Source organism: Zingiber officinale, chromosome 5A (assembly GCF_018446385.1).
Source record: "Zingiber officinale cultivar Zhangliang chromosome 5A, Zo_v1.1, whole genome shotgun sequence".
Lineage (NCBI taxonomy): Eukaryota > Viridiplantae > Streptophyta > Magnoliopsida > Zingiberales > Zingiberaceae > Zingiber > Zingiber officinale.
The window spans coordinates 81,340,296-81,411,826 of NC_055994.1; the positions used below are offsets into that span (position 1 = coordinate 81,340,296).

At 39.9% G+C, this 71,531-nt stretch overlaps 4 protein-coding genes across 11 annotated transcripts; 3 read left to right on the forward strand and 1 right to left on the reverse strand.

The window, feature by feature from the left end:
* Positions 1-24,824: 24,824 nt before the first annotated feature.
* LOC121980730 (monothiol glutaredoxin-S12, chloroplastic-like) lies at positions 24,825-30,066 on the forward strand. Its single transcript, XM_042532912.1, has 2 exons — positions 24,825-25,313; positions 29,305-30,066. Exons 1-2 carry the CDS (start codon positions 24,882-24,884, stop codon positions 29,809-29,811), a joined length of 939 nt encoding a protein of 312 aa, XP_042388846.1. The 5' UTR covers positions 24,825-24,881; the 3' UTR covers positions 29,812-30,066.
* Positions 30,067-33,811: 3,745 nt separating this feature from the next.
* Positions 33,812-47,896, forward strand: LOC121980731 (probable serine/threonine-protein kinase clkA). Of its 4 annotated transcripts, none has more exons than XM_042532914.1 (8): positions 33,813-34,146; positions 34,401-35,033; positions 43,575-43,890; positions 43,983-44,262; positions 45,453-45,560; positions 45,964-46,242; positions 46,822-46,965; positions 47,343-47,896. In XM_042532914.1, the coding sequence occupies exons 1-8, from the start codon at positions 33,891-33,893 to the stop codon at positions 47,517-47,519; spliced, it is 2,193 nt and encodes a 730-aa protein (XP_042388848.1). In that variant the 5' UTR covers positions 33,813-33,890; the 3' UTR covers positions 47,520-47,896. The 4 variants fall into 4 exon arrangements, with proteins under 4 accessions (XP_042388849.1, XP_042388848.1, XP_042388847.1 ...); XM_042532913.1 differs by having other exon boundaries at positions 43,575-43,801; positions 43,891-44,262; XM_042532915.1 differs by lacking the exon at positions 45,964-46,242 and having other exon boundaries at positions 33,812-34,146; positions 43,575-43,801; positions 43,891-44,262.
* An 860-nt stretch (positions 47,897-48,756) lies between these two features.
* Positions 48,757-55,374, forward strand: LOC121980732. 3 transcript variants are annotated; one of them, XM_042532918.1, is made up of 4 exons: positions 48,757-48,881; positions 49,009-53,344; positions 53,457-54,785; positions 55,109-55,374. In XM_042532918.1, exons 2-3 carry the CDS (start codon positions 49,060-49,062, stop codon positions 54,734-54,736), a joined length of 5,565 nt encoding a protein of 1,854 aa, XP_042388852.1. In that variant the 5' UTR covers positions 48,757-48,881; positions 49,009-49,059; the 3' UTR covers positions 54,737-54,785; positions 55,109-55,374. The 3 variants fall into 3 exon arrangements, with proteins under 3 accessions (XP_042388852.1, XP_042388851.1, XP_042388853.1); XM_042532917.1 differs by having other exon boundaries at positions 48,781-48,881; positions 48,974-53,344; XM_042532919.1 differs by having other exon boundaries at positions 48,781-48,881; positions 48,974-53,344; positions 53,499-54,785.
* Positions 55,375-56,934: 1,560 nt separating this feature from the next.
* LOC121980733 lies at positions 56,935-61,454 on the reverse strand. Of its 3 annotated transcripts, none has more exons than XM_042532920.1 (3): positions 59,397-61,454; positions 58,680-58,770; positions 56,935-57,533 (listed from the first exon to the last, which is right to left on the reverse strand). In XM_042532920.1, exons 1-3 carry the CDS (start codon positions 61,383-61,385, stop codon positions 57,340-57,342), a joined length of 2,274 nt encoding a protein of 757 aa, XP_042388854.1. In that variant the 5' UTR covers positions 61,386-61,454; the 3' UTR covers positions 56,935-57,339. The 3 variants fall into 3 exon arrangements, with proteins under 3 accessions (XP_042388854.1, XP_042388855.1, XP_042388856.1); XM_042532921.1 differs by having other exon boundaries at positions 56,935-57,523; positions 59,397-61,450; XM_042532922.1 differs by lacking the exon at positions 56,935-57,533 and adding an exon at positions 57,548-58,594 and having other exon boundaries at positions 59,397-61,450.
* Positions 61,455-71,531: the final 10,077 nt, after the last annotated feature.

Below are 71,531 nucleotides of genomic sequence, written 5' to 3' on the forward strand. Positions count from 1 at the left end.
CTTATATTCACCTACACCACTCATCACATTAGACGACAATATATCTATTAAGATTGATATTATTTGAGTTTGCCTCCGATCGTGAGGTTTGCTCTTCCATCCAATGTCGTGGTCGGAGTCTTTTTCCCTTCTTGTCTCTTAGGACTTTGAACGGGTCCTTGATCACCATCATGGTGTCCCAATCCGTGTCGAAGAAGACTTCCATCTTCATCATCCAAAATGTGATGTCCCCAAGGCTTCCTCCTTCAAACTTTGGAGGTTCAATCAAGCCGGTCATCTTCTTGTATTTGCTCTTCTTGGCGATTAATCCGGTGAAGTGCGACCTCGACTCTGATACCACTTATAAGAGATCGGTGGTCGGCTTGAAGGGGGGTTGGATAGACGGCACCCCCAAATACTCGCTTCTTTCTACAATGTTAATGTGCAAGCGGAAATACAAACAAACAAGTAGAAAGAAAACTAAGAAAGGAAATGCAAACCGCTAACACGTTCGTTTACGTGATTCAGAGATAACTTGCTCCTACTCCACGGCATGTCCGTAAGGTGGACGATCCCTCAATCCGTCGGTGGATTAGTCCCCGGCAAACTCCAGCTAGCTCAACCTCCTTGTGGGTGGAGAAACCTCACCACAACTCCAACTAAGACCTCTTGACATACAAAGATCTCTTGAGCACAAAAGACTACTAATTAGACTTTAACCAAGTCCAATTTCGTCAACTATAACCAAGCTCTCAAGCTTTGGTTATATAGGTCGCGGGTTGAAAACCTCGCCTACCAGTCGACTGCCAAAACATGCAGTCGACTGCCCTCTGTGGAAATTTGACCGTTATATCCCAATGACTCGATACCAGTCGACTGCTAAAACTAGCAATCGACTGCTCCACACTGACTGAACGAACAGAAGCATTCTATTCGCTCCTAGTCGATTGCCCGGTCGACTGCACCAGCCGACTACTAAAACATGCAGTCAACTGCTAAAAGTAGCGCTATAGTACTGCTACAATAATGCTATAGTATTGCTACAGTAACGTTACAGTAAAACTCTAAAACTAGAATTTTACTCCGAGTACAATATCTCGTGCACTTATACCCTCACCCTTATGACTCACTTGACGCTTCCTTTACAGCCTCGACCTCTTGCCTTCAAGCCTACTTCCTTTGGCTCTCATCCTTCGGATACATACAAGCCCGCGGCTCGTCCCTAATGTCATCATTCACGTATGCCTTAAAGTCGCTTCCCTCTGCCCTTGTCCTTGCTGCCTTGTCCATGGTCTCTCGGATGCATATAAGCCCGCGACTCATCCCCAATGCCATCTTTTACCGGACCCGAAGCCATCAACCTGAGTCACATGTGTATCCTGCAGTCCTGCACAACTCAAGTACACATATCAAATACAAGGGTGAACTTAACTTAAACCCTTTGCCCAAACACCAAAACACATGGTCGCACGGACCATTGGAATTGCGCCAACAGGGCAGTAGTCCTTGATATACCCTTCTTCTTGGCAATTATAGCATCATACCTTCCTTTTGTTTCAAAGATGTTTCTTTGCCTATGACTTATGAAATTTGTTAGATTTAAGAAATTTACTAAAGTTTCTTACCATGAGGTTGTGTCGTCTTCGTCGATAGAAGCTTCGGAGTCTGGTTCATCCATTTTTACCTTTAGGGTAATGTTTTGATTCGGCTGCTTCCTTAGTTCTGCACATTTAGATTTGTGAATTTCTAAAGTAGAAAATAAAATTTCTAACAAACTTACCTATAGATATTTGGAGATATAATATGAGTCGATTATGAACATCCACTCAGGCATTCTTGAGCGGCTAGATGCTTGGTCTGACCATCATTTTGGTGCAATCGGCGGTTAGTCATTCTGAAGTTGTCGGGCTCTGATACCAATTGTTGGCGCAGCAAAGCTAACAAGAGGGGGTGAATTACCTGAAATTAGAGTTAGAAAAATCTTCTTTTTTTCTTAGTAAGGATGCATAATTAAATTAATTAAATATAAACAATTAACATTAAAGAAATATAACTTAAAAAGAGTAGATAAAAAAAGGTCAGAGTTTTATTTGGTTACAACCTAGATAATTTTTAATCTAAGACATTGAAAAACTCACTAAAAACTCCTTCATTGAAGGTAAAGAAGTCTTTTACACACGTTAACAGCTTAGAAAAGCCTAGGAAAGGTAATACATAAGTTATTTTCCAAGTTGTGTTTAATTCTTAGCTCCAGGGGTTTTTTTATAGCCTCTTGGGATGATGTTATCATTGGTTTTCGTCACTAGAAGGCGCCTCCAAGGAGGTCCAAGGCGTCTCCAGGAAGATATGTTTTATCTACTAAAGATAAAATTTTATCTTTTTCCAACAACAGCCTAACGGCTATTCAAGGCACCTCCAACAAACTTAAGGGCACCTTCCATGAAGGCTTGAGGGCATCTCCAGAAAGGTTGGAGGCGCCTTCTATACAAAAGGAGTGAGGGAGCCTCTAACTGTTGGTTGCTACTCTGAAAACCTACTGGTTCCTCTGTACAAAAATTTTATACAAGGTCTGAACCTTTTCCTAGCTACCATGTGTTCTTTAAAAATTAAACTTGGAATCGTAAACAGAACTTAACATTATTGATTCCAAATTTAACTTATCTGTTCTTAGAGGTTTAGACTTAGATCGCAAGCAGAACTTAACACTATTAATCCAAGTCAGACCCATGTTACAAAGTTGATTAAATATTTATTTCTAAAATCGGCTCCCAGGTTAAACATGGTGAGGCACTTGGCCTTATTGGGTATGGGATCATCCACCACTTCCTCGACAAAGCCTTTTAAAGAAATTCAATATTTAATCTACTTATGCTAACCCTAGGTTTAACCACTAAGAACAATTGAATCACAAGATCGAAAAAGAAAAGAAACACAAATCAAAACACAAATTCGAAACCTAGTGATCCTGTCCGAACCAGTGGTCAACGAACGCTGGGGACGTGGCGCTCCCTACTAGATCCTTAGATGCTCCGGCGAACCTGCAACAAAACCGAGCCGGGAGGGGTGTCCCGGCGACGGCCCTCCGACGCTCAAGTCAGGCGAGGAAATAGCAGAGAAGTGGCTTTGAAGTAGAAGACTCTCGTACCTCCGATGAAGAAATGGAGGCCTTATATAGAACTATCGAAAGAGCCCAGGCACGTCAATCGAAGCAGTCATCTGCTTTAGACCATACCCAAGTATGGGCATGTCAGAAGAGCATATATGAGGTCATACTGCTACTGTATCCACCTCTCCCTGATGTGACGGCGAGATCTTCCATCGTGCAATCTTGTGTACGGCCTAATCATCAGACATGCCTTCTCTGACATCCTATATCTCGAGACAAGCGCATAGGCCGCTCGGCTACCTTTGTATCATCGCCCTTATCTTGGCCGAACAGAACACCCGCTCGGCCCTTCGGTCCCGGCTGAGCGGACTCCCGCTCGGCCCTTCAGTCCCAGCCGAGCGGACTCCCGCTCGGCCCTTAGATCCTCCTGCCTTGGCGTCAGAAACCCAAGCCCATGGATGGGTTATCTATAGCTCCGCTCGGACCATTATCCGCTGGGCTAGCCCTCCATCCATCCTTAGGCTGGGACCCTTCAGAGGGTGGGCCCCCCATTCTTACCGCCGGATCACCTAGAATCACTAGTCTCTTGTGTTTGGAATTTATACAAAGAAAACTAGTATGATGCGGAATAATATTACTAGTTATACCTTTCTATGTAAGCAACAACCTTGATCCGGTGATGACTCAGTGGTAACTCAGGCGGGCTCACCTCCGAGGAAGTTCAGGGCTCTGGTAGGCGTCAAGGTCAGGGGGTCAACTAAGTGACCAGCCGATCGGAAAACTCTTCATCCCCGATCAGCCGGAAGAGTATGGCGAGAAATGGCCGAGCTTACAGTATACAAAAGCAAAGGATACTCTAGCCAATCAGCCGCGGCACAGGCATATAAGATTAAAGAAGCGACCGACCAAACTAATCGAGGGGAGCCCAGTCAGACTAGTAGCCGACAAGAAAGACAGGGGGGACACGTGCCTACATCCTTTTGGGAGTTAGTGCCGCCGACGATCGGCGCAGATGAACAGAAAATAGGACGGCAAGATAGAGAATCGTACGGGAGAAGCTTCCGCCGCCTCTGCAGTGATATGCCCACCCTGTTATGGTAAGATGTCAGGGACATCTTCTCAATGCTATCCTTTGGGGGAAGCTTGGGGGAAGCGTGTCTACTCGGGAAGCGTGCAATCTACCTATCGAAGCTCTATATAAGAAGGGAGATCACCCTTCACAGAGGTACACAGAATACATTTCTTGAAGACACTATTCATCACTTTCTTTTTGCTCCTATCTTTACTTGCCGGTGTGTGACTTAGGCGTCGGAGGGCCGTCGCCGGGAACCCCCTCCCGGCCTGACACTAACGACTTGTGGTTGCAGGAGTTTAGGATCATCAGTGAAGACGAAGAGCCATCTCAGCGTTACTTCCCGGCTGCCATCTCCTCAACTTTGAGGCATGATCAAATTGGCACCGTCTGTGGGAACTTCAGCCTGAACCCAGAAGTAAAAGATGGAAGAAGTCGGACACCTATGATCGTAATGCTGACGACAGAAGAATTGGAAAAGCTGATCCAGGCCGGAGTGACAAGGGCGATGGAGCAGTAGCATTATGTTTTGGCTGAATGCCTGGCACAAGAGCCAACCGTCTCAGGATCCGGCCAACCCGACGCGGCCGACCAGAAATCCGTAAAAAATCGGACACGTTCGAACCAGTACCCAATGCGTTGATCCCCTTTCACCGAGCGTTGTTCCGGACGCCCACGGAGGAAGGAGGCCAAGCCCACCGAGATCGGGGCTCCTCGTCAGATGAGGTGCCCGAAAGGGATGCTAGGAAGGGAAAAGCGCCACGAGACGATGATTCGCCTGAGCGAATCAACAATCAATTCTCGAGAGGAATTATGGAAGATCCCTTACCTCGCCATTACACCCCATTGGTGATCGAGGAATACAATGGGAGTGCTGACCCGGACGATCACTTGGCTAAGTTTGACAACACGACCATGCTGCATCAATACACTGATGGGGTGAAGTGCAAGTTCTTGACAACCCTATCGGGGCCTGCTCAACGATGGTTCACCAGGCTACTGATCGGGTCCATCCGTAGCTTCAAGGATTTCTGGGCTACCTTCCTACACCATTTTACGAGCAGTCGCCAGCATCAAAAGACGAGTGTCAACTTGTTCTCGCAGAAGCAAGGTCCTCAAGAAACGCTCAGGACCTATATCCAGCGCTTTAACCAAGTGACGATGGATATACCAGCAGTTTCCACGGATGTACTAGTGAACGCTTTCACCCAGGGACTCGTAGAAGGCGAATTCTTTCTGACACTCATCCGCAGGCCACCACGAGATTTCGCCCATCTGCAGAAGAAAGCTACGGAGTATATCAACGTGAAGGAAGCACAGGCGACCCGCAGAAAAGAAGCGCCCGCCGAGCCCCACGCGCCATCCGAACGAAGAGTGCCCAGCAACCACCAACCCTTGCGCGGACCCCACGCCACAGGAGCGTAGCAGTATCCCGAGACAAGGACGCACGCAGTGCATATGGAGGTCAATCAACAGAAGAAGGGCAAAAAATAGACCCCCAATGTTTTGTAAATTCCACCAGTTAGGAACGCACAACACCTGGGAATGTCGTGGCGACCCTAATGTACACCGACCAAAGCCGAGGGAATACTGACACCGGTCGCCCACCCCAGAGCAGCATCCCGAACGCAGAACCGAGCAAAGGACCGATGGTCGGAAGGCGCGTGACCAACAAGGGCATCATCGGCGAGATCAGAGCCCTACTGTGTTTCCGCCGATTGGCATAGGCAACCTACACGAGAGGAAGAAAATAGAAGAAACGCCTCCCGCGGAGAAATCGGAATGATCTCAGGTGGCCCGATTGGAGGAGACTCCAACCGAGCTCGAAAGAGCCACGCTCGACAGTTATCAATTTACGCGGTGGGTTGCAGCAAGGAGAAGGCGGAAGGGCCAGAGATCAGTTTCGACCCCAAGCAAGGACTTGGAAGGAGTGGAGGTCCCTCATGATGATGCACTGATCATTAAGGTGGTAATTGCCAACTACACCATCCGCCGAACTTTCGTCGACACGGGAAGTTCGATAAATATTATTTTTAAGCAAGCATTTGATTTATTACAAATTGATCGGGTTGAACTTCTGCCCATGGCGACTCCGCTATATGATTTCACCAGCAACGAAGTCTTGCCTATCGGGTAAGCGAGGCTAGCCATCTCGCTCGGAGAAGAGCCACTGGTTAAGATGCGCACCACGAATTTTATTGTGGTGAATGCGCCCTCAATGTACAACGTGATATTAAGCCGATCGGCTCTCAACGAATTTCGGGTAGTGGTGTCAACCTATTACCAAAAGATTAAATTCCCTGTTGGTAAGCTGGTAGGCGAGGCCCGAGGGGACCAGGTGGAGGGTCGGCGTTGCTACGTTGAAATGGTCAAGGTGGAAGCTAAAGTCGCCAGGAAATGCCCACGGTTGGAAGTGAGCGTCATTAGAGAAAAACCTCCCACGCTGGTGTACGACGACAAAGAAGAGGTACAAATATACCCGAGCCGATTAGAAGCTACTACTTTCATAGCCTTCGATCTGCTAGACTAGCAAAAGGAGGAGTTGGTCGCCTGCCTTCAAAGGAACCACGACATATTCGCCTGGTCGACGCACAAACTGCCCAGAGTCGACCCGAGCGTGGCACAACATGAACTGCACGTTCGGCCAGATGCTCGACCAGTCAAGCAAAGGAAGCGCGACTTCAGTGCCGAGTAGGATTTGATCATCCGAGCCGAGGTTGACAAGCTGCTAGAGGTCAGGCATATCAGGGAGATCCAATTTCTGACCTGGCTTGCCAACGTAGTGTTGGTCTCCAAGCCAGGTAATAAATGGCGAATATGCATCAACTTCAGAGACTTAAACAAGGCATGCCCCAAGGATTCCTACCCCTTACCACGGATTGACCAGATGGTGGACTCGACGGGCGGATGCGAGTTGATTTGCATGTTTGATTCCTATCAAGGCTACCACTAGGTGTCACTCACATGCGAAGATCAAGAGAAGGTCAGTTTCGTCACCACTAATGGGGCGTTCTGCTACAAGGTCATGTCGTTTGGGCTAAAGAACGCTGGCGCCACCTATCAGAGGATGATGAACAAAGTGTTCCGAAAGTAGATCGGATGAAATTTGGAGGTATATCTCGATGACATCCTCATTAAAACTCTCCGATCAACCTATGTGCAGACGTAGAAGAAACTTGCCGAACGATGAGGACTTACGGGATCAGGCTCAACCCGACCAAGTGTCTGTTCGGCGCTAAAAGCGGGTGTTTTCTGGGCTACATCATCACCGAGAGAGGAATTGAGGTGAACCCCGGTAAAGTAAAAGCAATCCAGGACATGCCACCACCCCGCAATCTGAAAGAAGTACAGAGGCTGACCGGAAGAATCACGACCCTATCAAGGTGTATCTCCAGGTCATCAAACCGGAGTCTATCGTTCTTTAAGATATTACGGCGAGCGACCAAGTTCCAATGGGACAACGAGTGTGATCGGGCCTTCAAGGAGCTCAAACAATATCTCAACTCCCTGCCCATCTTGGCCAAACCAACTGTCGGGGAGCCGCTTTGGATTTATCTATCATCTACTGAGCACACGATTGGATCGGTGTTAGTCAAGAAAGAGGGGGGAGAACAGCAACCAGTGTATTTTTTGAGCCACATATTGAAAGATGCTAAGTCTCGCTACACTGGTCTCAAAAAGCTCGCTTATGCGTTGATCCTTGTCGCTCGAAGGCTCCGGCCTTATTTCCTAGCCCACTCCATAATTGTGATGACCAACAGCGCCTTGGGTCGAGTTCTGCTCAACCCCGAAGCATCTGGTCGGCTAATCAAATAGATCACTGAACTCAGTGAATTTGACATCCAGTATCAACCTCGATCTGCCATAAAAGCACAGGCCTTGGTGGACTTCGTTGAGGAAGTGCAAAATCCAGAACCTGAGTCCTCATGGAAGGTGTACGTGGATGGTTCGTCGGCTCACCAAGGAAGTGGGATTGTTATATTACTCATCTCCCCTAGAGAGGACAGGATGCAGTTATCCATTCGGCTGGATCACCGAGCCACCAACAATGAAGCCGAGTACGAAGCGCTCATAGCCGACCTGCAAGCTGCTCGACACGTCGGGGCCACCAAGGTACTCATACATTCAGATTCGCAGTTGGCCGCGCAGCAGCTGAACGGAACATTCAAGATCAATAGCGCTTGACTCAGGCTATATGCGGAGGTCTTTGAGAGGCTCAAGACGAGCTTCCAAGAGGTCATCGTACGCATGATTCCCCGATCGGAGAACCAGATAGCAGATGAACTGGCAAAGTTACCTAGTACAATAACGCCGATCGTCACCAATTGTCCAATTGAGTAGGTCTCCCTAGTGGCGCACGTGGACCGAGTGGGAGGAATACCATTTCCGGAGGATTGGAGGACACCCATCGTGAAGTTCCTCCAATCGGGAGTTCTGACTGGAAATCACGATGTTGATCAGAGTTTAAGGAGGTGAGCTGCTCAATTCACACTGGTAGGCGAGCAACTATACAAAAAGACATTCTCCCGTACTCTACTCAAATGTGTGGGCTCGGAGGATGCCGAATACATCCTCCAAGAGGTACATCAAGGCTCCTGCGGGGGACATCCGGGCGGGTAGTCATTGGCAAGGAAAGTCATCCTGGGAGGATATTTCTAGCCCACGCTCTAGGAAGATGCAAGACGAACAGTGGCCACCTGCTTGTCCTGCCAAAGGTGCCACAGTTCGACCCATCAACCGACCACGGAGATGAAGGCATCCACTGTGGCTTGCCCGTTTGACCAATGGGGTATGGACATAGTCGGCCCTTTTCTTATAGCGACCGATCAAAGAAAGTTCTTGCTTGTAGTTGTGGATTACTTCTCCAAATGAGTGGAAGCCGAGCCGCTAGCAAGGATAACAGAAAGTATGGTCAAGAAGTTCATATAGCAGAACATTATATACCGGTTCGACATTCCACACCGGTTCGTCTCGGACAATGGGAGACAGTTCAGTGGCCAAGAGCTGAAGGAATGGTGCGAGGGCTATGGAATACAGCAAGCTTTCACTTTCGTGGCCTACCATCAAAGCAATGGACAAGCGGAGGTCACCAACCAAGAGATTCTCAAAATACTGTGCGTCCGGCTCGATCACATGGGAGGTAGTTGGGTCGATGAGCTGCCCAGTGTATTATGGGAACTGCGTACGACACCCAAAGAGGGAACCGGTGTCACTCCGTTCCATCTGGTATACGGCGGGGAAGCGGTCGTCCCAATAGAAATCGGAGTCGAGTCCGATCGGGTGTTGCATTACGATGAAGGAAATGATGAGCGGAGGTTAATGGAACTCGACATGGTCGATGAAGTTCGTGATAAGACAGCCGCCCGGCTGACAACATATAGGAAAAGGATGTGGCAAAACTACAATCAGCGGGTAATCCCTATATCTTTTCAGGCGGGCGATCTCATATAGAAGAAGGTCAAGCCGGTCGGCAATGTCAAGAAGTTGGAAGCTCCATGGGCAGGTCCGTTCAAAGTGTTGGAAAAGCTACGCTCAGGCGCTTACTATTTGGAAGACACGGAGGGAAGAAAGCTGGATCGACTGTGGAGCGCGAACCACCTCCAACCCTATAGAGCTAGGTGAAGAGGTGCACGAATGAATTCATGTATCCCTTCGTTTGTATATCCTTGTTGAATGCAGGAAGAAAACAACTTAGAGTTTCCTCAAGTCCCCATCTAACCAGTGCGCCCTCAGCGGTCGAGCGGCGACCTTAAACCCTCGCGTCATCGGCGGTCGAGCGGCAACCTTAAACCCTTGCGTCATCGGTGGGCGATCGAGCGACGACCTTAAATCCTTGCGTCATCGGTGGTCGAGCGATGACCTTAAACTCTCGTGTCATCTGTGGTCGAACGGTGACCTTAAAACCTCGTGTCATCGGCGGTCGAACGACGACCTTAAAACCTCGCGTCATCGGCAGTCGAGCGGCAACCTTAAACCCTCGCGTCATCGACGGTCGAGCGAGGACCTTAAAGATTCGCGTCATCGGGGGTCGAGCGGCGACCTTAAAACCTCGTGTCATCGGCAGTCGAGTAGCGACCTTAAACCCTCGCGTCATCGGCGGTCGAGCGGCGGCGACCTTAAACCCTCGCATCATCGGCGGTCGAACGGTGACCTTAAACCCTCGCATCGTCGGCGGTCGAGCGGCGACCTTAAACCCTCGTGTCCTCAGCGGTCGAACGACGACCTTAAACCCCCGCATCATCAAAATTGCACCCAAATTGTCGTTCGGATGAGTATGGGTGGAGACGATCGCCTTGTCATATTCGAAAGCCACCAGAAAAACGGAGAAAGGCGTCGAATATGAAGCAAACCCGAGTTGTGCCTTAAGTTTCTGTCGACTGGGTACTTACAGGGGCAGACAAAAGTGCAGTTCGAAGATTACCTAGCAAGGTGAACAAAGGAAAGGTTTTTAAGGGTTCATTCCAAATAAGCCAGAGCGTAGTCAGGGATAGAGTCGTTGAGATGATCGTGATCAATGATAGTGCCGGGTAGATGGGCAAGCAGGTGCCCCTTTTTCTTGTGTTGATCAAAGATATTGTCCACGGCGCAGCCGAAGAGTCGAAGAACCCGGGCAACAAACTTGTCAACAAAGGTGTCAAACCAGATGTAGGCCACCTTCATCTCCTCAAAGCGGCTATTCTCGCTTTCTTTATGTGCCTCTAGGGCTGATCGGGCACTCTCCAGGTCCGCCTTCACCACCGCAAGATCAGCATCCTTGTCGGACAGCTAGCTCCTTAAAGAGGCTTCTTCAGACTCGCGGGTTTGCGTTCGGACACCAGGAGGTCTTCCGCCTTCTTCAGCTCATCCTCTGTCTGTTTCAGCTTCTGCTCGAGAGCCCGGGCCTCCACATTCTTCTTCTCCAGATTGTCAATGGCCCTTTGATTGCGGGTGGTGGTGAGCATGATTTTTCTCTCAAAGGTAGTGATATCTTTTTTGAGTCGGTCAATGAACCCAGCCTGCTCGGTGCTCCTACCCCGCTCAGCGATTAGCAGCTCTTCACTCTTGGCCAAGTCAGCCTGCAGTTAAGCCACCTGAGTGTTGTTCAGGCCGTGAGTGGTCCTCGACTGGTCGGGAGCCTCCTTTAGCCGTCTCAGCTCATCCTCCACAAAAGCAAGCCTCTGGCACATCGCCAGACCGTCCACCCAAAACTGCAGAAACAAGAACCTGAAGTAGATTAGAGACGAGGCCAAACTAGTTGGTGCAAGAGCTGAAAGAAAAACTCATGCCGGTGAGTTGCCTAGTGTGGCTATTCGCCAACACACTCGGAGGTGCAACCACCGCTCGGGCATGTGCATCCTCCCACACCTCGGTCAGATGGTCTTGAATGATGATCTGGTGCTTAGTCTGACCCGCCAAGCCCCCCGATTTCGAAAGCTCTTCGATAGAAAGATGGAGGGTGGCAGTGATGTGTCTCCAGCTGACCGGGGCTGAGTGAGAGGAAGTCGACCGACCGGTTCGGGAAGAAGAGGGTGCGGGGTGAATGCTTGACCTTAAGAGACGACCCTGACTCGATGGTGGCGGCAAGATGGTGATTGGAGAGGCGATAAGAGGGTCGGACGGTGTCTAGTCGGAGGAGACATTGGCGGCCTCCGGCACATCCGGTCCGGAAGTGCCAGTCCGATCGACGATCCTTGCTACTGAGGAAACTGAACGAGCATCTTTCTCTGATCGACGCCTCTTGCGCGTATTCTCGAGCGATGTCTCTGATAGTGAGCCCTCTTCTGGAGTGGACTGAGTGGCCGGAAGTTCTGCGATCGGCGCGCCAATTGCCGCTCCTTCGATCGACACTTGACCTGACTCCCCACCGGCCTCTTGAATGAAAACAAGCCCGCGCTCGGTGGGTGTCTGCTCTGGAAGATCGTCCGGTCAGAATCCGCGCTCGGCCAAAACTTCGACCACTACTTTGTCGACATCGACATTCGTAAGCTTCGATTGCCCAACCAAGCGTGCCCTCATCATGATGTCGGCTGTAAAATAAAGAAAGAAATCAGTTAAACAAAAGGAAAAGAAGCAAATGAATAGTTTACCTAAGTTGACCGGCTCGGATGGGTTGATCGGGCTAGGGCTGAAGAGTGTCAGGACCCCTTCCTCCAGCAACTTGTGAATGTTGAACTTCTAACCGCCCAGCATGGAGGCAGCATGTAAGTAGGCCGGAGTGCTCTTATAATGGGGCAATGAAGGTTGGAGCCCCAACGAAAGTTGCCAAGTGGTTTGGAAGGGTGGCCGATCAGGAAAGTGAACAAAAAAGAAATACTCTCTTCAATGCTTATTGGAGGAAGACATCTTGTCAAAAAAGACCAAGCCAGGGCGAGCCTACAAGAGGAAGGTGTCTGGCTGATCGGAAAGTTTTGGGTAATAAAAGTATTGGAAAACCGAAGGGGTCAAAGGGATGCGATGCAAGCGGAGCAAGATAATTACCCCGCACAAAAAGCGAAACGAATTTGGGACTAACTGGGAAGGGGATAAGCCAAAATATTTACAAACATCTACAATAAAGGGATAGAGGGGGATCCGCAGGCCGGCAGCGAACTGGTCCCGGAAGAAGCAAACACACCCTCTCGACGGAGTGGATGGTCGATCGGTGGCCAACAGAACATGGATCTCATAGCCGAGAGGAAGTTCAAAGGTATTCGCGAGAGTTCGAGCATCGCCCTCGTCGAACCTGGACTCCATGATGTCATACCAGGGACCCGAGGCAGGAATCGAGAGCTGCGAGGTACTGGCCATGGTCGAAGAAATAACCGAGGAGCCAGGGAGAAGCGAAGGAAAAGGGGCAAAGGGTAGGTAAAAGAGTTCGCCGGAGGGGTGTCGGAGATGGCAGAATAGAAAAGGGCTACGGAAGAAAGTAACGGACTCACCGGTGGCGGGAATAATGAGAGAAGCAGAAGGATTCACCGAGGAACGCTGAGGAAATCACCGGAAATAAGAGCGCTGAGTAAAGGTGGGGGGAAGACGGCGGCAACGAGCTTATAAACATCAAAAGGAAAGGCTAAGCCGTCTGATCGGTAGCACGAATACCTAGAGGCAAATCTGGCTGTCGAATTCAAATCGCCAAGGGTCACGTCCCATTGTGTCTCCTCAGGCGTGCGGCGATAGGCGGTGACACATGGCGTGCGCTCATAGGGCTGTTGTCAGAATAATTAAGGAGGCATGCTCCGCATTAACACCTCGGATTGGTGCGGGTTCCAAGAGATTTTGCTGATAGGAAAGGGGAAGAGCCAAGGCAACGACTTAACGGGCTGAGCGAACAAGAATAGTAGATTCATGGTCAGATGCTCCCTCATATTGACCGATCAACCCGCTGAAGGCATCACCTCGAGAAGAAAACCGAGGCCAATCGACGGAGCTCCAGCAAAGAGGCATAGCCGACCGAAACGCTGATCAGAGAGTAATATTTTCACACCATTTTGTCCAGTCAGTTGGATTTGCAGTCTCCTTCGACTAGACTTAAAGGGAAGAATTGTGATCCGGTGATGACTTAGTGGTGACTCAGACGGGCCCACCTCTAAGGAAGTTCAGGGCTTCGGTAGGCATCAAAGTTAGGGGGGTCAACTAAGTGACCAGCCGATCGGAAAGCTTTCCATCCCTGATCGGCCGGAAGAGTTCGGCAAGAAATGGCCGAGCTTGTAGTACACAAAGGCAAAGGATACTCTAGCCGATCAGCCGTGCCACAGGCATATAAGATTAAAGAAGCGATCGATCGAACCAATCGAGGGGAGCCCAGTCAGACTAGTAGCCGACAAGCAAGATAGGGGGGACACGTGCCTACATCCTTTTGGGAGTTAGTGCCGCCGACGATCGACGCAGATGTACAGAAAATCGGACGGCAAGACAGAGAATCATACGGGAGAAGCTTCCGCCGCCTCTGCAAAGATATGCCCGCCCCGTTATGGTAAGATGTCAAGGACATTTTCTCAATGCTATTCTTTGGGGGAAGTTTGGGGAACCGTGTCCACTCGGGAAGCGTGCAATCTACCCATCGAAGCTCTATATAAGAAGGGAGATCACCCTCCGCGGAGGTACACAGAATACATTTCTTGAAGCCACTATTCATCACTTTCTTTTTGCTTCTATCTTTACTTGTCGGTGTGTGACTTGGGCGTCGGAGGGCCGTCGCCGGGAACCCTCTCCCGTCTTAGCACTAATGACTTGTGGTTGCAGGAGTCTAGGATCAACAGTGAAGACGAAGAGTCATCTCAGTGTTACTTCCCGACTGCCATCTCCTTAACTTCGGGGCAGGATCAAACCTCTTGATCTTCTATCGTATTCCTCTTCTTATCTCGGACGTCGTGTGGGCGATGATCTACCGAGATGAGAACCACCCAAGCCCTTCTTCTTCCTTCTTCCAAGTTTCGGCCAAGCAACTTTCTCCAAGAAAAACAAGTCTTGGCCACCAACCAAGCTCCAAGGAAAAACTAGAAAACAAAGCCTTCTTTTTCTCCTTCTTCTCCAATCAAATCCGGCGACCAAAACAAGCTCCAAGAGGATGATAGGTTTGGCCACTAGAAGAAGAGAGGAAGAGATGCTAGGGCCGGCCACTACCAAGGAGAAAAAGAGAAAGGAAAATTAGAAGAGAGTTGTGTCTCATGAAGGCACCTCCTCCCTCTCTTTTATAATCCTTGGTCTTGGCAAATAAAAAATTTAATTATAATTATAATTTTCTTATTCTCCTTGCCATTTGTTAATAAGGAAAATTTAATTAAACTTTCCTTTTAACCCTTATCATGGCCGGCCACATCACAAGCTCCAAATAAGGCAAGTTTTAAACACAAAATTAAAACTTCCTTATTTGTTTCTAGAAATTTTAAAATAAAATTTCTCTAATAATTTTTCCCTTCATGGTTGGTTATAAAAGAAAATTTTATAAATTAAAATCTCTCTATTAAAAAATGTGGATGATTTCCAAAAAGGAAAGTTTTCTATAAAATTAAAATATTCTTTTTAACTACAAATAAGGAAAGATATCTAATTTTTCTCTTAATCTTTTGTAGAAAACTATAAAAGGGAATATTTAATTTTTAAACTCTCTTTTAAATTATGGCTTCCACATTAGGAAATATTTTAAAAATAAAAATCCTTTTAATTTTTATATGGTCGGCCACCAAGCTTGGGCTCCAAGCTAGGGTCGGCCACTTCTAACTTGGCTCAACCTTTTGCATGGTCGGCCCAAGCTTGGACTCCAACCTTGCTTGGCCGACCCCCTAAGGTTGGGTAAGAATGTGGGTATAGGTGGGTATAATTCTCTATATACAAGAGGCTACAATAGAGACCGAGAGGAAGAATTGGTTTTGATCTCCCGATGAAATTAAGCTTCTCGTGTTCGCTCCGAACACCCAACTTAATTTCATCAATAATAATTCATACCACTAAAGAATTATTATTGAACTACTGCATCAATCCCAAATTACATTTTGGGCTCCTTCTTATTATGAGTGTGTTAGTCTCCCTATGTTTAAGATGTCAAATGTCCACTAATTAAATGAGTTACTGACAACTCACTTAATTAATATCTCAATCCAAGAGTAGTGTCACTCAACCTTATTATCATGTCAGACTAAGTCCACCTGCAGGATTTAACATGGAAATCCTTATGAGCTTCTCTTGGAGACATTATCAACCTAGATTACTAGGACACAATTTCCTTCTATAATCAACAACGCACACTATAAGTAATATCATTTCCCAACTTATCGGGCCTATTGATTTATTAAGTTAAATCTCACCCTTTGATAAGTCAAAGAAATAAATACTAAATATATGTGTTTGTTATTATATTAGGATTAAGAGCACACACTTCCATAATAACTAAGGTCTTGTTCTTTTATTCAGTCAGTGTAAAAAGAACTTACCTTAAGTGGTCCTGCTCAATACACTTAGAGTGTACTAGTGTAATTTATCAGTCAAGATAAATTAATACCTAATTACACTACGACTATACCAATGGTTTGTTCCTTTCCATCTCAGTCGTAAACTACTGTTTATAATTTATAAAGAATCGATAACATGATCTTCTGTGTGTGACACCACACACCATGTTATCTACAATATAAATTAATTGAATAACTACACTTAGCATATAAATGTAGACATTTATGACCAATGTGATTCTTTATTTCAAAATAAATATTTACAAAAGCTAGGCTTTTAGTGTACACTCTAACACTAACAAGATTAGAGGCGCCTTCCACAAGGCAGATCAGCCTCCAAGATGATTTTCTTCGCATAGGTGATGCTCCGATTATCCAGAGTTGAGTTCACCCGAACCCAACTCCGATCTTCTTCTCGATTAAACTTCCTCCCCAGCTTCTCATCCCTCAAATACGTCGTACGCATCCTTCTCGTCCGTCGGTGTACTCTTTGACAATTTCTCATCCTTCTGACGCATCGAGATCGTCGAGTCACTTCTTGTGCCATTCTTATCGTCTGCTGTGTTTTCCACTCAACTTCCTATGTTTCTAAGTTCCTGCATACTTAGACACAATGATTAAACCCAACAGGTCCTTACTTAACCCAGTTGACCATATCAAAACCAACCTGGAGTACTTACACGTTCCTTCTTCCATTCCTTAGTGAAGAGAAACAACAAGAGAACGAAGATAGTGATTATAGAAAATAGTAATGGGGAGACTACCACTAAGCTTGCAGAAGTGGTGCAGGAATTCATGACACATTTTCAGACACAACTTTGGGTTCAGGTGGACAAATCCCCATTCCAGGTAAACTGTATGCAATTTAAGCAAGCTCTCTCGATTGATTGGTAGACTTAATTAATCAGAACTCTATCTAAAGAGGAAATCAAGAGAGCTCTATTTGACATAGTTGATCTTAAGAGACTTGACCAGATGAATACAATTCCAAATTCTGTAAGCAGACATGCAATACAGTCAAACATGATTTCTTCACAGCTATTTTAGAGTTCTTCTTAAGTGGTCAACTACTCAAATCTTGAAATCATATGTTGATTGCTCTAGTACCTAAAATGACACATCCAAGCAAAGTACAAGGTTATAGACTCATTTTATGCTGCACAATTTTTATAAGGTCATTTCTAAGCTCCTTATAAGTAGATTAACAAATGTGATAGACTAATTGCTACATCCCGCCCAGACATCTTTTGTCAAAGGTCGTCTCATCACAAATAATATATATTTAGCTCAAGAACTATTGTGCAACTACATTAGGAAGATAATTTCATCAAGATGTATATTGAAAGTGGATCTTCATAAAGCCTTTGACTCAGATCACTCAGGGTTCTTTCAGGACATCCTCTCAGTATTATAGTTTCCAGCCATTTTCATTGCATGGATTAGAGATTGCATTACCACCATGACCTTTTCTATAGTAATAAATAACATCATGCATGATTTTTTCAAAGGTGGTGGAGGGCTTAGGCAGGGAGATCCACTTTCCTCGTTCCTATTTGGGCTATGTACAAAGTATCTCTCCCTTTCCCTAACATGATGCCTATTTGGTCCAATTTTTATTTCCATCCAAAATGTGAGCATCTGCGAATAACACATTTGGTATATGCAAATGATCTAATGCTTTTGTCTCGTGGAGATGTGTCTTCAATTACGTAGCTAGTTGATTGCATTCATAATTTGCTTAGATGGTCGGTCTCATAACTAACCTAGCTAAATCCAATATTTACATAACAGGGATAAATACTAAGACTCAAGAATTATTGCTTGCTATTACAGATTCCAAGTAGAGGATATGCCTTTCAGATATTTGGAAATCCCCATAACCTCTTAAAACCTGAAGATCTTTAACTATAACACATTGATGGACTCTTTCACTAGGAGGATTAATTCATGGCCAAAAAGCACTCTATCTTATCCTGAGAAAGCCCAACTCATATTCTCAGTACTCCAAGGTGTGGAATGCTATTGTATATCCACACTCCTCATCCTGATGGGGTTATATAGCATATGTACAATATCTATAGATCATAATGATTCATGTGGACTATCAAGAATCCTCCTTTAACATGTTCAGAGTTATGTCGACTAAATAAAAAAGATGGTCTTGACTTGAGAGACTTGAAGGCATGGAACCTTACTCTTCTAGCTAAGGTTCTATGGCATATACAAGACAAGCAAGACACACTATGGATAAGATCAGTGTTCCATTCACACTTAAAGCATTTGGGGTATGAGAGTGATAAGTCAGACACACAGACTTTTCACTCATTAAGAAGGTGTTGCACATCAAAGATATTATCCTTACAGCTGCACATAGTCTAGAGGTTGTAGCGCAAACCCTAACTATATGGTTCAACCAAAGAAAGAGGGGCATTCAAAGGGCTTATGACAACTTCAGAGATATGAGACCCAAGAATCCATGGGTAAAGACAATTTAGAAGAAGTATCTTTAGCTGAGTCATAGTTTTACCTTGTGATTTTTGGCACATGGACGACTTCCTGCATGTGCCCGACAAGAGTAATCAAAGGATAGGTGTGCACTTTCTACCGACATAAGGAGGAGACACTAGATCATGTGTTCTTCAGATGTGGTCCTATCTGCCATTTTTGGGGGAGTGTCAGAGCTTGGCTACAGATGTGTCCAGAGATGGCCACGTATTGACATATGCTGTGGATATTCAAACTTTAGTACCGAAGGCCTCCACTCTAACCAAGGGACGTCACCTCGCCATGTCAGCATTGATACATCATGTTTGGAGGGGAGAAACTGCAACATGTTTGAAGGGATGCAATTTTATGGGGAGCTAGTATTCAGTAAGATACAGATGCATGTTTATAAGATGCTCGATGTCTACTCTGATCAGACCGCTACACTTTTGCATAGATGAATTACGATATGGCTAGCGAGGTATACCCCTATTCAGACACAGTCAACCCCAAATGCTTCAGATACATGTAGATCGCTTCAAAGACAACAGAGATGAACACTAGAAGCTGGAGTAGACATATAAATGGGCATCTAGAGTGGAGGACTGTCTTGGAGGGAGCACGATTCGAGAAGCATGCCATCAACTCAGATAGAGAGTTATTAGATATCTGTTCTATGAGAGTGTATAGTGTGAGGCCACATGAGAGGGAGAGCATCCACAGCGATGAGGAGGGAGTCAACATGAGAGAGAGTACTCTATGTGGAGTGCGAGTTATGTTATATATGAGAAAGAGTCCTGATGATGAGGATGTATAGGTGAATAGATCCACCTTAAAATGATCTATCTATTTTATAGTAAACAACTTATGATAAAGACGTTCTAAATATGCTTATGACTAAGGCTTTACTAAAAAGCCTAAGAGAGTGAATGAATCCATCAAAAAAGTCTATATAGTTCGTAGTAAACGGCTCATAGTAAAGTCACATCAAATTCGTTGACAATCAATCACTTGCTAAAACTTACTAGTGGATGGAGGACATTGGACCCGTGGCACAAGTTGTTGTAATTGGAGCACAGGGGAATGCATATACTTAATCATGGATCTTTTCTTGGTATATATAGTTTTATATAAAATAACATAAAATATACTTCAAGTCCTCGATAGGCATGCATGATATCACAGACAGATAAGAGTTCCACGTGTGACTACTCTAGCGATATCCAAGCGCACTAGATCACAAACTTGACGCGATCCATTAGATGCTAGCCTCTTAGATCGACAAAGTCTTTGAAGCACTACCGATCTCTTTCAATGGAAGAAAGCGAAGAAGATTTCGAGGAAGAAATGGAGAGAAAAAGTTTGTCACTTAAATCTTTCCAAGGATGACTACTTATAGCCTCCGAGGAATATGAAGAGGTATGACTCTTCGAATTCTTCATTAATTATCATTATAATGATTCTTCGAATTCTCCATTAATCATCATGATTATGACTGTTCGAAGTCTCTCTTATTTGGATCAAATAAATCCATATTTGATCTTAATCTCTACTAGCTTTTGATATTTCAAAATTAATTAATAATCTAATTAATTCTAATTCAAAAATAGTGAAATTGATTAATTTTAATATCCACTAAAATAATCAATTATAGATAATGTTCATGTCTACGTGCTATGCGTGTGACTCTCTAGGTTTTATACATGAAGGCAGTGTAATGTCATACACAGACTAAGGTAACCGTCTAACAATAATTTTTAGTCACTCAACGCGATAAAGTTAATATCAGTCATAAACTATGAGCCATCATGAACTGATTACTGTGTAATTTAATCTCTTCATCTAAGCCTACATCATAATTAATTCGGTACATTATGCATCATTACCAAATTTATTATTACTTGATTTTCAAGATATAATAGATATTTTCTCTACTGTTTGCTATATACCCAACTATCATATTAATTACAATCTAATTAAAGACTGCTTTTAACGACATCAAAGTACATAATTTCACGCATACAATAAATGAAGAACTCAAGTCAAAAGATCAGTTACATTCGTTCATAAGTAGAAAGACTAATGATACTTAATATATGGTCTCCTCTTAATCGGGTCGTGTCCAGTGTACCTCTAAGCTCAAGGCACCCCCAAGTACAACTTGAATATTTATCCCTTGGTCTATTTTGACTTAGTCATACTCAGCGTTGATCTAGATATCTATGTCCCCTCTAGATATCTATTTGATCAAGGACTGTTTTCATATTGATGTACCCATTAATCTATGAGACTTTATTATTAATCATATACGCACAGAAAAATAAATAATTAACGATAAATACTTACTTTTATGAAATAATTATTTACAAAATACATAAGGATTATCTTGATACATAAATACACACACTAACATAAGTATACTTATGCACGTCTTTAGCTTATCAGAGGATACCAGAGGATCCAGACCATCGCTAGATGACGAAGAACAAACATTGAGGATGCTTGATGGAGGATAGACACTGAGGATGTTTTGGATGCATGCAGAATTGAGACACCACCAGATGGTGTCTATTTTGGATTTGTTTTGACAACAAGGACAGAGACCGATTGATGCTTAATCCCCTATGGTCATACGGAGGATGGGTAATCGATCGGAGTACTCCTGATACAGGTTACATAGAAAGTAAAAGTGAAGATACATATGTGAGTACTTGTACGTTATACATAAATATCTTTTTAGATTTTGACACTTTGTCAGATATAACATGAGAATAGATCGATGGATTTTATATGTTTGTGTTTTTTCTTTAATGAGATATGTATTTATTTTTTTATTAAAAAATTTAAAATGTAATGCTGTAGTAATATGATTTTTTGAACGCATCAATGACAGATGGAAGTTGTAAAATAAAAATTAAATGTGCCTTTTAAAAATATAAAAGTTAAATTTATATTTTAAATTTAATAATTTTATCAATTGAGATAGAAATATACTTGGACTAAAATATAAATTAATTCCGTGGAGCCTAAACCTTTTGGGAAAGGAGTTGAAAATATGAAAAACAAGTCAACATTTCGCTCTTCTTTTCAAGAAAGTCAACTCTAATTGACTATAAAAGTCAAATTGTTTGTAATATCACAAAGATAGTGTCACGTGAGCAAGGCCCACTAAGGAGAAAAGCTCCGTTGACCATTTTGTTTAGTTGAAACCGTGTATATATTCCTTCAAACGATAATTAAAGTCATTTTCTTCACGTTTTGCCCTATGACTGATAAGACGAGATGGTCAGTTGATTTAGACTAATCGAACTACAAAGTTAATTAAATTAATTGTTAAACAAAACTATACGAGTTAAATATAAATAAATATTTTTTTCAATATATTTTCAATATTATATCAAAAACATAAAAGACTAATTTATTCTGATTTAAAAATCTTAAAAACATATTATTTTTTTATAAAAAATATATATATATTTGTTAGCAAACAAACGTAACTGTAACTATGAATTTAAATATTCTGTTTCATTCAAATAAAATCTAAGGAAATAAAAAAAAATGCAGAAGTTGGAGTTTCAACCAACTTCAATAAAAAGGAATCAAACACGCAAAAAAAAGTCGGCGCTGGGGTCCATCACAGTGTACATCAACCCACCAAAGTGGCCACTCACCTCTGGAATAGTTCCATTGCCTTTGGTCCGGCTACACTACTAAAAAGTGATGTCAATCGTCAACCATAGTTGACTTTCATTAAAATTCTTCGTAATTGTTACTTTTATATTTTTGGATATTGTCTGATTTAAAAAGCAGTACCATATAACATTTATATTTAGAAAAAATGGAAACAATAAAGAAGGCTTTATTTTTTATTTTTCCAAATCATGCATCCATCCTATTTTACTCTCTCTTTTGTTTTTTTAAGACCACTGTTTCCCACTATTAAACCTTGCCTTTTAATATTTTTATTATTATTATCTCTCGTCTAAATTCTAAATTCATCATATGAACAAATTAAATAAATATTAGATGAGTAAATTAAATACATATTGTAAAAGTTATGAAATTGTAACTAGTCTTTGTGATTTTATTATAACTTGAATGGTAGATGAACAAAGTTAAATACGAGTAATAACTATAGAATTATAATTGCTACGCATGATCAAGGCCGGTCCTAGATTTTGAAGGGTTCGATGAAAAAAAATTAAATCCTTTGTATTTATATAAAAATAATAATAAAATTGATATTATAAAAATAATTTTATTAATAGAATAAGGATTTTACCATAATAAAAATAGATGAAACAAACTAATTGAGTAATATAACATTATTTTTCATTTAATCATGCACCAAGCTAAATCAACGTGGTTTAAATAAGAAACCTCCACTTAAATTGAAATCTCAAAGGGTCTAAGTATGTGTGTAGTGTTAGTGGGCATCAGTGGTGACGCAAGAATGTAACAACGACGACACTGAAAATCATAGTGTGAGAACTAGAAAGGTGTTTGTCGATGGCTATCAAAGTGAGTGAAAGTAAAAAGTTTGAGTGTGAGACAGAGAGCAAAAGTGAATTTAGGGTTTAGGAAGAAATAAAAAAAAATAGAGGAAGAAAAGATATGATCGAACTTCCTCCCATAAGTATTTTTCTCTTTTATTATTAACATTTTTTTTAAAAAAAAATCTACAATCACTTTAAATTTTATAATTAGATTTTAGATAGTTTTAAATTATTTTTTTATTCAATAAATGTTAATATTTTTTTTATTAATAGAAGTGGGTCTTGTGCGCCGACCCACCTTAACCACCCTAAGTCAGTCCTGGATGTGACAAAATTATAACTAGTTCAGTAGATTCGACTGATTCATAATTTAGATAAGAGATATTAATGAAAATAACACCAGAGGATAGGAAGATAAAAGAGTGTCCTTTTATTAAAAAGTAAAGTGTAGCCTCCCTTTAATAATTCGAAAAAAAAAATATGATCCTTTTCAACCTTTGCCTTAGAAAAAAAATGATAATTTTGACGTTTAAGTTTTGGTTGATTAATTTGAAAATAGACGATTTTCTCTTTTGATTGAGTAAATTTAGAGAGTGTTTGTGAAAGCTTTTGTTTATTTAAAAGTAATTTTTATAGAGATTATTTTGAAGTTAGTGAGAAGCTAAAGTAAGTAGTGTTTGGAAATAGAAATTAAAAATTAATATAAAGTAAAGTTTAAATGTTTGATGAATAATTACTTAATAACTTAATTTTTAATTAAATAATAATAACATTCTTAAACTATATAAATTAATCTTTTTTAATTATCTAAATATAATTTTGATACACCATCAATAATGTATTTATATATTTATTATTATACTTTGAATATTATATCAAAATTATTTTTTTATAACATAAATGTTTGAAAAAATATAAAATTAATAAAAATAAAAATCTAAAAAATGACAAGATTTATACAAATACATAAAAAATGTATAAAAAATTTTTAGAAATGTGAATTATAAAAAATATAAAATATTATTTAAAAAAATAAAATGCTTATAATAAAATATAATTAAAATTTTATAAATGACTTAGAAAGTGACGTGAATGAGAAGAGAAATTAGGTCAAAAGTATAGTGATAACTATGTAAAATGATAAATTTAATGTTAACTTTTAATTTTAGATCCTAAATAAAAAAAAATAGAAGGAAAAAATATTAGATTATTACTTTGGAGTAGAAGTCATAGAAGTGAAACAAAATTTGACATTTATAAATAGTCAAAAATATTTTCATGTAGTTAGAATTTAAAAAGTGCTTAGTAAAAAAATTTACCAAACACTCCCTTAAAGCCCCAAGTGCTTTTATTTATCCTCAAAAATACTTCCATATTTCTTTTATTTATACCTCTAAGTGCTTCAACACTGTAGGAGCGGCTCGGTTATACCTCAACCCCAACGGCCCAACCCATTCACGGTCCCAAATGTCGCCCGATTCGAGTATTTAAAAAGAAAAAAAGATGATTATTTTATTTATTTATTTTTTTTTTAAAAATGTGGGCTTAAGCCTGGATTAGTCCACGACAGAGTGGATTGGACTCAACCGGTATATTAAAGAAACAGGCTAACCGGGCCTGACATAGTTCCGGTCCGATTTGACATCTTTAGGCCTGAGGAACCGGTAATACGACCCAATAATCCGATGGACCGGAGTCATGAATTTGGAACCTCACCCAACCCGATCCGACCCGATCCGTTCCGTTGGGTTACTATCTCGTCTCGTTCAGTCTCACCGGCTTCCTTTAGGAAGAGGACAGTAGGGCAGTAGGCGTAGAGCTCGCCTCCGTTACCAACCATGGCGTCTTCTTCCTCTTTCCACTTTGTCTCCGCGCCTCAATCCCTAGCATCCCATCCTTCTCCCTCTTCCCGATTTCCCAAACCCATATCTTTCGCGTTCTCTTCTTCTCGCTCTCCCCTTTCCGCTTCAATTTCTTTGATTTATTGTCCGTCGTACGCGAGATCTGCTTTCGCCCTTCCGGATGGCAGGAGAGGAGGTCCCCTTCGCTTTCCTTTCGTTTGCGCCGCGCTCGGGAAGCTCTCGGAGGCGGAGCTCGTCGTAGTGCCCAAAGGACCTGGAGAATTGGACGGCAAATTCCCATCTGGCGCTGGCGTGTACGGGATCTACGATACGGATGGGGAGCTACAGTTTGTAGGTATTTCCCGCAACGTCGCGAGCAGCATCGCCAGCCACTCCAAGTTTGTCCCTGATCTCTGCCATTCGGTCAAGGTATTCTCTTGTTGCGTGAACTAAGCTAATTGCTTGGTCCCAGAAATTGTATTAATTGTAAACCGGTTTTCAATATTTTATTTTATTTTTTTTTGCCAAGTTCTGATTTTTTAGTGTAATAGGGAAAGTTAGGGTTAATAATTCGTAAGTAGTCTGCTAGTCTTCTCTACCTAAATTTATTATTCACCTACGCACAATAAATCTCTTATATTTATGATATTCACATAGAGTTCTCTACCATTCCCCTTCAACTAGTTCAAAAATATTATGAAAACTCAACCTATTGCATATATATTTATTCTAATATTATCAAAGACCTAGAAATTCCTCTAATTGGTTATTGGAGATGATAAATGGTTACTGGATTGCACCTTTTCTTTTCTCTAATAAAGTGACAATTAAGCTTGATGTATTTTATTCTTTATAGAACACTAGATTAGAAGTTATGCACGCTAAAGCTTGGTTTTCATAGTGCAATTTTATTCTCATTAGGAGCACACTCAACTTGGTTGTCAATTTTTTAATCCAGATAAATTCACATGTAACTAAGATAATAATCCTATATCTTATTTCTACACTTAACATAGCTATGACAGATTGCTTCTTCCTCTTATAAGGAATCTCAAATTACCAAATAAAGGGGATACATTCCAGTGTGGATATCTTATCCATATAAGCAAATAATTGAATGAATTATTTAGCCACCAGTTGAGCTTTCAATCAACTCACAATGTTTGTGGTGATATTTTCATTGTAAGACCCATTTTCAACGTACTGTGGAATTACTAGGAGGAAGGGATACCGCTTCCCTGCAAACATTAAAATGTAATGCTTAGATCTTCTTCCTGACCATATAATCTGTTCCCACCTTGAATGTGAGAGCACCTTGAAATAGCCTTGGGAAGTGTGATGCCAAATAAGAAGTATAGGGAGACTAGCTAGGTGACGATGTAACATAAGATAGGAAATAAGAAATGTGATTAGAAATAGAACAACTATATAAGTGCTGTTGGAAGATCAATAAAAAGTTCAGAATTTGAGGTTGATTCTGGAATAAAAGTTGATGCTAGGTGCTTGTCTGTTGTAGGTGGGGACAGGAACATTGTTCTATGTTCATGTGCCAATCAGGATTTCAAGGCATCATTCACAGATCGCAAGTGGATGCAGATAGAGTGATGGGATCAGGACTGTAAGTGGGAGAAGCGGTTGGACATGGTCCTCAGAGAAGGCTGATGGAGAAGTTGGTGTTTGCCGCATGGGAGGAAGGAGTACGAAGATCTCGCGTTTGAGGAGAAGTCGGTTGATGGGCAATATGGCTTGGCTCTGATACAACAAATTGGGAAAATTAGGGTTAATAATACTTAGGTTGTCTCCTCTATTTATTATTCAATATTTTAGATATATCAATCGGGTAAATTTCGAATCAATTTCATTTGTTGTTCCTTTTGATGAATCTTCTAAACTCTACTTTAAGTAACAAATAATTTTTTTTTTTCTGTCTAACCACAAACGGATATCATAGATCTTATAAAAAACCTCATATTTACAATATTCAGATAGATAGAGGTCCCTAACAATTAGCAATAAGATCTAAAAAGATCATTTGACCTTTTGTCTGTTCTTCAGGTTTTTTGTTAGTTTATAGAATGCGTTTAACCTGTGTGGAATTTTATGAATCTGAAGTCATAAGAGGAATAAGTTGTCACCTAAGACATTTGAATGAGTTTATGGTAGTTATATGACTTGAATCAGTATGGATTTTCCCATCTTTTGCGTTTCTGTTTGATCTTCAGTTTAGTATACGATATTAAGATTGTTGGATGTTGGCACTTGGCAGTAGTATTTTGGATGATTAATATATTTCTGGTATCTGTTTGTGTTTACTGAAATTTGATTGTTTCTGTGAGGACATTGTCCAGTTTGGGTTCTTGAATTCGAGTTGCTATGGATCAACTAACTAAATTTTGTAAAAGGTCAATGGAAGAGGATCAGGTAGCTATATATATATATATATAGATTTGATATGATGAGCGACGCTTTGTGCGCGACCGTGAGCGAAATCCGACGTGGGCTTTCTGACGCAGCAAAAATCTAATTTTTTTAATCTCTCTCTCATCTGCATGTAACAACTTTTCTCTCTCATCTGCATGCAACAACTATAAAATTCTCGTTTCTCTCTCATCTGATTGCATGCAACAATCACTGTGCTGCTAATTTTTAAAGGTGATGTAGCTGCTACAACATTGTAGCAGCTACTACACAATAACTGCTACACGTTGTAGCAGCTTCTGTATAGTAGCTGCTACACCGTGTAGCAGTGTTATTGTGTAGTAGCTATGTTGTAACAGTTATTGCACCATTGTAACAGCTTCTGTACCGTTGTAGCAGCTACTGCACCGTTGTAATAGCTACTGCACCGTTGCAGCAGCTTCTGCACCGTTGTAGTAGTTATTGTACCGTTGTAGCAACTTCTGCACCGTTGTAGCAACTACTGTACTGTTGTAGCAGCTACTGCACCGTTGTAGCAGCTTCTGCACTGTTGTAGCAGCTACTGCATAGTAACTGCTACAAGTTGTAGCAACTACTGCATAGTAGCTGCTACAACGTTGCTGCACCGTTGTAGCAGCTACTATGTAGTAGCTGCTACAACGTTGTATCATCACTGCCACACTAATTTTTTGCATGTAATAATAGGAGAGAAGATAAAATATTATTTTTAATTTAAAAAGAAAGAGAGACAAGTTGTTGCATGCATTAAAAATTTTATAGTTGTTGCATGCAGATAAGAGAGAAAAGTTTTGCAGATGAGAGAGAGATTAAAAAAATTGGATTTTGGCCACGTTAGATAGCTCACGTTGGATTTCGCTCATGATCGCGCATAAAGTGTCGCTTAGCAGATCAAATCTCTCTCTCTCTCTCTCTCTCTCTCTCTCTATATATATATATATATATATATATATATATATATATATATATATATATATTCATTCTTTGTGTAGGTTAGGTTTACTAGTTTGAAGTTTCTATATTTTTTTGAGCTATTCCTTTGTTTGGAACGACGAGAGTTTTAGAATTAGAATTCCATTTACTGAAAATTTTGAGAAACACATCCAGTTAATTAAGAACGACTATAGATTATTTTCAGTTAGTTCCAGTTAATTAAGAAACATCCAAAGGAAAGACCCAAGCATACTCAGTAAACCACCATTACAAATGGGATTCATTTTAACTTTTGAGAAAAAAGAAGAATTGTTTATATTATTGAAATTTCTTTTCACTTTAATGGGAATTCTTTTCCATGATAATTGGTTCCAAATAATCTTGAAAATTTCAATATAGCAACTCCCTAAATTATTATGCTAGCTTAAAGTTTCAGGTATCACAATGATGAAGTGCACAGTATAGGATTGAACCCTTAACCTTTGTCAAATAGCATAACATTGAGTGTCTATACTGCCATTATGATAGTTATCATCAAATTTGCTTATTCTTCCTAACCACTCTTAACTGATTCAACTATTATACGAGAACAACTTGATTAGTTTATAATACTTCCTAAATTGTTGTTATTTGCATTCTATTTGCCAACATTATGTTTGTTTATCTTGATCAAAGAGATTGATCTTTGCTGTTTGATTCATACTTCATGATCTTCACCTTATGCAGCATTTTCGGACAGATAACATGGTTGTAACCTCTTGTACCTTTTAGTGGCTCATGTTGTAATCTCTTGTAACTTTTAGTGGCTATTTGATCGATACAAGCTATCATATTATCTAGTAATTCAGAGCTGTGGCTAAGCATGTCCACATATGTTATAGTGCAATGCTAAACAATCAGACCTAGCACCATGTTAGTTTTGGATTAGAGCCATTTGGCTTTGTTACAAACGTTACCCAGTAGAACATGGCATAAGTAAAAGATTCTCAAACTTCCTTTCGCCAAGGAGAGTGAGGTTATCCCATAATTTAACTTCTGTGCCTTGTTGCAGATAGGTCTAATAGACGAGTCTGAGCCCGACCGAAATGTTTTAACCAGTGCATGGAAATCATGGTTAGAGGAGCATATTGCAGCCTCTGGGAAAGTCCCACCTGGGAACCAATCCGGAAACAACACATGGGTAAGGCGACCACAAAAGAAGCCTGATCTGCGCCTAACACCCGGTCGCAATGTTCAACTGACCGTCCCTCTAGAGCAGCTCATCGACCTGCTTGTGAAGGAGAAAAAGGTGGTCGCATTCATCAAAGGGTCTCGAAGTGCTCCTCTTTGTGGTTTCTCACAGAAGGTGATCGGCATACTGGAGTCTCATGGCATTGATTTCGAATCAGTTGATGTGCTAGACGAGGAGTACAACAATGGGCTGCGGGAAACTCTCAAGAGCTACAGCAACTGGCCAACGTTCCCGCAGGTCTTTGTCAACGGGGAGCTGGTCGGAGGATGCGACATCATCTCTTCCATGGCTGAGAAGGGGGAGCTGGCTGCACTTCTGCAAAAATAGCATCACTAGCATCAGCTCTACATGGTTCAGTAACTTTCCTCACTCTGGATGCAAGATTATCGATAATTCTTCAAACATCATTACATATCAAGGTACTAGAACTTACACTAGTGCATTTATCGAACGATTTAAATGCTCGGGGTTTGAGTTTGTACTGTTTAATTATTGTATGATTGTAATGACAATACAATAACCTTGTTAATCAGTGATAACATGACGATAGATATATATAAATGCGAGAAAACTATGAGAAAAGGGCCGTTCTTGAGCTCATTTAGTTAATAGTCAAAGGCAGAACATCATACCGAATAAGCTCAAAAGAACTCCTTTATCTTAAGCAATAAGAGAGGAAAAAGTTTTTTTTTTGGGTAAACTTATTCAACCATTCGGCGTACTAATGTTTGGTAAATTGGGAAGCATGTAGAGAGACAACTGAGCATTCTTATTGCTGTACCAACTCGGGGGTTTAGATCATAGGATAAATATGTGATAAAAAAAAAGTGATTCATTCGTTTCTAACGTCTTCGTCAATTCGTCCTTAGATTAATATGGAGGAGGTAAATCACGGATAGTTATTAGTCATTAGTACAAGTGGCAAAGCATGGGGAAGACATGTTCGGACATACTAAGTTCCGATCCCAAGATCTTATGTGATAATACTTTATGTCTTAACCACCACACCACCCCCGAAGAGATAGGTCATAGGGTAAATATGATGGTAAAAGGTGAATACGTTCGCTCCTAGTGTCCCTGCCAACCCGTCCCAGGTCAACACGGGGGAGATAAATCACGGACGGTTACTAGCCTTGGGAATAATGACTAAAATATAAGGGAGACATTTACCTCGGTTATGTCGAGATTTGAACCCCAGACCTTATGGTGATGACACCTCGTGTACTAGCCACTAGACCATCCCAAGGGGACATGTAATAGGGTAAATATGGTGGTAAAAGGCGAATACGCTCGCCCCAGCGCCCCCCGCCAACCCGTCCCAAGGCCAACACGGAGGAGGTAAATTACGAGCGGCTACTAGCCTTTGGAATAATGACTAGCACATAAGAGACACATTTTCCTTGGCTTTGCCGAGATTCGAACCTCGGACCTTATGGTGGTAACACCTCATACGCTAGCCACTAGATCGTCCCGAGGGGATAGGTCATAGGGTAAATATAAAAAAATGATTAACCAGGCTGGGTAACGTAGAGCTTGGGGTGACCGTCCCGGTCTCACGGAAATTTCCCATCGGTCACCAGGGTAAATCGGGAAGCGCTCGCAGCAGGCAGCTCAGGAGTCCAATATCTTCTAGTTACGTGCCTCATTTGGAGGAAAAATTCCTACAAATTCGTCATAGTTGGGGCTCAAACTACGGGTGCCTAGGTAACAACCTGGATGCCTTGTCGCTGCACCATAGCCTCGGGGGCAGGTCATAGGGTAAATATAAAAAAAATGATTAACCAAGTTCGGTAACGTCGAGCCTGGGGTGACCTATCCGGTTCCACGGAAGTTTCCCACCGGCTATTAGGATAAATCGGGAAGCGCTTGCAGCGGGCATCCTAGAAGTCCAACATCCTTTAGTTGCGTGCCCCATTTGGAGGAAAGATTCCTGTAAATTCGTCATAGTTGGGGCTCGAATCGCGGGGTATCTGGGTGACAACTTGGATGCCCTGCCCTTGTACCATAGCCCGACGGCTAGATCATAGGGTAAATATATGGCAAAAAAGGTGAAATCACTCGCCCCCAGCACCCCCGCCGCACCCGACCCCAAGCCATCACGAGGGAGGTAAAGCACGACAGCCGAGGGGGCAAGTGGTGGTGGGGTGAGTTGCACAGAATCCGGGGATTTACGCCTCGACAGTCCTACGGTTCGATCCCGCGACCTCATGTGACAAGCATGCCACCACTTATCATTTCAGATGACTCGTGGGGTCAAATCATAAGGTAAATATGGTGGCAGTAAGTATAGATCATAGGGTAAATATGATGGCAAATAATGAATACGCTCGCCCCCAGCGGCCCCGCAAATCCGTCTCAGGGCTAACACGGAGGAAGTAAGATCATAGGGTAAATATGATGACAAAAGGCGAATACGCTCGCCCCCAGCACCCCCGCTAACCCGTACCAGGGTCAGCACGGAGGAGGTAAATCACGGGCAGCTATTAGTCTTTGAAATAGTGACTAGCACATAAGAGAGGGATTTACCTCGGCTTTGTCGACATTCGAACCCCAGACCTCATAATGACAACACCTTATGCGTTAGCCACTAGATACATCCGAGAGGACAAGATCACAGGGTAAATATGGTGGCAAAAGGCGAATACGCTCGCCCCTGCCAACCCGTCCTAAGATTACAGGGTAAATATAATGGCAAAAAAGTGAATACGCTTGCCCCCGAGATCACAGGGTAAATATGGTGGCAAAAGGTGAATACGCTCGCCCCCAGCGCCCCCTTCAACCCGTCTCAAGGCCAACACGGAGGAGGTAAATCACGGGCGGCTACTAGCATTTGGAATAGTGACTAGCACATAAGGGAGGTATTTACCTCGACTTTGCCGAGATTCGAACCCCAGACTCCAGGGTAGATCACAGGGTAAATATTATGGCATAAAAGGCGACGCTCGCTCCCAGCACCCCCGCCAACTCGTCCCAAGACCAACATGAAGGAGGTAAATTACAAGATCACAAGGTAAATATTGTGGCAAAAGGCAAATAGGCTCGCCCCCCAGTGCCCCCCGCCAACCCGTTCTAAGGCCAACACGGAGGAGGTAAATCATGAGCGGCTACTAGTCTTTGGAATAGTGACTAGCACATAAGGGATGTATTTATCTCGACTTTGTCGAGATTTAAATCCTAAATCTCATTATGATAATATTTCATATGTTAGTTATTAAATCCATCCGAGAGGAGATCACAAGGTAAATATTATGGCAATAATTTAAATGGCCAACATTCTAAATTTACCGCGGAAGAAAATGCTTTACAATGTGTTATCAAATTATGGATGCCTGCGAGATTCCACGTGCATTGCTGCTATTCTATTGGCCGGGGGCAGGTATTAGTTATTGAATCATGATCTTTGTTGCTTTTAATTGATGTTGAATTATTTGACCTTTTGTTGATGAAATGTAACATCCACTTTAGAATAAATTTGAGTAGCAAATTTTAAAATAGAAGCACCAAAAGGATTTAAAGATCCAAATTTGAATTCGTAGAAAACATGATTGTCATTAATATTAAACATTATCCAATGATACGATAGAATTCTAGTTAAATTAAAAATTTCTTCAAAATGCACTCACTTTTATATTTTCACCTTCGAATTTTAAAAAGCATCTTTTAGTTTTGACAAAAGACACCAATTGTAGATTGTGATATTGATCAAACAATGGGGTAGATTAAGTTGAGCTTCTACTTATGAAATTTGTGGGGTTGAATGTAAAAGATAGCTAAATTATCTTTCTCTGTGTCCGCATACTTTTATCCTGCGTTGGGCGGTGAGCTTACCGTGTGGGGACGAGACAGACAGTTGAGCGCGCATCCGACAGAAAGCGATGCGTCAGCCTCCGACACGATACTGCGATTTGCCACTAAATTCACCCGAGTCACATATACCCTGTTGTGCACCCAAAAACTTTACCCGCTTAGTTATTTGTTCATAACGTGGGGTTGCATATGATGTTCCCGACCATTCTCTCAGGCGACAAATTCGGGTTGCCATCAGTGTCGTGCTGGTAATTTCTCATCTTAGTCATTTTAGGAAAAGTGGACTGAAAAACCCATCCGCCGCACCGCCCGCTCCAACCGCGCCGGCGGGGGCCACCAAAGAAAATCACGTGATCCTCTACAACTCGTAGTGCAGATAACATTTATTGGTGGACACGTGTCTATTACAACTGGAGTGTGATTTAGCGGAGAGTTTTGAAAGCCGTGCGATCAAGATTCCCACGCGGCTCGGAACAATGTGGAGTGCATTTGATCTCCAGAATCCAGATCATGGACTCGCTCTTCCTCTTCCTCCTCTCTGCATTCGCTTCGAAGCTGTAAGCATTTAGCATGCGGCTTGGAGACTCGTGCGCCCTCGAATGGCGGCGCCGAGGGTGGAGGAAGTGATCGACTTCCTGTTTGCGCGTGGGTTCTCTGCCGCAGCCGACGCCCTCCGCGACGACGTACTCTCCCGCTGTCCCACGAGCCAGGCGGCGGAGCTCGACCTCGACGTCGGCATCGCTCTCCCGCCTCTGAAACTTTCGACGCCATCCCTTGGCGGCGGCGATACTGCGCGCGCCAGTGCGGACTCCAGCCCTTCAGACACGTTCGTCAGCCTCGGTTCTTCGCCATTCGGTACGTTGGTTTTTTTGACTCGGTTTGTTTGATCTCGTCGCTCATTGTATGACTTTGCTGTTTTCTGTGCGAATTTGACTTTCTTCCACCAATCTCGGCTCTCTGATGTTTTGTTGTCGCCTATTCGAGAACCAATCTTTCAAAAAGACCTTTCTTTTTGTGTGCTTATTTCCCATTTAAAGATCAATTGCAAACGAGCTTGTAATGAATCTGAGTAACTTAACCTTTTCAATTACTTGGATTTCATGGAACAGAACTTTTGAATCCCTATGGAGTCTGGTCACCTGCTCGGTCTAGATCGGATGAGGAATCAACTGATCGGCAATCAGACTTTGGGACAGCCAGAGCGTATAATAACTATTGGTATGATGACCAGATTGGAGAATATTGTGATATGTTCTTCATCCAAACAGATTCTGGTCAATTGCACAGCGAAGACAAGTTCATCATGTCTGCAGAGGAAAAGGATCAGTTTGAGAAAAAAGAAATGTTTGATTTTGGAGAAGACGGACATAGGCATAAGCATGATCATGTTGGTTGTAAGGGATCTGTTGATATGTACGATTGTCCTTTCCCAATTCGTGATTGCTGCAGTGGATCAAAGATTGATGAAAATGAGAAAGTTGCTGAAATGATTAGAAGCTCAAGCTTTGCTGTTTATGGCCGCTATCAGATCTTGGATGATCAGACAGAGAGGTTAGATGAATGTGGAGAGAATGAGGTTTGCTTCAAAAGGATACGTGAGCAGCCTGATACCATTATTCTAGAACACGATCGGTTTCATGATAGAAGTCGAGTTGAAGGTAAAGAATGCTCAGAATCAGATATCACAGAGGAAAAACTGCAGGCACTTGATCACAATGTGGTTAATGATAGTACGTGTGGAAGTGAGCTCTCTGCTTTTTATTTATGTTCTATTTATTTTGTTATCTGAACATATTTAATGATTTAGACCATCAATTTGTTAACAAAATGGGTTGCTTAATTTTGATGATGCAGACTAGATGTTTAAGTAAGAACTAGGATGTATTTCTTATTTTCTATTATAATTATTTTACTTTTGGATTCTCTGAAAAACACTTTGGTAAAAGTTTGACATGCTTTTAGGAGACTGACCATTTATTGGGACTGTGAAAGAGATTCCAACCACCTTGTTCCATTCATTCCTGTTCTTGATGAGGTTTTGACTACTATGACTTTTTCTTTCTTCCTAAGTCTCTAGTGCTGCATCATTTTGTTGATCTACCTTGAGCAATGTTAACTGTACAATCGGATGATGATTTAATTCAAGATTACTGGTCTATCCAAAGAGCAACATGTACTCTGGTTCATTCATTACATACATTTGTCACTTGGATACTAGCTATACTAGTAGTTTCCCTGCCATTGGTATTGAATCAGTCCATAATTTCTAATCCTTTATTTGAGCTTTGTTCTTTGCATATCTTACAGTGTGTTCAGACTCATTTATAAGATCTTGAGTTTGTGGTGTCTTTGGTTCTATTTAATAAAATGGCATGCTTGATTATCAGTGGTCAAATATTGGCATACTTAAGGGAACAATTTTTTGGTTGCTATTTGATTGCTCAATTTTCTAACTTCTCGGTTCCAATTTCACATATGACTCTGTAGTGTATAGCCTCAGTCAGGATAATTCTTCTTTTCCTTGTGTTATAACTCGTACCCATTCTGCTTTCCATCAATAAGAGAAATATTAGTACCCCTCTTACTAAGGGCTCCACGATACATCTAGATTATCCACTCTACTTCCTAACATCAAATTGCGGCAAACATGATCATTATCTACCAAAGCGAAGTAATCGCCAAAGGAGTTTTTACTCCTCGAATTCCAAAATGACCGGAGTTAGCCCCTGGCAGCCCTCCCTCTACCCCTCTTGATTTCCCTTATCCCTCTCCTCTATTCGGTGGTCGTCGTCACTTCGTTTGCTCTTTTCCTTTTTCCATTACTCCAATGGCGGTGGTGTTCTATGCCTCTTTTCTCCCTCTAACTGAATATGAGGTGATGAAAGTTTCTTCTACGGGCAAAGAGGATCAAACACAACTGGAGCTGTGATCCTGGTTTTCTGTCTACTTCACCGGTTTTTCAGCTTTTCCGGCCTCCGGTGAGGCCCTCTGGTCAACAAAGGGGGGTAGCACATCAGTCAACGTTCACTAAAGGCAAGAAGCAAAAAGGAAAGCAAAAGGAAAGAAGCTTGATTGGCGGATTGGAGTGGCAAACCTCTACATAATTTTTTCTTTCCAATGGCAAAGAAGAAAAAAGGAAAGGTTTCTCCTAATAAATCTGACACAATGAATACCTCATCAATACCTGAATCAATTTCAAAAGGTTTCCAGGATTCTCCATTGGCCGGTCATTTGACTTTTGATTTGCAAGCAAACGAGGAAATTGATGAGGTGGCTGATGGATTAGATACTGCTCAAGTTTTGCCTCCACATCAACAAGTTGTAGGTCCCTTATGACCGATAAGAGGGGTTAAATTACCCTGCACAATAAAACAATGAATACCTTTTTCAAACTATCGGACTTGCAAACAATTATATACTTAAAGAAATAATGATAGAATTAAAGAGGAGTACGAGACAAACAATTTACTTGTTGGCAATCAGAGGATTGCTACTCCAACGAAGATAAGCTCACTATGAAAATCTCCTTCTCGAACAAAACGTCGGAGGTGGAGAAACCTCGTATATGAAAATAAAGCTTGGAAGTGAAAAACAGAAAGAGATTCGAAGTACAAAGTGTGTTTTTCAAAATGGAGAAGCCCAGGGCTCTATTTATAGCCCAGTCGAAATTGGCTGTTTGCCGACGTGGCACGATCTGGGTGCCCGGACCCTCTCTGGGCGCCCCAGCATGGTAACTCTCATCTTCTCACAAATGGCTACGCAACAGATAAGGGATAAAATTTTATCCACTTCCGGGCGCTCGGACAATTGATCCACTCGACGAGGCACGAGGTGCCCTCGACCAAAGTGGTTCGGCTGCCCAAAGCAACTTCGGGCACCCGGACACTAGTCAACTCAGAGTTGACTTTTTGTCCGGGTATTCCGCTCCGGCTTCGCTCGCTTGGGTGATCTTGGTCATCTGGAATAGGGCTCACCCGAACTCATTTTCCGACCTTCTCGAGTAAACTTCCGCTTCGGCTTCTCGTCTCTCAGAAAATGCCGCACGCTTCCTTCTCGTCCGCCAGCGTTCTCTTTCGCAGCACCTCATCCCTCAGACGCATCGAGCCTGTCGACTCTCTCCCATGCTATCCTTCTCGCTAGCTGCATCTTTTACTCGACTTCTTGTGCTCCTAAGTTCTTGCACACTTAGACACAAGGATCAAACCACAACAGGACTTAACTTGACTTAGTTGATCACATCAAAACTACCACGGGATACTTACAATCTCCCCTTTTTGATGTAAGTAACCCAAGTTAAATTAGGGTAAACCAAAACAAATAACAGTAAAATAACAGCTACATAATTTACAATTAATAACATGTAATGCAAAATAAAAAATGTACCCTCCCCCTAGACTTAATCTTTAATTTTCCCCCTTTGATCACATTAAAAATAGGGTTACTAACTTAAAAAAATAGTAAAAATTCTAAGGGTAAAACATGGTAGTCAATAAAACAAACTCGTAAAAAAAAATTAGTAAAAGACTAGATTTGATGATATTAAAATTTTAAAAGTAACTTTATTTGTTGAAAAAATTTGAAAATTTTTGCCACTGTACAAGATTTTTATCCAGGTATGTGGAAAATTTTTCACAAAAAGATAAGTTCTATCAACATGATAAAAAAAGTATTTTTGTTAGAAACATATATTTCTCAAAATAATTATTAAAAATAATTTTTCATTTTGAAAAATCTTAAAAATATTTCTAAGTATGGAGACCAGAATGTCTGATATTAGAAAATTTGATTTTTCAAAAATTGAATGTCAGATAATTTTTAATATTAAAAATTAATATTTTTTAAAGAATTTATAGAAAATTTAATAACGGTAAAATTTTTTTTAAAATATTTTCTTTAATAGAGAACATGATAGTTTATCACTTAAAAATAAAATTTTCAAAAATAACTTTGCAAAATAACTTTAAATTAAAAAAATGATTTTTGTAAAAAAATTCATAACAAATAATATATTGGTAAAAAAATTTTGAAAATTTTCTTACAGATAGGTAATGAAATCATCTTTCTTGAAAAAATTAAGATATAATTAATTTTGGACAAAAATTATACGAAACAATTTATTAAAAAACATTATACAATTTTAAGCAAAAAAATATTAAATCAAATTAAAAATAAAACATGCATAATGATTTTAATCTAAGTATGATTTTGGAATCCAATATAGGTTCCTTTCTACTTGATTAGCCAAATACTTTTTAGGAATAAATTTTCGTGATAATTTTTTAATTTGGCTTTTATGATATCTAAAATACCAGTTAAACCTTCGATGATATTTGAAATTTCTTTTTGGAGCGTGTAAAAAATTTGAGCATGAATTATCTTTTTCTAGCATTTTAATTTTATCGTTTAATTTTGTATTTTCATCTATTAATTTCTCAAATTCTTCTTTTAGGTATGCATATTTTTTTTTTTTTTGACTTTACATACTTTGTTCTCTTTTTATATAAGGATCTATTTAACATTTGCATAATTTTATATAATTGCTCTGGAAGAAGCTTACTTACCTGACTTACCATATCATATTTGTTGGTAGACGCTCCCCTTTTTTACTGCTTTCTTCTGCAGTGTCCCCCCTTTCATTGATGCTCATCTCCAAGGTGCTTTCGCTGTCTTCAGGTAGGTACTCGGCAATTAGTGATGTTCCGGTAATCTCCTTGGTCCCAGACTCTTTTGAAGGCGAATCAGTATCTATAGCAGAATCGATTCTTCTTCTTTTGATTGTTCGTAGAGCTCTAAGAACTTTTCCTAAAGTTCTTTTGCATAGTGGTAGTTGTCAATTTTGTCGAGTTCTTGAGCAGGAAGAACACTTAGAAGGTGGAACTCGGTCTTATCATTCGTTATGAATTTGTTGCGTTGCTTCTGAGTCCAAAGATACTCCTCGAGTTCTTTTCCATCTGCGCTTTTGGAGACTTCAAATTCAAATTTCATAGAAAGCGTTATATCAAAGTCAGTTCGGAAAAATCCCTCCATTCTTCGTTTCCAGAATGCGAACTCCCTCTTGAACATTGGTGGGTAGATGCTAGCTCCGGCCATCTCGTTGCTTCGGTCGGCAGTTAATCCTTCTGAAGCGTCCTTGCTCTGATACCAATTGTAGATCCCTTGCGGCTGGCAAGAGGGGAGGCGAATTGCCATGCACAATAAAACAATGAATACATTTCTCGAACTATTAGGCTTTCAAACAATTACACACTTAAAGAAATAATAATAGAATTAAAGAGGAGTATGAGACAAACAATTTACTTGGTTGGCAATCAGAGGATTGCTACTCCAAGGAAGATAAACTCACTATAAGATATTCTTCTCGAACAAAACGTCGGAGGCGGAGAAGCTTCGTACACGAAAATAAAACTTGGAAGTGAAAAACAGAAAGAAATTCAAAGTACAAAGTGTGTTTTTTAAAATGGAGAAGATCAAGGCTCTATTTATAGTCCATTGGTGGAAACTGACCGTTTGCTAACGTGGCACGGTCCGAGTGCCCGGACCCTCTCCGGGTGCCCCTAGTGTGGCAACTCTCATCTTCTCACAAATGGCTACGTAACGGATAAGGGATAAAATTTTATCTAATTCTGGGCGCTCAGACCCGCTCCGGGCACCTGGACCGTTGATCCACTGGACGACGTACAAGGAGCTCTAGACCAAAGTGGTCCGGGCACCCGGAGCAGCTCCGAGCGCCGAGACACTATTCAACTCAGAGTTGACTTTTTGTTCAGGTATTCCGCTCTGGCTTCGCTCGCTTGGGTGATCTCGGCTATCCAGAATAGGGCTCACCCGAACCCATTTTCCGACCTTCTTGAGCAAACTTTGGCTCCGGCTTCTCGTCCCTCGGAAAATGCCGCACGCTTCCTTCTCGTCTGCCAGCATACTCTTCTGCAACACCTCATTTCTTGAACGCACTGAGCTCATCGTCCGTGCCATCCTTCTCTCTAGCCGCGTCTTTCACTCGACTTCTTGTGCTTCTAAGTTCCTGCACACTTAGACACAAGATTCAAACTATAATAGGACCTAACTTGATTTTTTTTATTACATCAAAACTACCATAGGGTACTTACACAAGTCTCAGTTCTTGTCCACGTGGATGATGATCAAACACTAGCTATTGTGGAGGGTGATGAGGTGGCAAATAGCCCTCCAAGTTAACCTCCCTCAGCTTCAAATGGTGTTGCCAAAGGTTTGGGTACTGCTGCCGGTGGAAAGGGGGCTCAAGTTCCGGTTGCTGGCGAAATGGGGGCTCAAGGTTCGGCGAGGCATGACTCCTGGGCAAATGTTTTGTAAGACAATCGAAGAATGAACATGGCATCCCATTTGCAACAATCGCAACCCACCAGAAAAAGATTGAGTTTCGAGTATGAAGACATTGAAATGGTTGAGGAATCGGTTGGTTTTTGTCTTGTTGGTTGCTTCATTGGGAGACATCCGGGTAGAGATGGTGTCGTTGTGGTTGCTTCTAGATGGCATTCTGTATAAGTTTTACATGCACAAAAGCAGATCGGTAGTCTATCATTCGACACGAAGGAAGATTGGGACAAAGTTTTGTTTGCTAGTCCTTATTTTGCTTTTGGAATTCCTTTGTTCTTGAAGATTATGCTGAGGTGTTTTTTATTTAATGAAGATGGGCAGTATATCCACGCTTGTATTCCAATTCATAGCTTGCCTCTAGATTGTTGGTCATCGAAGGTTCTTGGTCTCATTGGCTCAGAGATTAGAAGACCTTTATACACCAACAAACTGACTCGTACGTGGTAAAGATTGGCCTATGCTCGTCTCTTGGTAGATGTTTCAATTTTCGGTGAAAAGATCAAGACGGTACCAATTACATTGCCCACCGGAGCTCAACTTGATCTTGAGATAATATATGAAGTAATGCCTAACTTTTGTGATGATTGCCGTATGCTAGGACGCTGGAAGGATTCTTGTAAGAACTTTGGCCGAAACCCTCCTCAAGATGAGATACGTCACAATCACTCCCAATCCGCAAGAGGAAGACGTCAATCGAGATATAGACGAAGGCAAACAACTCATCCATAGCCTCCAATTAAGCTGCCCATGCTCCTTATTGGCATTAACGGTTGTTGAAAAGACTGTTCCCATGGCAGTGGAACCACCACCGACCCTAAAATTGGAGGTAGCAGCTCCGAGAGACACCGTTCCTCACCCTCAACTGGCTATGGAGACTCCCCTATTATCTGAGAGCTCTTCTGTGGGTTCGGGTCCTATGATGGCAGTTACGGTACAGGAAGATACTGATTGAAATGTGTCCTCTTCAGTCTCTCTAAGCACGGAGGATACGACTGCCACAGCCATAGGCAACAACACTTAAGGTTCTGCAGAGCAGGGAAGTGAACCGAATAACACAGATATGGCACCCTCCTCATCTCTGACTCTCGTGGGTTATCGACAAAGTGTGCAGAATTTACGTGTCCCAGCAGCCCGCTCACGTGGACGATGAAGCTAGCCTCATGGAACATTAGGAGCTTCCATAAAACCCTTAAACATAGGGAGTGCAACACCTCAAACAAAAAGAGATTAAGTGATGGCGCTTATCGAAACCAAGCTCAATGAGGATACTTTGGATATCATCATGCAAAAGAAATTCTCAGGTGTGGGAATGACAAATAACTTCACTTATTCTACTCGAGGTCGTATTTTGCTCTTTTGGGATATGCACAGGGTTTCTCTGGACGTTCTTATGGCATTAGATCAATATATGCATTGACAGTTGCATTGTTCAATTACAGGTTGGGTTTTCATGGTGACTTTTGTATATGGTTTACATTCTATTATGACATGACAACCCCTGTGGAATATGCTCACACTTCTTGGGGAGATGAAGGATGAACCTTCGCTCATTACTAGGGATTATAACTCATTATTAATGGTCCAAACAAGGAAGATGGTTAGCCGGTTACCAATTATGAATTGCAAGATTTGGAACGTTTTGTTCATACTTGTGGCTTAGTTGATCTTTGCTCCATTGGATGCCGGTTAACATGGACTAACGGATAGGTTTCTTGCAAATTTGATAGGGCTATGGTTAACTCACATTAGATTATAGCAGACTATGAGAGTTTTGTGGATTTTACACCTCCCTAATGCCTATCAGATCACTCTTGCGGTATAGTTTTGACACTTGCAAGGGAGAATGGATGCAATAAGCCGTTCAAATTTTATAATATGTGGACACTAAATGATGGGTTTCAAGACTTGGTGGTGAGTTCATGGGATGATCCTGTCTCTGGACATGCTTAATATGTACTCAAGGCAAAGCTTACACGACTAAAGGACAAGCTGCGGCAACTTGATAAACTTAATTTCCAACACATCTCAAAGCAAGCTCTAAGGGCCAAATTAGTGCTAGAGGATGCCCAACGAAGCCTTCTATATGGAGTCGAACCTCCAAGTGATTATAGGATGATGAGAAAGAGAGCCACAATACTAGCGGAGGCAGAAAATCTTTGCTATCAACAACGAGCAAAGAGTATCATCTCATGAATAGTGATAGGTGTACAAAGTTTTTCCATGACTTGGTGTTGACGGGTGATTCATATCTGACTGAAGGTCAATGCTAGAGATGTCATTTAAGAAAAATCTGTTAAGATTTCTCGTAACCGAATTCCGTTATGGTTTTTAATAACTGAATTCTATTACGGTTTTTCAAAATAGAATTCTATTACTGTTTTAGTGGGTTTGTGGTTTAGGCAATATTTATAGGGATCATTATAAATCTATTATATTATGAGAATCATTGAATGTGATTTTCTTGTGTAGAGAGAATTCTAATAAAACTTCGGCCGTTTTTGTAGAGTATGCACGCCGCCGAACTACGGTAACTCTTCTTCCTCGTGTTTGCTCTTTCTTGTGCATTTTTGTCTCGTTGCTCCGTGCGATCTCTTTCTCTCTTCCTCTTCTTCTAGATACATGTCTATGCTTTGTAGACATCAAGTGATAGAGCTCTCGGTTGGGTAGTAGTTGCTTTCTTGATGTTTTTCTTTTCTTAGATGTTGGTAGTTTTGTGATGATGTTTAGATCTGATGATGCTTTTCATGTCATAGACATCTAGAGTTGTAATAGTCTTGTGATCCCCCCCACCTCCCCAAAAAAAGAAAAATTAGTTAAGTTTATATTATAATATGTTAAACATCTTGCATTATAATGTCTGCAGGGACATATTGATGTGCAATCTTTTCCTTTGCAGTTTCTGTCCTCATTGAAGTTTGCTTGTGGTGCAGAGTATGATCCTAAAATAAAAAACGATAGCAAAGGAGATTCATATAACAGAAACATATTTTCTGTGAACAAGATGGATGATGGGGAGTTGCAAAAAGAATGTTACAGTATATCACCTTTTGAAGAGGAAGTGTACAAACAAGGTGCTAAATCTGCCCATGGAGATGGGGATTGTAGGATATCTAACAAAGAATTACAGGAACCTGAAGCTGTTGACTTGGAATTAAAGGTTGATATTGGTGATGAGCTTCGTCTTTATAATTCTCATGAAAATGAACTAGAAATATTTGACTTGAGAATAATTCACCGTAAAAACAGGTTCGGATCCATAACTTCCATCTAGACCATTTTTGTGCAACATACGCTACTTCAGAAAACAAATGTGCTGAATTCTTGTGCATCAACTTCAGGACTGGCTTTGAAGAAAGCAAAGAGTTCCCAATTGTCTTAAAATCAGTTATAGCAGGCAGATATTATATTACAGAGTATCTTGGTTCTGCTGCATTTAGCAAGGTTGTTCAGGCTCATGATCTTCATACAGGAATGGATGTTTGTCTTAAGATAATAAACAACGATAAGGATTTTTTTGACCAGAGTTTAGATGAGATTAAACTCCTTAAGTTTGTTAACAGACATGATCCTTCCGATGAGCATCATTTATTGCGCCTTTATGACTACTTCTACTATCAGGTATTGTCTATGTTATTCTATTTTGAATAAAATAATTTGTATATGTTAACTCCATTTGATTGTCAAACACTGTTTCTTAGTTCCTCGTGGATGTCTAGTTCTTATTTCTTCATTTGATATAAAATATAAAAGTTCTTATTTGTTGTTGTTTCTTTCTGAAACAAAAGTGAAGGGAAAGATCCTCACGAATCTATTACTAAGCAACACCTATGAATGTAGTACAGAACATGTACATTGCTTGGAAAATGGGAGTAACAAAATTAGGATGATAGACAGAAGAAACCAAATAAAAGAAAAGTGAAAAAATTGTAATGTTAGTAGAAATGATGCCCTTCCAATCAGTTGTTCTTGCTACTGGACATGAAGCTGACATAATCTATCCAACTTATATTCCTCTATTAGAAGTGACATGTCCTTGTGGGCAACACCAACATTTGCAGGGCTCAGTATACCAGCAATGCACCAGCGGAACAGAAAATACATGTACAAGCTGCTTGCTGCTCATAACAGATAGTCATGCTAGTGTAAGCCAAGAAGCAGGAATAACATGTGTCCTTGGCCTTGATAATTAGCGACAAATAACTAATTTTCACCAGTGCGAACCTATAAATAATCAATCCTGCAAGTGGGGTAGGAGATTGGACTTGAGATCAGAGAACCACTGATATTCCACCCTGCTTTATTCCATATAAAGCTATTGTAGCAGTTTGGAAAGGAGAGCACTTTGGCCAACCTCATCTAGATGCTGAATGATAGCCAATACTCAAGGTTCTCCTGCAAGAATCGAAAACTTACTTTGCGTGGCCTGATCTGAGTGGTCCAGAATTCATTAGTTGTGCAAAATCTATATTATTGTTTCATCACTTGGAAGTTTTTTTAATTGATATGGATCTGTTTATTAAATTCCAAATCTTTTGCATCTTTACAATTAATATTAAAAATTAATTAGATATCTGTAATTTTGAAGCTGTAATTAGACATCTGTATTATTAATGTCTTTTCTCTGCATCAAAGATTGGTTTTTGTATTTTTTTTTGTTGCTTTACCTCTGGATATATGCTTCCTGTTGTATATTTATCACATACTTTAGTAGCTAGCACATAATATCAAAATGTTGACTCTAATTTCTTTTGCATGCTGGTTCTTGCTGATAAACAAAGTGTCCTGATATCATCAATTAAATGCTGCAGGAACATCTTTTCATTGTTACAGAGTTGTTAAAAGCTAACCTGTATGAATTTCAAAAGTACAATCATGAGTCTGGTGGGGTGGAATACTATACATTGTCCAGAATACAGGTATGTGATTTACTTTCTATAGATCATGAGTGTGTTAAGTCACACAATATATGAGAACTGCTTGATTGCTAAGAGCCTTAGGTAATATAACCCTCCATCTGTAACTTAAAGAGGGAACTTATGCACAAACATTATGCTGCTGCAGTTTTAAACATTTAGTCAAACGATAAGTAAAAAAATCTATGCATAGGATTTACTATGAATTTCATTATCAGCATCCTCATTGACCAAGCGTTTTGTAGACTTAACTAGGAATTGATTCCTGAATGTCTAAATATTATTTTTCCCTTGAGAAGCTATTAGGGTTTTGATTCAAAGCAGTCCTACTAGTAGGGAGAATTAGTATGCTTAAAATTGTTTCATTTCTTTGACAACGATTTGTACTATTATCCTTCTGTAACAGGATATTGCTCGACAATGTCTAGAGGCTTTATTATACCTCCATCATTTGAGGATAATTCATTGTGATTTGAAACCTGAGAATATCCTTCTCAAGAGCTATAGTAGATGTGAAATTAAAATCATTGACCTTGGAAGCAGTTGCTTTGAGATGGACAACTTATGCACATATGTGCAGTCTCGCTCTTATCGAGCTCCTGAAGTTATCCTAGGTCTCTCTTATGATCAGAAGATCGATATCTGGTCCCTAGGTTGCATCCTGGCTGAGCTGTACACTGGTGACGTAAGTTCCACTCTTATCTTTCTAACCTCATTTATCAAATATACAATACTACACACTTTGGTGAGGTGCATAAAAATTGTGTGTTAGGTGACATAGTTCCATAAAAATGTTGAGATTTTCATAACAAGATCTTCTAGGAAAAAGTTACTTGTGTTCTCTACTACATTTCAGAACATATTAGCAATTGTCAGCAAAGTTTTGCTTAATTGTTATATTTTGAATAGGATATAAAATTCATTAAAAAAGATTGAGCCAGAAAGCACCTAGATATTATCTTTGGTAATTCTGTGGTCTTGGTTCCACCAATCAATTTGAAAATTTCAACTGTTGAAACTGTTGGCTCCACAGTGGGCTTCAAAAGTTCAAAGATGGAGGTCCAGGACGATTGTTTAGTGTCTTGCATGTTGTCGCAATGTATTGTGTTTAATTTAATCAATTTTCCAGGTGGGAATTAGTAAGTTCACTCTAATCTCGATGAGCCTCTCAGAAATTGCTACAGACTGTTAAATACTTCTTCATGCTAGAACTGTATCGACACACAGCAAACAAATTACAGTCTAAAATTTCTCTGCTATTCAGGTACTATTTCCAAATGACTCAGTACCCATGATACTTGCTCGGATGATCGGGATCCTTGGTCCAATTGATGAGGAGATGCTTTCACTGGGACTGGAAACAAACAAATATTTCACTGAAAAATATGATCTTTATCACACGAATGAGGTCTCTCTCCCTCCCTGAAAGATTTTTTTTTCCTTGTCAATTACTCATGCTAAGCTTTATATTTCATGGTGGAATCTGAGATCATATGAATGCTAGGTAGGATGAACATTTACAACATAGGAACTCTTAGTCATGCCACTTAAAGCAAACCAAAACCTAAGAGCATTACAGCTGAAATCTTCCATGGCTTTGTAAGAAATGAGAAATCTATTCGCAATCATGATCAAATGCCTGTAATGTTGACATACATTTACATATTGAGTGCAGCTATCTCACTCAAATTAGCTGTCATGAATTCTTGCTTGCATTTATGTAGTCTGAACTTTCGGGCACAGTCCAACTTTCTAACAAAACTGACGAACATATCCTCATTACAGGAAACAGACCAAGTCGAGTACCTAATACCCGAGAGTTCCTCGCTGTCACATCAGCTTCTAGATTCTGATGCCAAATTTGTTGATTTTCTTTCTTGTTTGCTCCAAATAAACCCGAGGAGGAGACCGACAGCTAGTGAAGCACTAGAACATGAATGGCTCTCCATCTCCTACCATTGACACATGAAGTTTCACTATGCAGTCATAAAGATGAAGAACTCATACTCAAGCATGTACACATCCTCTTAGAAGATTCAACCAAAAGATTCAAATAACCCCTTTTTCTTGTAAGTATGCAGTTTGGCCAGCGCCAATTTTACAACGCGATCGTGCAAATATTACATAATTGTGTCTTTTGTGAAAGAAAAGTGTTGCGTATTTATGTAAATAATTTGTCGGATATTGTAATATTGCGGCTGAGTTCATGCTTGTCTAAGTTTTGAGGCTTTCAGTGTTTGCAGCTCCCAGAACTGATCTCTACCATTGTTCCTTCAGAGAGCAGCTGTGTTGGGTTGTGTTGGCAAGTTTTATGTAATCATGGAAAATGGTTTTCTTGAGATGATATTTCAATATTTTGAACAATATTATAGTCTATTTAATTATTAAAGAAATAATTAAAGCTTTCTATCATGAAAAAAAGTTAAATATTTAATTGTGTTATACTTTTAAATTTATCATTTTAAAATTTGTAGGTGTTAAAAAAACATAGTTTAAGGGGAACACCCTAATTTAGTTGTATATGGTAAGCTGTGGACTAAATAACTACAAGAGAAAATACATAAGATTAAATAAAAGAAATATTGTTAATTTAAATTTAAGCATATTAGATTAATATTTAAGTATTAATGATTAGGAGTGAGTAAAATTTTGATTTAACAACCGATCCAATTGATTTGAAAATTTGGTTTTATTTATTTGAAAATTTATTTATTTTAAATATTGATTATTTTAATTAAATATGTCCCATTTTGAATTTTTAAAATAATAAACCGATTAAATTGATTTTTTTATTATATAATAAATAAAATTTTAAAATATTAAGATTTTTTTTTATAAAATGGATTAATTTTTTCTAAAAAATTTATTTTTTCAAAAAAAATTAATTAGTTTGTTTGATTTATAAAATTTGATTGGTTCAATTGGTAAAAACAAGTTTTATTTGATTTTTCTATTCGATTCAGTTTTAATTGAATGTTTAGTTATTTTGAAACTAAGGAGTGTATTTAAAAAATAGATAAAATGAGGGTGAATTTTGAAACTAAGGACTAAGTAGTATATTGAAAATAAATAAATAAACTGAAGGGCGAATACAATTTTCCGATAAAAACTAAACCGGTCCGATAAGAAATGGGCCGGTCCGGCGGGCAAAGAACCAAGCCGGGTCAGGCCCACTGACTATCTAAGACGAGCCCTTTCCGCCCCTGCAAACCTTCTTCCTGCTCTAATGGAATTCGAGGATCTCATCTCCTTCCTCACCTCCTCTTCCCTTCTTCAAGTCCCTTCGAATCTCTCGTTTTGAGGCGCTGGAGCTGCAGGATCCAGGTAATTCGTCCAAAAACCACCCTTTTGTTTCTTTGATCTCCCTCTTTTTGGTTCCGTAGCTGATTCTAGGGTTCTGAAATGTGCTTTTGAAGTTTGTTGAGTTTACAATTTGCTGTCGTTGGGTTAGGCGGTTTGTCGAAAGCTGCGGAGGAGGAAATTCTAGGTTTTTTCCTGTTCAATGGATTCGCGCCTAACGGAGGAGCGCACCACGGGCCTGGACTTGAACGCAGGGGAGCTGGAACAAGGAAGTTCGGACTCAGGTGCTGAACTTGTTTCTGATACTGGAGGAGAAGTAAGCACCAGTGCAGAGTGTTTGGTTTTTCGTAACTCGGAAGGAAGCGTTTTGACTGCTGACGGAGTCGCGGATTGTAGCGACGCTGCAGAAATAACAGAGAGTTTGAGGAATCGAGAGGAGAAGCAAAGTGGTACAAGAAATCCTTTCTTCACTGGTTGTGAAGCTGATCATACACCAGAAAGGAATGTGGTTGAGACATTGAACGTACTGGCGCTTGATGTTGAAGGTGAGATCAAGCCAGCCGAGTTTGAAAAGAGTGGTAGTGAAGTTGAAACCTTTGAGAAGCTTGAATCTTCTTTGACAGAGAAAACAAGTTTGGAGAATGCTGCACACACTGATAACTCGCTAAAGGGAAGAATTCTGCTGGCAGGAAATGAAATATTTGAACGCCATTTGGCGTCTGCAGATGAATCTGAAGCTCAGGGAAAGGTAGAAATGTATTACATGGAAAGAGCAGGTGTTAGCAAGACTGCAGAAGCAATGAATGCTCATTATCCTTGTGAGAACAAAAACAAGGGCATTCAGTGTTCTCCTTGTGAAGCAAATTTTAATGGAGAGAAAGATGAGTGTTTGAAGAATGAAGATGAAGCTGAGCTTGTGGAGGAAGATACAAGGAATGAAGAGAAGCAAGATAACATGTCAAATGTCTCATTTGACAATGATTCAGTTGCTTCAGCTCTTCAGGATAAAGTCCTTGATTCAGTAGTTTTGGAGCATCATAGCCCAGTTGGCACTTGCAAACCTGAAATTAGTACATTTGGTGGAGCCCATGATCTGGGGAATGCAGAACCAACCACTTTTGATCTTGATGGGGATGGAGTTGAGATAGCAGAGGATACACCATGTCCAGAAGGTATTAAGGTTGAGATCTCAGAGTTTAAAAATCAAACTGAATGCAAAGAGGAACCCTTATCTGATAAAGTTTGGAACCAGAAAGTTGATGAACTAATGCCACCAGACGAGCATGTTGCAGTTTCTGTTGTTGATGAACCTGAAAAGAGAGCTTTTGGTGATGGAAAATTGGAAAGCAAGCTTGTTGACACAGAATGTTCATCAGGGAGTGGTTCTTCTGCCAATCATGCATTTCTGGAAGCTGACAAGTTGGAGGTTCAGGTGAATACAGGGGATGAGTGTATGGAGGCTAGTGATGGAATTGAACTTTCTGGAGATCCAGAGAAGGTAATCCAAGTGGCAAATGATGATTCAGAGATGGGCCTGGGAACTGATGCATTGGATGCAGCTGCTGAAGCTGATGGAGCACCTAGTCAGATATTACTGCAGGATGGCAATGCAATCAAACTACCTCAGGATTGCCTTTCTAGTGCAGATAAAATTGAAGGTTTACAAAAGGAGGCAGTGAATTGGAAGGTCGTTAATGAGCTATGTCATGGAACAGAAGTTTCTGTAGTCGGAAGTTCTGTTCAGAATGAAGGATCAACTCATAGTGTCTTAACTGATGATATGGAAGTTGTCTCTACGGATAATCATTACAAGGAGTCTGTTGAGTTGGATAGACCAACTGTGGCAGGTGAATCTTCCATGTTACATAGTTCTGAGAACAATACTTTTGGAACAGAGATGACTTATGTTGACTTGATTCAGAATGATCATGATGAAGAAAGCTCCATCCAGCAAAAACACTTTAAAAAGGTCGGTGTAGTGTCTTCAGATGGTGATGAAAACAATCAAGTGAATAATGATAAAATAAATTCAGATATGACTGGTCCAATTATGGAAATAAACATTTCTGAAAAAGATCCGTTGGGTGAATATATTCCAGATGTTAGTTTCATGATTTCAACAGAGTCTGATGCAGATATAGACATTCAAGTTGTGGAAGTTGACACTGGAGATATTCACTTATTGGAAGAAGCACACATGATTGAGAGGGTTTCTGGTGCAGAAACAGAAACAGAGGAGATGGAAATTGATCGATGGAACATGAAAAATAATGAAAGTAGTGCTGCAGTAAATGATTCCATTTCAAATCCTCAAGTATTAATGTCAAAGAACCAGTTTGTTGTTGATGAAAAACTCAGTGTGGGAGATGCTAGAGTTTCCTCCTCAAATTTGGTTTTAGAAGCAAAGTCAGACCAAGATATGATGATTGATGAAGAACTCTCAAATGGTAACAAGCAAACAGTCGCACATGTTGCTGCAGAAGCTGAAATTTCAATTGAAGATATTGGCCAACATACCTGTTACTCCTTTCCTTCAAAAGATGAATACGATTTTACTATTTCTGATCTTGTTTGGGGCAAAGTAAAGAGCCATCCTTGGTGGCCTGGCCAAATTTTTGATGTATCTGATGCATCAGATTTGGCATTGAAATATCAAAAAAAGGACAACTTTCTTGTGGCTTATTTTGGGGACAAGACGTTTGCTTGGTGTGATGAATCTCAATTGAAGCATTTTGAGATACATTTCCCACAATTGGAAAAACAAAGCACTTCAGATGTGTTCACAAGTGCAGTTGATGGTACATTGGATGAATTCTCTAGACGCATAGGGTTGGGTATGACTTGTTTCTGTTTGCCTGAAGTTATCAGCATCAATTGCCAAAAGGTTGAGAATGCTGGGGTTCGTAAAGGTAGCAATGGCTATTTGCTTGACAGACCTGCTATTTTAAGCTACTTTGAACCTGTCAAGCTACTTGAATATATTAAAAATTTAGCTCAGTTCCCTGATTATGATACTGATCGCCTGAGCCTTGTGCTTGCTAATGCTCAGTTGAAGGCACTCTACAGGTCTAAGGGCTATCCAGAACTTCCTTCTTTTAATCTCTTTGATGGTGGAATAATTGACTGTGATGACGACATTTCACACTTAAATTCTGAAAGCATTGGGAAAGATTTGTTCGAGCAATCATGTCATATTCTCTGTGATTCTGGAGAACAGAGATCACGAGGACACAAAAAACAGAAGCATGTATTGGAGGATGGGAAAAAGCAAAAGAGCTTATCTGAGTTAATGCTACCTGAAGATTCTCAGCTAGAAAATGGTGTGATAATTAAATCTTTTATTGAAGCTGATCATGATTCAGTTCCATGTTCTTCTAGCAAGAGGCACAAGATTATTGACATTGATTCATCTGACTCAGCAAGAAGTAAGAAGAGAAGGCCAGAGTCAATAGGAGATATGGAAATGTGCCTACCATCACCAGCTATTAGAAGTTCTTTTAAAGTTGGAGAGTATATACGTCGTGTTGCTAGCCAACTTACTGGGTCTTCCTCTAATCTTAGGACTTCTAATGAGGCATCTCTGAAGGTCTGTAAAGGGGATAGTGTATATGATGATTTTGCTTCTGATAGTTTTGGGGATACTACGATGGAGAGCCCAAGTTTTGAACTAGATGATTCAGAGTATTATGCCTCTCCAAATGAAATGTTCTTGCTGCTGCATTTGGCAGCCAGAGATCCTATTGAAGGGTATGATTATCTCTCTAGTCTAATCAGTTTCTTCACTAAATTTAGGAACTACTGTGTTTCTTCTTCTGCTAGTGAAGAGAAACATCTTGAGGAAGAAAGAGCTGAAAAGGATAAGAAACGGAGAGTTGAAGCTTTGTCGGTTTTTTCTGAGATGATAGAAACTGATCACATGATGGATTCTTACTGGTCTGACTTGATATCTCATAACCGCCCTACTAAAATCGAAGTCGAAGTTCATGCTCCGGCTCAAAGGAAAAAGAGGAAAACTTCAAGACAAACATCTGCTCTGATTTCTGTTCCTGTTGTACAAGCCACAGAACATATTCAAATTGGAATAGCTTGTCCCACTATGAAGCAAGTGCTATCCTCAGATAGGCCCATAATCAGTGTCAATGCAAAGATAGTCGATAGGTGTATGCCTACAGCTTTGGTTTTGAATTTCAATAAATCCAGTCCTCTTCCTTCTGAAGTTGATCTGATTAGGATTTTCTGTCGCTATGGGCCCATAGTGGAAGTAGCAACAGAAGTTCAACAGGAGAGCAACAGCGTCAAACTAATTTTTAAGCGGCTTACTGATGCCGAGATGGCTTTTAGTAGTGCCAGAAAATATGGATGGTTTGGGCCATCACTTCTCAGTTATCATCTCAGATATCTATCGTCAACACCAGATACTTTTGCTGACATCCAGCAATCAGACAATTATGCTGCACTACCAGAACATAGCAACTTGGAAACTCCAGGTAATATCTGTTTAATTATGTCTAATGTTTTTCTAGAAGCCAATGTTTTAAGATACAAACAATATAGCACTCATCAAAAGCAGCAACATAAACATTCTTCATTCATTGCCAGGGAATGATTCTGATTCCAATCTCAAAAACAAATGTGATGCAGAATCTATGGAGAGTCTCTGTGCAGACATCCCTTGTGACCATCCATCAGTATCTAATGCTTATATAGACACTAATTCCCAGAACCAAAGCGAACTAGTATTCACTGGGAATGGTAGAACAGACACTACTGCTGTCCTTCATACATCTGCTTCTGATGCTTCTCCAAACAACAGTCTCCTGATGCAAAGTGATACAGCGATCACAGAGGAGAGCAAGACAGACTTTCCAGGTGACCATCTGTCAGTGTCAGTTGCTTCTCCAGATTCTGATGTCAAGAACGAAGACAATGCAGTACTTGTGCAGAGTAACACTGATGCCAACCTTCCTTGTGACATCCATCCACTGACATCTAACATTTGTTCAGATACCAATCTCCAAGACAAATATGATACAATATCAGACATCATTCTCCAAGAAAATAGTGATGCCTTAGTCAGATCCACCGACTCTGACATTCACAATGAACTTCATCCTTGTATATATGAGGTTCTGCCTGATAATCTCGATGACAAAGGTGATGCAGTAATGATAGAGAGCAGGTCAGTTGCTTCTCTAGATTCTGATATTCCAAACCAAGGTGATGCAATACCCTTGGATAGTGACACGAATGATCTTCCCTGTGATCTTCATCCACCAATATATGACACCCCTGCTGATACCAATCTCCAAGAAAAGCATGAAACAGTGTCAGACACCACCATTAGTGATGTTATAGTTAGAGATTGTGCTGGCATTCAAAGTGAACTTCGTGCTTCCATATCTGATGCTCTAATACTTAATGATCTCCATGCAAAAAGTGATGCTTTACTGATAGAGAGATCAGTTACATCTCTGGATTTTGATGTTCAGACCCAAAGTGATGTAGTACTCAATGAGAGTAGCACCATCAGCCTTCCTTCTGACCGTCATCCGTTGAGGGCTGGCTCTTCACAAGATCTCCATGAAAAATGTGAAACGGTATCAAACATCAACGTTGATGAAAACAGTAATCTTGTAGTTAGAGACGACAATAACTCTGACTCTGGCAGTCAACATCATGCTTCCTTACCTGACGTGGTACTGATAGAGAACAGTGAGATACAACTTCCTGGTAGCATTCACCCGTCAATTTATAATGCTTCTACAGAAGCCGGTCTTCAATGTGAAAGTGACCCACTACTCACAGAAAGTAGTAATGTGAGTTCTTCCAATAGTATCCATGGATCAACACTTGATGCTTCTCCATACTCCGAGCCATGATAAACTAGTGATGCAGCACTAGTCGAGAGTTGCAACTTGGATTTTCCAGGTTAGATTCATCATGTACACATAGTTCTCATCTCCCAAAACTGATCACAAGGAGAAAAACAAGAGATTTTTCACTTACATTGCATTCCGTTCAAGTTCAAATTAGTATTTCTGTTCAAGTTCGGATTAGTATATCCAAATAATTCGTTCCTTTGTTTTGTTGGATTGCTAGTCTAGCTCAAACGTCTCTCTAGGATAGGCATAGCAATGTGAAATAGAACTTTGACACCTAATAGTTCTGATTTATGGTTTGCTGTTTTTCCAAATGGTCAGCTATGTTTTTCCAAATATACATGCTTATGCAAATTCATGCTTTCCATTCAGCAAAAGCAGATAGAGTTGTCTTGAACCCAATGCAAGGTGTAGGGGAAGAACTAGTTACAAGAGTTGCAGATGTGGATGATCAAGATGGCTAGATCATCTTCAAAGAGTTCATGCCGATGTGTCATTAAGGTATTATCTCTCTGCTTGATTTATCTCAGAAACTCCTATGGAGCAATTAAGTGCATGTTGTATAATAGATGTAATCTACTTTATCTTGAGAAAATTAATACAATGTTGAAGCACGCATCTTCATGCTTCATCTAAAATATTTTTATGGTGCTATCTGAATTCCTAACATGATTGATTGTCATTACTATAGTTATTAAGCCCCGACTGGACCGGCTTGTCGACTGAGAATAACTTTAATCAGGTCGGTTTTCTAATCAGATGGATAAGCAATTGAATTGGTCAAAAACAGCTTGAATTGCCCAATTCTATAAATTTGTTACAAATATCAGGTGCAAATACAAGAAAGAATCTAAAATGGGAAGAGTCAAGAGTTAAACCACATATTTGCCTGGCTCCATACACCTTGTAAAAAGGTACATCAGCCATGTCCAAACTTCACTTCTCTCACCTTCTACTTGGCATGCGACTGGCATCTTTCTTGGGCTGGCTGATCTTCTCCACTCCCTTGACTCTTTCACTCTCCTATTGCTTTTCGCCTAATCTAGCAACAAACTTGAGACACTGCATAGCATGATGGATGACTGATGATGACTGAACATGCAAGGGAACTGGGGCTCACAACGAATTTACTAATGATAGGCTACGGGATGGTGCGATATGGCAATAGGAAGGGACACACAAAAGAGAGGAGGGGAAGAGACAAGGATGAAAGTTCACGAATGTCAAGAGGATGGGAAAAAAAACTTTTCCCCTAAGTTTAGATTAGTTAAATTTTAGTTTAAAATTTATCTCCTTTTTTTGAAAAAAAAAAAATTCAGGCATTCAGATTTCGTCCTATTAGTCTTGGAAGAAATAGACGGCCTTCTTCTCTGACAACGTATGCACGTTTAGTTCCACTTCCAAAATATTTGTCCCTATTGAGAAATAGAGTGTGAGGGTCAAAAAGTAGATACCATGATCATAAACTTTGCACAAATGCGGTGAGTTTGGTTGAAATGTTATGGTTGGATAGTCGACCAGTGCCTCGCGCTCATACTACTTTATTTTAGTATTCCATCTTCTGATTCGCAATTTCCGATTGATCTCGTCAAAACTAACTTGGATTCAATCGGTGGCTTCTATTGGTGATGAACTACACAAAAACTGGCGTCCGTTTCTCAAATTACACTTGATCAGTGATGGCTTCAAGAACAGTGCCCAGATCAGCGAAACTCGACTTAATCCCAGAAAACAAGAACGAAATGTAACTTAGAAGAGATCAAATACAAACAAAATTAACAAGAATGGCTTGTAATTTCATAGAAGCACAAACGCAATAATCTAATAACAAGTTCAGGCTACCTAGAGTATAGAATGAGCTTCGAATGCATGATACAATATGTAACTCGAGGGAAAGAGAGATCATAAGCCAGATAATTCTACATTTTGAACAAGTGCCATCGTTTGAACATCAAAAGCTTGAAAACTAGCTAGTACAAAAAATCAGGCGTCTAGCAACAGAATAGGGAGATAAACTAGCCCCACACTATAATTTCCTTTCGAGGTAAACCACAATTAGAGTCCAAAAGTACACTCGGAGAAGTTAACTGACGGCACAATGCATGGAAACCAATTGTGCCTGTTAGCACGAAGAATGCAAAAGAGGCAATCGGGTTTTTGTACCCGAACCCTGCTTAATTACGACAACAATGATGCAATTTACCAAATTAAATTATTTTTTTATTTAATTAAACTTTTTTTTTTATGAATATGAATGACTATATAAATACAGACAACTAACAAGATAACTCCATGTACTAGGTTTTATGATTCTTTATACAGAACCAGTTGCTTCGCAGTCACAAAATTGCCATCATTTCTCAATTCTCAGCTACCTACATCAGTTTTAGCTCATCATACTAGTAAAGCTGCATTGTCGATGATGAATCAGAGCTTTCGACAATTTTATCATCCATATTTTCCAAGGTATAATTTCTTCTTCAGTGCACATCGCATGAAATAGAAATGAATGATGTCGATCCCGAAGGAAAGAAAGTAGAAGTAAATTAGAGCCAGCCGCATGGATTATGAAGATGGCCATTGTTTGGAGCTCGAGCAAATGATTACCACTTCCTATGGTAATCGAGTTCCAAAAGACAGGAAGAAAGAGCTTCCCTTGCGAGCCGGTTATTCGATTCCACATATAGCACATCTTCGAACAGGCTCTTAGCCTGTTGCAGAAGCTTCAGCTTTTCTCCTCTGTTGTTTCGACGCAGGTTGGATCGCTGCTGCAAGGCCACACCCCATCTGTACAAGGCTACATCGAATATACTTGTCTAAGATATGTGGTCTTCTAGAAATATGGCTGGCTGAGCATGGAAGAAAAAAATTGGCACGACAAAACAAATAATATATAGTTTCAGTTGAAGTACGAGGTTACAAATTATTGGAACTGAAAACATGTTTCTGAAATTATTATTTATGGTTTACTGAAAAGCTAAGTCACGACTGGGGATCGAATTCATAACTGACTTTGGAAGGACATATGTAAGTCCCTGTCTCTACGGGGATGCAAGTTCTCCTTTTCAGGGTAAACATGAACAAATTGATTGCTTAACTGAAAACTAGTGCTAGATTCAAGATTCAAGATTCAAGGTAAACTAGAACGTGCATCAAATGTTTGGAGGACAAAACCTGAATAACAGAACATGATTTAACTTTGAATTGCGTGGTGCTTTCGAGATTCAAAGGCCAAAACTAAAGCAGAAACTAAAATATGGTATAACTGCCGTTGAGGCAAAAATCATAAGCCATGGCGGGAACGTGAAACTCAAAGATGGAACATGATAGCTGATAAACCAGAAGTAAGCTTCTTAAATCTTCCCTGCAATCTTTTTCAGGTTACAAGGCCATTGAGTTAAAAAAAAAATAATGAAATGTTTTTTCTCTCTCTTGACATAAAAGCTTACTGTTTGTGATTTTGTAGTGAGCCCTATAAGGAGTTCCCTAGTATATGGAAAAACAAAACAGATCAAGAAGAGATAAAGGTCAAGGTTGATATGCATGGTTTTATATTGGCATCATTTTAGGCAATGATATTTGACTTTAAGTGATAACAAACAGCGTTTTGAAGTTTAACAACAAAAGGTTTTAGATCACAATCAGAACTCCAGTTCTTGAATCATAATATCAGTATATCACGTGTCTACGTCTCTCCTACACATTTAGGGATGCTCTATTACAATCTAAAGTTGAAGATAAATACTTGAATACAAGGTAAAAAATGGCAGCTGTTTGAAATTGATTCATGAGCCAAGTCGTATAAGATTTGATACCTGACGCTCCCCAAAACATTAAGGTTCTATTGAGCATGTTGCACTGTATAAACCAATATTAAAGTTTGTCTATGTACTTATTCCATCAACACTTAATAATCAAAGGGCAAGGGGAAATGAATTCATACCATCTGGGGCATAAGCATTGCTCTTAGTCACAATAGCGTCAAATTTATCTATTGCAGCCATGTATACCTTGTCAGCATCAGCAGCTGCTTCCTGTACACGTAGAATTACTTATTATTGAACAGAGAGAAAGAGCTACATGAAGTTCTAGACTAGCAAATTAAGAAGCAGCCACAACATTATATAGTTGGTGTGTATAATAAAAAAAAAAAAATCCTCTAGATAGCCAAAACTAATATTTCCAGAAGAACAGATTCACAGGGTGGAATAAGTTTACTCAATGTTGGCATGGTAAAAGAAGAATATCATCAACAAAGGAAAAGAGTCTATATATTGTCAAATTTTCTCATCGTATCATCATTCACTTGCTACATAAATAAACCATTTAATTTTGAAAAAAGGAATAGCAACAAGTCATGTCTCCCAATTTTGGGGGTTGGCTAATTGAATCCCAGGCTGCTATCAAAGCTTTTACCATGTCAACGAGAAAAGAAATTCAACGTGTAAAAATTCAGATTTCCTTTGGTTTACACACACAATAACTGATGCAGGCTGACCGTGACCTTGTTATGGTCTTTGGCTGACTGCAACTTTGATAGTATAGTTTATGACTCTTTAGCATCAAATTTAACTGGAAAGACAATTATTAAAACAACATACGCAACATAAAGGTTCATGCACGTTGAGTTTTTTCGCTCATATTCAGACTAGTGACTTACTGGTCCAATATCTGCAATCAATTGTGCACGATATGACAGAGCAAGACCCCAATTATATAGAGCTCGAATATCACTCCCATCAATTGTCAAAGCCATTCTATACTTTCTTCCTGCCTTACCTAGCAGTTCTTCACACTCCTCACAAACATCAGTAAGGGCAGAAGTAAGGTTGTCTCTGCTTAAGATTCTTGTATCCAATTTCTTACCTCTTAAAACAGTTGACTTTTCATTTAGAATGACATCACTTTTGGATAAGAGAGCTCTCAGTTGTTTGCTAATCTTCAATTTTAGTTCTCCATGCAAAAGATAAGCATTACCCAACTGACCTACAGCCAGCAAACTCATTGGCTTCAAATGAACAGCCACAGAAAGCAATTTCTCGGATCTGTATAATAAGGCATCTAATGCTGCTTCATCGGTTTGAGACTTCATATATATCCTAGCCTGCCTTAGAAGTTCTGAGGCTTCTTGGACATTTTGATCAAAATCACCATCAGTTGAATGCGTTGAAGAAAACGAAGATGCAATCTTGCCTTTCCTAACACCGTCAATTGGATAATCAGTTTTCACTCCTGAACCACTGAGATCATTGCCAAATTGGTTGTTAGAACCAATGCTACTTATGCTTTCATCCTTTAAATTGCTACCATGATATTCATCAGAATGCAAATACGACTTATTGTGTACCTCAAATTTCTGTTCTAACATCAATGATTCTGCAGTTTCTTTGAAGAAGTCTATATTTTTTGTAGCTTTCTGGTTTGAATTACTACCCATAGAAGTATGTCCATCATTCTGAATGGCATCTTCATAATGATGCCTGAAAACCATTTTCTGGTAGTGTTCTTTCTTTGTCTTGAACCGAAAACTTGCATTCGGATTGTTTTCTTCATCAAATGGCAACATATCGTCCTTATATCTTTGATCTCCGGTGTCTTCGAATTTCTTCACATCACTGACTGATCCGCTATTTTGATCTGCAGCTGCGCCCTCTGCGACTCTTAAGGGTTCTTGTGATTTTTCGAGATTCGGATTAACAGACTTTTTGCTAGATAAATTTACACCATTTCCACTTATCACAGTTGATGCTGCAATATCACTCGCTTCAGTCTTTTCAACAACTGAGACTCCCTGCTCCGACAGCTCTACCTTGTTAATTGCATTTCTCTCTTGTGATGGCTTCAGAACGGTGAAGTTCTCCTGCAATATATTGCCAAAAAACTGAAGAATGTCAAAAGCAATCATCCCCAGTTCCCTTCTGTTCCGGCTTGGCTTTTGGCTCGACTTTTTCCCCTGTTCAAAATCCGTCTGTTCATCCACATTGACAACTGAAGCAGAATCGTCCAGCGTCCTCTGAGCATGAACAATCCTCGATCTCACATATTTGAGAATGTCAACATAATCCTTAAGCCTACTCTTCTCTATACGATTAGATTGGACGCCTTCCGCTAATCCATTTCCCAAATCTGAGACCTTTTCGTCCATATCTTTCAGAAATTCACTCACATCTTTGATTTTCACATCAAAATCCCAAATTGACCCACTGGCGGCGCTCGCCTGGCTCATCCCGGCCGAGAATCCAGCCACAAAAATCACCACCGAGACAGGCAAAATGGCCATGGAAGAAATCCTCGCCCTAGATACCGCCAAAGCCGAGAGAAATCCCAAAAGAAAGAGGAACCCGTGCTTTCGTTCGTTAATCCCGAAAGAGGCTAAGAGGTTCCGGACGGAATCGAACTTACCCGATCTGTAGGATTCATCGAGGAGATCCGGGTCATCCCACCCGCCATACCTGGACGGAATCGGAGTTAAACCGGAAGAACCAGAGAGGGAGAAAGAAACTACGACGGGCTTCCGACTCCGGTGTCGATGGTAAGGAAAGGAACGATATTTGTGGAACAAGGGATCGAAGCGGCCTCGATGACGAAGAAGTGGAGCGAGTGGAGGCGAGAGGCTAAAGACGTGATCTGAAAGCAGAACAATCTCCATAGAGCCGCCCGCCTCCGCCGGCGAAGAGTTAGAGTGGATCGATGGCCGCAGGAGTACATCGTCGTCATCATTTCTTTCAGGATGGATCGATGATTAGATGCATCGAGATTCACGCGGCGCATCTGAAGTTTCCGCGTCATCATCTTTCTTCTCAAACGGTCCATCTAATTTCCAATTTGGAATATCTTTCCAAGGTAAACATTTTCCATTTCTCTTTTCTGTCTATTTTTATTAAAATTTTTTTTTATTATATTAATTTTTAAAAATCAACAACTGTCAGAATTACAATTTAAATACCAACATCGTCTGTCACTGTGATACGGATTTTTTTTACATAATAAAGAATTATATTTACATTCTCGAGTAGTGTAAAACTTTATGATCGTTCGAATGAGTCTAGTCGAAGGTATTTAATTCTGTCAATACATTTTAATTAATGATTTAAGAGATTTAAATTTTTTAAAAGTTAATATATAATAGAAGAAGATAGAACAGTAAAAATATTTATGATATTTATATCTGATTTTAATATTTTTATGATAAATTATGTATATGCGTCAATTATCTTAAAACTATAAATTTTTAAAATATTTTGATCACTGTTGTTAATGATTACAAGCTAATATTTTTGGGCACATCAAGACTCTAAGCCATTTTAGAAACATATAGAATTTGGAAGAGATCTAGAATCTATTGATGATCTTTGATCAAATCCATTTCAAGTGCTACAAGTTTTTGAAGTATTTTGGAGTCTATATATAAAATTTATAATTTTAAGATAATTAACATATATACATAATTTATCGTAGGATGTCAAAATCTGACATTAATACCATAAATGTTTTCACTATACTATCCTCTTTTATTATATGTCAACTTTTCAAAAATTTAAATCTTCTAAGTTTATTAATAAATTTTGGTTGAAATTATTTGACGAACCTAGCGAGATCTAATTAGACTCATTTTAACTACTATAAATTTTTAATATGCTCTGAATCTAAATATATCATTTTTTTTACTATTTTAAAAAATTAGTACACACCATTACGATGGTGCTGGAGTTGATTTTTTAAAAAATAGCACTGTTGATTTTTAAAAAAATTAGCATGGCTGTTTTTAAAAAGCTAGCACCGTTAATTTTTAAATTGTGTTGATTTTTAAAAATCAACACCGCCACGGGATTAGTGTTTAAAAATTAACCTCATAAAAAAACATATAGAAGAAGAATGAAAAGAGAAAAGAGAAAATTAAAGTGAAAAAAATATGATTTTATTTCCCCTAGTTTCTTGTCATCAGAAGGTCCAATCTTCTAGATCGTAAAATACGATTTAAAGAATGGATCATTTTATTCATAGATGAAATTTTATGGATCCATTTGTTATACAGATAGGATCTATAAGATTTCACCTATTAATAATCCTTGATCCAAGAATAGACCAAGGGTTACGGTTGATTTCGACTGCGTCACCAGACTCATAACTAGATAAATAGAGATAAATCATATACCAAATAAAAATATGTTACATGCAAGGCAGAGAAGAAAGAGAAAAGTTAATGGTAAGTGGGATGGGTAAGTGGGAGGGATAAAATGAGAATTAGATGTTTGTTTTGATAAAAATGAAACCTCAGTATGCCTTTTGAGCATCCGGCAATTTCAGATGCGCCCTTTAGAAATTTGTCAAGGAAAGACTGAATTTAGAATTGAAATTTTCTATTTTTATTTTTAAATATAAATTTCAAAAGTTAAAAAGAACTGTAATTATAAAAAAAAATGTAAAAAACCCATTCAACATTTATATTAATCAAAAAGACATATAATTTTTTGCTTGATCCATGATGGAACGGTAAAATATTCAAATAGTTTTCTAAGTATCTACTATTCAAATACTAGCTACGATTTACTACAGACATTTGTTTGCTTGTCTATGAAATTGAGTCGTCCATCTTTAGAACTACTTGAATTGGAGAGCCAAATACTAGATTATATATATATATATATATATATATATATATATATATATATATAAATAAGGGAAAAAATCCTTATATATGAAAAGAACACTCATTTTCACTAAAATCCTTAAAGAGCACTTATTTCATTTATTATGAAAAGAGCATCTCATTATACATTTACTTTTTGAAATTGGCATTAATTTTGGCGCTGCTGTAACAACTATTAACTAATTTGGAGCTACTATACAATTACGACAACCAATAACTGTTAAATGATAACAACTATTATTTTATAACTACTACTACATTTAAATTATAATCAATATTAATAACAATCTATTTTAACAGTATAGTGCATAATTGTTATAATATGGGTATTTTATTTTTATCAATATTATATTGTAGCACCGAATTGACACAATTGGTATTTATATGGATATTTACTATAATAAATCTTGAAGTTAATTATTAGCAAATGTAAAATGTCTCGTTAGATGTCTAACATCCTCCATGTAAAAGGTTGTTGTGGTAGGCTAAAAAACTCTTCGTGATTTACCTAACTGTATCTTATCATTGGGCTGGAGATATTTGACTGCTTGGAATGAGCGATATCATCTTTTGTTTCAATGCTATATTGTAGCAATACTAACTCTTATAAATACTAATACTACTATAAGATAGTGATGGTAGTCGGGTTTACCTCGAGTAATATAGTGAGGTTCTCCCGAGCAATAAAACTAAGTGCCTCCCTGTAGGCCGAATAAACATTGCAGAGCAATAGTTCTAAAGTCCCACAAAATAATGTTATAGAGATTTCTACCAATCAATGATACTAAGTTCAACCAACCAATATCACCAAAACCCTGCAGAGTGATGTTATGAAGATTTCTACCGATCAATAATATTAAAGGTTCGCTAAGCAATGATACTAAGATTCCGCAGAGTAATATTATCAAGGTCCACCGAGCAATAATACCAAGTTCTACAGAGTAGCATCATTGGGGTCTACCGAGCAATAACACTAAGATTTCGCATAGTAGAATCCTCAAGGTTCCATAGAGCAATAGTATTAAGTTCTTCTGAACATTGAGGATCACTTCACTTAGTAAAATAAATCTTTTACCATATATAAAGTGTGATGAAGTTGTTGGGTATTAACATGTAGCAATCAACGAATGAAAAAGTGAGTAATGGATGTTAGAAATCATTCTCTTGAGACCTTCATATTACGTGGCAATCAATAAATAGAGAATCAAGTAATGGATGTTAAAGGTGATTCCCTTGATTCCTTCTTCATAATACGTGTCAGTTAATGAATAGAGAGACGAGTAATGGATGTCTGAGGTGGGTCCTTTGAAGCCTTCTTCGTCTTAAGTGACAAGTAAGTATTGGAAGAATAATAACAGATTATTAGAAACCTCGCCTCCACTAACTCTAGCAAGAAGAAATAGAAGGGCATGAAAGTAAGTGACGTGAAAATTTCCTTCTAACAACTATATAAGCATCATAGAGAGTAAGTTTTTGGTACTTTGGTCTTCTTCTTATGGTAACGGAGGCATCTCTTCCTCACTAAGTTGTTCTCTGCTTATTCCTTACTTCATTTTCTTTCCCCTTCTTGGTGAGTGACTTGAGCAAAAGAGGGGCAGTGCCGAAAAGTCGACCCAAGCTATAATCAGTGTTACATCTCCGGACACCAGAGCTCATGAGTCAACAGGTCGATCTAAGCTTTCTAGAGAGGAGGAATCTGAGCAAATGGAAAAAGAGCTCATCATGTAACAATTGAAAAACTATCACAATGTGAATATTTTATCTTTGATCAATATTGATGAATATTATATTATAGTACTAGCTACAAATTATAGTAGGTACTTATTTTTCATCAACATCAATCAATATTATATTGCAGCACTAGGGATCCTTTGGTCCGTAAATTATGGACCAAAAGATGGTCCATTGCATGAAAATCCTTGATTTTGATAGATTCCATCTTTAAATAGGTAGGATCCATTCAAATCAAGGGTCTAAAAAAATGGACCATCCTCTGGTCTGTAATTTACGGACCAGAGGATCCGTCCTCATGTTGCAAGAGTTATGATCTCATAGTTATTATAACTGTGCAGTTGTAACTAGAGGTATAAATGAATCGAGCTTATTCGTGAACTTTTAAAGCTGGCTCAAAAAATATTTGATTCGCATTCAAAATTATTAAATTCAAACCAAAATCGAACATATTCGATATTTTTTTAGCTGAATTCAAGTCCATAATATTTTACTCGATTGTTCACTTGCAACCTGATCTTGTTATTTTTATATAATTTAAATTTAAATATACTTAAATTAAAATCCGAATAATTCAAACCGAATTTGAATTTAAATAATTTTGAACTATAATTCGATTGTACTTTAATCGAACAATTTAAATTGAATTCGAGTTAGAAATTTATTTTAAATCGAAATTGAGCTAAAATTATTTATATTTTTAAATTGCAAATCAAATTTGAATACCATATATATATTTTTCGAGTTTAAATTCAAATATTAATATTTTCAATTCATTTATCTTCCTAGTTATAATAATTATAAAATTATAATTATTATAATTATTATAATTATATAATAACTATGATCTAATAGTTGTTATAATTATGTAAAAGATATAATCCGTAACTACCGCCACGACTTAAAAAATAAGTACAGGTTGAAAAGGTAAAATATATAGTAGTGGGACAAAATATTATTTTAATAATACATAAAAGAGGGATGATAATTAGAAGCGTTTTTTAAATTTTTATCCAAAAATACAAAGATATTTTAAAAAATAGATATGCTCTCTCTATTAGATATAGACGTTTAATATTCATTTTTAATGCATTTAAATTTACTGAAGAATATAGTTGGACCTCAACTGTTTCTTAGTCCAATTGTTAAGAGCTTTTGATTCTGAACGGCGGGGTACTTTTGCCACGTGATACAATGACATGTCAGAACATATCTTCTCTTATGTTGTTGCCACTTACATTGACTACTTACATTAATAGTTAATCATATGATGACTTATCTTCTTCATATTAACTTAAAAATAGATTCAAGAGAATGAATGAATCATCTTTTACTACATGATGCAAAGATATATTTCTCTGTATTAACTTAGAGACGAATTGGCGGGGGCATTAGGATGAGCAAATCGCCTTTTGCCACATGATGCAATGACACGAGTCCTCTCGGAGCGGTGCGGTGATTAAGACATGGGATGTTACCAGATGAAATATTGGGGTCGAAACTCGACTTGTTCGAGCATGTCTTTCCTCATGCCTTGACCACCTGCACTAATAGCTAGTAGTCATTCATGATTTTCCTCCTTAGTGTTAGTCTAGGGATGGGTTGGCGGGGGTACTGGGTAAGTGAATCGCCTTTTTTGCCATATGATGCAATAACACGATGTCCTCTCGGGCGGTGCAATTGTTAAAGTATGAAGTATTGTCACATTAGGTCATAAGGTCAAAACTCGACGTGTCCGAGCATGCTTTCCCAATGCCTTGGCCACTACATTAATGACTCGTAGTCATCCGTGATTTACCTCCTCCGTATTGACATAGGGATGAGTTGGCGGGAGTGCTATAGGTGAGCGAATTACCTTTTTTTTGCCACATGATGCAATGACACGATGAATAAAAAATCCTATCGGTAAATTATAGTTTCTCAATTTACCTCCTTACAGATGGTAGAGAGACCGACCGAGTTTCTCAATTTAACTCCTCATAGATGGTCGTTTGTACTGGTCAACTATAGTTTACTGATTTACCTCCTCATAGATAGTTGTGGGGCCAACTTTGTGAGGCCAGACGGATTCTACCTTTTGCTACCATGATGCGATGACATGGACCCCGGGACAGGGTGGCAAAGTCAAGGAAAAAAACCCCTCCCTGTGCTGATCAATTACGGCTTCCCGATTTACCTCCTCTACCAAAGGGAAAGGGTTTGAATCTCGACAAAGTCTAGGAAAAAAATCCTCCCCACACATAAACAACTATAGCTTCTCGATTTACCTCCTTGCAGATGATCGTGGTGCCGACGTGTGAGGTCGTTGGGGTGGTGAATTTCATTTTTTTTGCTACCATGATGCAATGACACAGATTGTGAGGGACACTTGGGGATGCAATGATAGAGTCATTTAGTGATCAGCTATAAGTCGATCCCATTATTTACCTCTTTTCACATAATACGAGGACGGGTTATGAGGGGCACTTAGGGTAAGCATAAGCGATGTCCAATTGGTTAGAAAGTGAGAGATTTGTTACAATGGGATAGAGATCAATTCCCGATGGGTGTATGTTTTGGGGTGAACATAATCATCATTTGCTATCATGATGTAATGACAGAGTGATTGGTAATCAACTATAGCTGACCTTGTGATTTACTTCTCTTCACATAACGTGGAAACAGATTATAAGGGATGCTTAGGGTTAACATAAACACTTTTTATTACAATGATGCAATGATGGAGCGTCCCCACGAGTGTCTAATTGGTTAGAGAGTGATAAATTTATTATTGATACGGATATAGATTAAGGGTATAGGAGGAATTAAGAGGAGGAAGAGGGGCATTTTGATCAAATCACTGTTTAGGGCATAAGAGGAAGAGGAGACACTATTCACAAGGGGGGGGGGGGTTCGGGTTTCTTCTGCCGTCAACGAAGCCAAAGCACACTTCAGCTGCCTTCGTCGCCGGTGAGCTACCCCTTCCTCACTCCCTCTCCTCTTGTCGGCAGACGTCCCCAGTTGCCCCTTCTCCTCACCCACGCAACCCTCGTCGTGAATGCCATCGCCATCTCCTCCTAGTTGCTCAGTATCGCGACCAAGGACAGAGGTGTTGCCGTCTTCGCCTTCTCCCTCGGCGCTGGCAGACCACTGCCTCCCTCCTCTGCTCTACCTCTTCTCTTCCTCTCTCCCCACAGCCTTATCCATCGGAGCTGCTGCCAACATAGCCAACTACACCTCAGCCGTCTCACTACTTCCCGTCCCACCGGAGCCGCCTCTGACCCCTTCTTCCTCTCCCCTCGTGAACAACGCCGCCTTCGTTCACCATTCCCCCCACTGACGTCGTCGAGAGAACGCCACCGCCGTCTCTTTCTTTCCTCCTCACGCCACTCACGTCACACAACGCTGACAGTCTCCTCCCCCTCTCTCCTTCACAGTCACCTCCGACCATCGTCATCAAGGGTGCACGCAGTCGCTGCCTCCTCTTTGTTGGAGCAATCTTGCTCAAGACATTACTCATTGTTGATGTTTGGTTAAATAAGTTTAAGTTAGACATTAATTGTGATCTAACATAAGTGTTGAGTGAGCAGATATAAAGACTTGGCAAGAAAAGTCCCAGAGGTGTGACTTCTTGACAAAAATGTGACTTAGCATGACAAAGCCAAAGGTAGCCCTTGAAGGCAAGCGCAAGGATGAGGAGTCGTGGAAACGGAAGCATCCTTAGGGCGCAAGGCTGAGGGAAGGTGCTTGGAGGCATGAAGTCTAAGCTAAGAAAGTAATTCAAGTATGTAAAGTAATGTAAGTCTCAAACTGTAAAAATGTTGTGATCTCAAAAGATATAAGATATCAGTCGACTGGTACACACACTAGTCGACTGATACCAAGATAAAACAAACAGAATGTCGACAGAGTGTTTGGAATCGGGAACCAGTCGACTGGTACCATCACCAGTCGACTGGTAGATGACCGTTATGGGCTGGCGGCTGAAAATTTTTCAAAATCTTAAGTGTCATTGAAGTCCATCAATTGACTGATAGCTATATCAGTCGACTGATATCGGGAGAAACTATAAAAGCAGGTCTTGAAACTGGGAGCAAATACAATTGTTCAAAAACTGAAAAAGTGTTCATCAAGTGATTAAAAGTCCACAGATTCTGATCATCTTTCTCCCAATCCTAGATTTCATTTTGTAAAGAGGAAGGGAAAATTGTGTAGGGGTTTCTCCACCTTCGGTTGTGATTCGAGAAAGAGAAGTTTATAGTGAAGCTTGATTGTGTGGGTGTGTGCCTTGGATTAGTCACCTCAAGGAGGTGGAGACCAAGGAAACCAAGGAGTTATCCTTGCTTTATTGTTTTCTTGTCTTTCCTTTATTTGTATTTACTTCCGCTAACAAGTTGTAGGTGAAAAATCGAAGAACGGCTATTCACCCCCCCTTTAGCCAAACGCAAAGGTCCTATCAATTGGTATCAGAGCGAGGTTCGCATCGGAAGACCTCACCGTCAACCGAAGCATCAAAATGACATTTCAAGAGGGATATAGCACCGCAAGACCACCTTTCTTTGATGACAACGACTTTGCATATTGGAAAGGTAGGATGGAGTATTATTTAATGAATGACATTGAAAATTAGTTTAGTGTTGTAGATGGATTCGAGATGCCGAAGGATGGATCGGGAGCTCTTCTTTTAACTAAGGATCGGACAAAAGAGATGGTAAAGAAGGCCCAAGCAAATGAAAAGGCCATAACAACTCTACAATGTGGACTCTCTAAGAAGCAACTAAGTAAAGTAGGACCATCAACTCCGCTAACGAGCTTTGGGAAAAACTCATTAAGTTAAATGAAGGATCAAGTGAATCAAGGAGAGCCAAGAGAGATCTCTTGTTGGGGCAACTTCAAACCTTCACTATGAAGACCAATGAGACCGTGAGTCAAATGCACAGTAGGTTCAAGGAAATAGTAAATGGACTTCATGTAATAGGTGAGAAAATTGATAATCGGGACCTAGTAAGGTATGTTCTTCAATCTTTTCCTAGAACCACCTTATGAGCATCAATGGTTGATGCATATAAGGTTTCTAGAGATCTTTCTTTAGTTAAGCTTGATGAATTGTTTTGCGAGTTTGAACTCCATGAACAAGCTAATATGACTTCAAAAGAGAAAGGTATAACTCTTGTTGTAGAAAAGAATGAGAAGAAAAAGAAGAAAGAAAAGAAGGTGGAATCCTCTTCATCCGAATCCGAGCAAGAATCATCGGATAGTGATGATGAAATGTCGGCAAGTGAAGTCGCTCACTATGTCAAAAAGATGATGGGAAGATCAAGAAAATTCACAAGAAAGGATGTGAAGAAAATGTTTCAACGCTCAAAAGGTAAAAGTAGTTAAAGTTCAAGTTTTAACACTAATGTCACTTGTTATGGATGTAACAAAAGGACACATCAAGCCAAATTGCCCGGAATTAAAGAAGAAAGAAGAAAAGGAGAAGAAGAAAAAGGAGAAAAAGAAGAAAGAAGCTATGGTGGCCCAAGCTACATGGGATACACCAAGCATTGACTCATCGGATGAAGATGAGCTATGTCATGTTACTCGACATATGACATTTATGACTTTTGAAGATGACAAAGAAGAATCAAGTTAAGAGGAAGTGTCAAGTGAAGAGGAATCAAGTGATGATGATGAGGTAAAAAAATCTCCCAAAGTAGAATTTCTTTATAAAACTATTGCTCACCTCAAAAATGCTTTTGTCAAATCACAATCTAAGATGAAGACGTTGGAGGGAAAGCTTAGGACCATTAAAATTGATGCATGCATGTCTAGTGAGTCAAATATGCTCAAGGAAGAAATGAAAAATTGAAGAATGACGTGATTGAATTAAGAGCATGTTTATAAAAATTTACAAATGGATCCAAGTTTCTAGATATGATCATTAGAGATCAAAGAGTCATTTACAACAAAGCCGGAATAGGATATAGACCTAAGGAAAAGGAAGTTGCATATATGTTGTTGGTGCAATATCCCTTAGGTCAAGGTTGACCTGGTTGACCAAGCTTGAGCCTTGGTTTGAGTTTCGATGTTTGATAATACAAGACTTCGATGATATGGACAAGTGCAGGTGCAGTTGTTCATTTGGGGAGATTGTTTGGTGCAATTTCCCTCTGATCAGGGTCTGATCAGATTGGTTGAAGAAGAGTCAAGTAGATCAAGGTTGACCAGATATTTGACTGGGAAGTCCTAACTGGAATGTTAGGCAGAAGGAAAATCCTGGTGAGTGAAGCCAGGTGAAAGACCTAGTGAGTGAAGCTAGGCAGAAGGAAAATCCTGGTGAGTGAAGCCAGGTGAAAGACCTAGTGAGTAAAGCTAGGCAGAAGGAAAATCCTGGTGAGTGAAGCCAGGTGAAAGACCTAGTGAGTAAAGCTAGGCAGAAGGAAAATCCTGGTG

Excerpts from the sequence above, each read along its gene's own strand:
- LOC121980730 (XM_042532912.1), top strand. The coding sequence starts at position 24,882 with ATGGCGTCTTCTTCCTCTTTCCACTTTGTCTCCGCGCCTCAATCCCTA. Across the intron at positions 25,314-29,304 it reads ATCTCTGCCATTCGGTCAAG|ATAGGTCTAATAGACGAGTC; the intron begins GTATTCTCTTGT and ends GCCTTGTTGCAG.
- LOC121980731 (XM_042532913.1), top strand. The coding sequence starts at position 33,891 with ATGGCGGCGCCGAGGGTGGAGGAAGTGATCGACTTCCTGTTTGCGCGT. Across the intron at positions 34,147-34,400 it reads CCTCGGTTCTTCGCCATTCG|AACTTTTGAATCCCTATGGA; the intron begins GTACGTTGGTTT and ends TTCATGGAACAG. Across the intron at positions 44,263-45,452 it reads ATGACTACTTCTACTATCAG|GAACATCTTTTCATTGTTAC; the intron begins GTATTGTCTATG and ends TAAATGCTGCAG.
- LOC121980732 (XM_042532918.1), top strand. The coding sequence starts at position 49,060 with ATGGATTCGCGCCTAACGGAGGAGCGCACCACGGGCCTGGACTTGAAC. Across the intron at positions 53,345-53,456 it reads TAGCAACTTGGAAACTCCAG|GGAATGATTCTGATTCCAAT; the intron begins GTAATATCTGTT and ends ATTCATTGCCAG.
- LOC121980733 (XM_042532920.1), bottom strand. The coding sequence starts at position 61,385 with ATGGAGATTGTTCTGCTTTCAGATCACGTCTTTAGCCTCTCGCCTCCA. Across the intron at positions 58,771-59,396 it reads TGATTGCAGATATTGGACCA|GAAGCAGCTGCTGATGCTGA; the intron begins GTAAGTCACTAG and ends CTACGTGTACAG. Across the intron at positions 57,534-58,679 it reads CAATGCTTATGCCCCAGATG|CCTTGTACAGATGGGGTGTG; the intron begins GTATGAATTCAT and ends TATTCGATGTAG.